The sequence below is a fragment of the Trachurus trachurus genome (assembly GCF_905171665.1).
Source record: "Trachurus trachurus genome assembly, chromosome: 3".
In the NCBI taxonomy this organism is placed as follows: domain Eukaryota; kingdom Metazoa; phylum Chordata; class Actinopteri; order Carangiformes; family Carangidae; genus Trachurus; species Trachurus trachurus.
In genome coordinates, this window is record NC_139893.1 from 32,610,905 (window position 1) to 32,682,993 (window position 72,089).

Genomic DNA, 72,089 nt, shown 5'->3' on the forward strand with positions numbered 1-72,089 from the left:
CCAACCCCAAGGTTGAAAAACACTGCCCTGGGGCGGTGCGTGGTGCAGTAGTTAAGGCGGCCGCCCCATGTAAAGGCTACAGTCCGCAACCCGGTTTGAATCCCGTGTCGGGCAGACCTTTCCTGCATGTCATTCCCCCTCTCTCTGCCTCCCCCTTTCCTGTCTATCTCACTATGTACTATCAAATAAAGGCAAAAACGCCAAAGATAAAAAGAAAAAGAAAAACACTGCCCTAAACCTTACACAGTCCTATATATGAGGCTATTTTTGGAAACGGACCTCAAAACGTATTGCAGCGACCCTGCAGTAATGTTGAGTCAAACGTACACGCAGTCGCGGACATAGACGTGTATCTAACAACTAGAGTTGAGCCGGATACTCGGCTGAAACGAGTATCCGGTACGGATAAAGCACTTTTGCCGAGTACGAGTATTAAACGAGTAATACGAGTCAATATCTGTGCTCGGAGAAAAAAAAAAGAAGATTGAATGAATATCCTCATTGGATAGCTGACTGTGTCAGCGTTCTGTGATAGGCTGCAGCCCCTCCCCTACACACATGCAGGTGTGTTGCTGTGTCCCTCTGATCACTCACACACAGAACAGCTGACAGCTGTCGCTCTCTCCCTCAATCACTCAGGTTCGCCGGTCTTTTCCCTTAACGTTCAGCTTCAGCTTTGTTATTAGGCCTACTTCAGTCACTTACTTATGAACCAGTAGAGTTCTGGTAAACGTGGGTTCGTTCAGACGTGGTGCCGACTCGCGTTGCGTCTCTGCCTGTCGGAGATTTTTTTTTTTTTTTTTTTCACACACGCTCTCCCTCCCTCCGCCGTTCGTCGGAGTTTTTTTTTTTTTTTAAACCGTCAGCTGGCGCTAACCAGTTCACGCACTGAGTGTCTGACACTTTCTTGCTGTATTTCTTTAAAAAAATAGTAGTGGTATAAATAATAGGCCTATTACAAATTAAGCTACACACACACTCTCTCTCTCTCTACCCCCTCCTCTCTCTCTCATGATCAGTGATACAGAATAATGAGTGATACACAAAGTAGCTGACATTCAGCTGTCTCTGTCTCTCTCTTACTCACACACTCACACACACACACACACTTGGTGTGGAAATAAAATAAAGTTAAAAATTAAAAATCACACTGATCATTAAAAAAAAATTAAAGTAAAAGAAAGTTATGTTGAGTATGAAAACTCTTGTTCATTACATTTTACTTCATAATTGCAACCACATGTGTTGTATTCATTGTTGCAAAACTTGTTGTGTAAATGAATAGTTTGTTTGCTATCGTGATCAAAACCATTGATCTGAAGCTCAATGCTGATGCTGTCCTGTAAACAGTTTTCTAATCAGCAATAAATATAACAATTTCTGATCAATCCATATCAATTGCATGCTTAAAATAACATACCAGTTAAAGCCTCGCCCATTTCAAGACAACCCGACCCACTTCTGGGTTAAACCCCGCCCACTTCCGGTTTAGGCCCCGCCCACTCCGAGTACAGATACAGATACAGATAATTCATATGGTTAACAGATACAGATACAGATACAGATAATGCTGTACTCGCTCATCCCTACTAACAACGCAGCTGCTATATAAACAAAAGGACATCGCTGCTCTCCAGCCGCTTCTCCTGCAGCTCCACAGAGGAGCTGTCAGAGGAGCTCTGCTGTTCCTCTCTCTTCAGCCTGCACTTTATAGAAAAACAGTTCAACACTAGAAGCTCTAGCTGCCAATGCTGCACGGCATCAGCACCGTGTGTGTGTGTGTTTATTTATAACGGAAATGAAAAAAAAAATGCAGCAATGGAGCAGCTGTTTCTTTGCTCTTTGTTGTTTCTTTGACTTTAATTTGTGCAAGCAAAACTTGAATATTGGGCTTCAGAGGGCTCTACATGTTATTTCATGTTACATGTTACTCTAATAAACATGACAAAAGTTACAAATACACTTCTCTAATTACATTTTAAAATGTATCGTTCCTGAATTGTATCGTACCCGACCTGGCTATTACGATGACTGGAAGTCTATTTTCGGAAAGGCGGGGTGTAACCGGTGTTGGGGCAGACAAGCACAGTTGTGCTCACCGGAGACTATTGCACTTGACTAAGTAATCGGTTAAACCCCGCCTTTCCGAAAATAGACTTCCATTCATCGTAATAGCGGGGTTTTCTATTTTTCTAAACACCCCGCTATTCCGAAAAGGCTATTGGGGAAACCCAATATTGGGAAAACTGTAATGTGATTATTATTTTCAGAAGAGTAATACTTTACCCTACTTGTTGCTGGAAAAAGTAGTCTGATTACGTTACTTTGTAACGCGTTACACCCAACACTGCTGACCACCGACGGTGCACGCAACATGATCGCAGCGTCCAAGGAACTCCTGTTTGAGCACATGCCCTGCACAGCACATCTCCTCCAACAGGAGCCCGTTTGATAACGCATTGGCAAAATGCAGAAAGGTAGTGGGCCATTTCAAACACAGTGCACCAAATTCAGCAGAGCTTGAGCAGCAGCAAGTTGCAAAGGGAAAAACTGAAGAGGCACTTGCACCAGACGTTCCAACTAGTGATGTGCAGATCGATACTGAAATATCGATACTTCCGATACCAGGTCTGTATGCTCTAGAATCGATACTCAAATGAAAATATCGATACTTTTGATACTTCAGTCATTTTGTGGTAATGCATATCATTAACAGGAACACAGTGGAAAGTAACTAAACTATTGAGATCTTGTCTAAATGACACGCGGTTGGTAGGAACTACTTTTTCTTCCGCCTGGGTAAGTGCGTAACATGTAAGCACAGCAGCATGCTGCTCACAAAGTCAGTCTGTGTAGAGTCAATGGCGGAGCGGAAAGGAGTCAGGTGTGGAGCTATTTCAGTGCCACAAACAGTGAAGATGAAGTCTGTAATATCTGTGGGAAGATTATGAATAATATTATAAATGCATGAATTTAAAAAAAAAAATACTGTATGTTTGTTTATCATTTTCTTATTTAATTCATGGTTTTATTCTTTTACTTATGTTCTTTTTTTAGTGTTTGAAACACTATTTTCGGCTATATTCTAAACGAGGCCACTACCTCAATATAGTTCAGAGTTTAAAATAAATACGTTACTCTGAAGTCTTGCATCCTTAGGAAGCTATGACTTGAAATACAGTACTTTTTTTATTTTAGGCTATTAGATTTACCAGGCACATTAGGTGCATTTGCACAAATGGTATCGGTATCGGATCGGTATCGCCGATACCAGCCTGCATTTTACTCAGTATCGGATCGGAAAGGAAATTTGTGGTATCGAACATCACTAGTTCCAACGAGATGGAACAGCACCTCGGAGATGATCAGGCGTAGTCTGAGAAATTATGAACCACTGAGAGATGCCCTGGCTCCAGCACTGTCCTAATGCCTCAAAAGGTACATGTTGGCTTCCAGACGGAATCCATAACGCTGGCATTGACTGGCACATAGCTGTCTATAAAAACATTACAACCTCACGTCAAAAGTACAGTTTAGTCTGGGAGATTAATTTACATATAGAAAATTATAACAAACTAAGTACACCACACGCTTCTTTTATGTTTTTATTCATAAAAGAAGCAAATATTCAGTCCACTCGTCGCCGTGAAGTTTTTTGGATTTATTGTTTACAGACACTGTAAGGGTCTAAACGATGAGTTGCCTCTTCAGGTGTGCCTATGATAGTTTGACATGTCCCTCTCAAAGCACCTTTTGCAAAATAATGTTTAATATTGTATTTTTGGATATGTATTTTTGATATGAATTTAAATGATTGGATTATACGTCTTATTATGTCCTTTTGTATTTTGTCAGAAATGTATTTAGAATGTTTTTCTATGTAGTCTACCTATGCCTACCTATTACCTTTTCCCCGAGTGCCCCTCAGGTTCTTCAAGCTTTTAATCATTCAGAATTTTGTTTTTAACTAAACGATTTACCTCTACCTCTAGTCTACTATTCAGTACAACACATCTTCGATCTCAATTAATGAAATATTGCAATTGAAAATCATTATTCAACATACAGTATAGTAGAGTGCGTTGAGAACAAAATAACATAAAAATGGTTAATGTAAATCAAAATTCTCATCCCATGGAGGTCTGGATTCAGAACCATACTCAAAATAAAAGTGGAAAATCACATTGCAGGCTGCTCCAACAATTCCTCCAGACAGGTCAAAATGAGGCTCAGTAGTGAGTGTGGCCTCCATGATGTATGTGTATGATGATGTATGACCTCCCTACAACGCCTGGACATGCTTCTGATGAGGTTGCGGATGTTCTCCTGAGGGGTCGCCTCCCAGACTTGGATTAAAGCATCAGTCAACTCCTGGACAGTCTGTGGTGCAACGTGGCGTTGGTGGATGGAACGAGACGTGATGTCCCAGATGTGCTCAATTGGATTCAGGTCTGGGGAACAGGCAGGCCAGTCCATAGCATCAATACCTTCATCATGGAGGAACTGGTGACACACTTCAGCCACATGAGGCCTGGCATTGTCATGCATTAGAAGGAACCCAGAGCCCACTGCACCAGCATATGGTCTCACAATGGGTCTGAGGATCTCATCCCGGTACCTAATGGCAGTCAGGGTACCTCTGGCTAGCACATGCAGGGCTGTGCGGCCATCCAAAGAAATGCCTCCCCACACCATTACTGACCCACCACCAAACCGGTCATGCTCGAGGATGTTGCAGGCAGCATAACGTTCTCCACGGCGTCTCCAGACTCTGTCACGTCTGTCTCATGTGCTCAGTGTGAACCAGCGCCGTCGTATAGGGGGGAAAGGTGATGACAATTATAAGGGCCCACAGCCCGCTGGAGCCCACACACAGCCCCCAATATCCTCTATGAGAAAATTATTATACACTGATACTGATACTGATAAACTAATATATATTCATACGAATGAATCCAAATTAAAACAAAGCCACAAGTCATACAATATTTTAAGTTTAATCATTTCAATAACCCCCCTGACCCCTTCTTAAAAAATGGTTTGGTCCACACAGCGGTTCGTTCTTCCTCCTCGGAAAAAAGTGAGCGCGAGCGAACTCCAGCAGGGTTAGGATGGCCCCCAAAAAGCGTAAGTCTGGACACCAGAAAAGAGTTGAGAAGGAGGCCAGGAGTAGGAGCAGCAGAGCAGGGGCCCAGGATATACCTACTTGTTCATTCAATGGCCGCGTTTCCCAGATTTGATCTTTCTTAAGGACTTAAGAAGGCTCTTAAGAAGGGTTCGGCTAAGAAGGAGCGCTAAGATAAGGGTGTTTTCCAGATGCGTTCTTAACTGCCTTCTTAGGAGAACCTTAAGATCAAGCCAAAGAAGCTTCTTAAGAAGCTCTTAGTGGGAGCTGTCCACCGCGGTGGTGCTAACACTGAATCAATAGATGCCAGGCAAATCGATCACCCACCTCTCTATCAGCGCATAAGTCACACACAGCGCCCTGTGATCCCCACACACAGGTGCAATTAGTTACGCATGCATCGTGTGTGTGTGTGTGTGTGTGTGTGTGTGTCAACAGGTGTATCCAAGTAGTAATCAAGCCCATTAGCGCATATATACCCCTGTGGATATAGGCACACACACATGTGAGAATGCCAGAAGCCAGCAAAAAAAACAAGCGGGCACCAGCGTTTACCGCGGAGGAGATGGGCGTCTTAGTGGACGAGGTGTGGCAGCACCGAGACGTTCTATTTGGGGGAACAAGGGGGGGAAAAAAACATAACTGTGAGGAACCGTGTGTGGCAGGCGATAGCCGAGAAAATGTCCCCCTCTGGCCCATGTGGCCTGCGTGACTGGGGTGCTGTGAGGAAGAAGTGGCAGGAGTTTCAGAGCCAGACAAAAAAAAAGAGTGCCAAGGTGAGGAGGGAATCGATGGGCACGGGTGGTGGAGCACCGGGTGGGACGACCCTCACTCCCGACGAGGAGAAAGTCCTCTCAATCATCGGGAAGACGGCCTCTGAAGGCATTACTGGGGGCGTTGATGTTGAGGGGGACGAGGGGCTGTCTGAAAGTGAGGAGGAAGAGGAGCCATCCGGGAGCGGAGCAGGTACATGCACGGCCACAGGAGAGGACGACCCCCCACAACCATGCCCTGTCCCCGCACAACCGAGCCCTGTCCCTGCACGCCAACCAGCAGGGCCCGGTGTCCGCATGCGGGGAGGCTTAACCGGGCGGCCTGCAATAACAACCTGCACCTGCAGCGAGACGCTGGTGCGCCTGGAGAGGGAGAAGCTGGTGGTGCTGCGGGGGATAGAGGGCCAACTCCAACAACAAACTGCCCTGCAGGAGGAGATGGTCAGGATAAAGCAGGATAGGTTGGAGCTGCACCGGAGGCAGCTGGCGCTTGCCGAGGCGCAGTTCAACCGTCCCTCTATCTCGGTTCCAATCATCCTACCCCAGGATTCAGGTACGTTGCATTTCTATTTTTATCTGCATTACGCGGGGTCCGCCCGCTATTCAGACATCCCGCTATTCTGATATGTCTCTATTTAGACATCCCGCTATTACGACATCCCTCTATCTAGACATGCCGCTATTCCGACACTTTTTGGTATCGCTAGTCCGACACGTCAACTTTTTTTTTTTTTTTTTTACAGCTGAGATACCCAGGCGCGTCTCTCTCTCTCTTTTCTTTTCAGCATGCCTATCACTGGTTTGATGAGGGAGTGATGTTCTTAATCTCAACAACTCAACTATCAAGTCGCAAACAAAACTGACACACATGATAAACAAACAGAACTATGCTGCAGTTTGTTTGTCAAGTTAACCTGTCACCTTCAGCACCACGGACAGCGCCACGGATGAGCCGCGGAGAAGCTTGCATCTGTGAGCGTCTGGGCTCTGGGCTTAGGGCCTGGGGCCTCATTTATCAAAACTAAGTAAGCAGTGTAAAACTGCTGCTACTAAATGTTTTGCTTAGGCCTACGGCAAAAAGACACCCATAATTCTGGTCGAGCCGACCAGCGTTTCCTTCGTGGCGAGTCATGAGAATAACGGCGCGGAATCGCCGTTTATGGTCGGAACTACAACGGTATGTGATCGTCTTCCAACCTCTGACTTTAATTATTGATGAATGAAAACATGAGTCTGTCTTGCGCCGGTCAAATAATTTTACGGTGCGCGCGGAGGCTCATAAATGTAGTGTGAAAACGCTTCGCTTTTCCAAAACTCCGACAATGAAAAAAAAAATTCCGGAATAGTGGGATGCTTGAAAAATAATGTTAATGCCGCTATCCCGACAATTAGAAGTCAATGTCGAAATAGCGGCATGTAACCGCATTACGCAATGTATCCCGTTCAATTTCACTAATAAATCTCCCTTCATTGCAGGTGATGCAGACGCCCATTAAAGAGAGTGCGGAGCCGCCATCCCCCTCCCCCTCCCTCTCCCCCAATATTTCAATTTCAATAAACTACTTTGGTTTCCTTTCCATGTATTGTGAGGATCATTTTTGCATTGAAATGAGGGTGTCAAACCTAGCAACAAAAAGTGCCAGGAAATTTGTAATTTTAAGTATTTAAGCCAAGCGTAGGTTCATGACGTGTGCGTAATGTGCGCCCTGACGCACACTTTCAGCCTTCAGGCCTGACAGTGATATGGTTGGTGTGGTGGTTGTGGGTTTATGGTTTAGTGATCAGTGCTTGGTGACTGGTGGTGAAGGGGTAGGGGCTGGGGCTGGGGCTGTTGGACCTCAGAAGAGGTTGATGAGTTCCTGCCTGGTCTGGGCACCGGCCTGATCGAGTACTGCTCGCACATCGCGGGGTTCGGGGCTTCGTCCTCTGAATGTTCCTCTTCGTCATCCACAGGAGGCTGCTCATCTGCGCCAACGCGCACTGCGATGTTGTGCAGCATGGCGGTGACAACAATCACGCGGCAGCACTTGCGTGGTGACAAGCGCAGCCCCCCAGATGAACGATGAATGCACCTGTAGCGGTACTTCCAGATGCCAAACACCCGTTCAACCTTCGTCCTGGTGCGTGTGTGGGCCTCATTAAACCCCTCCTCCTGTGGTGTTGCTGGGTTGGTTACCGGCGTCACGAATTAACTCCGGAGAGGGTAGCCACTGTCCCAGAGGAAGATGCTCCTACCAAACTCTCCTCTGCTAGCCTTCTGCCCCACAGCAGAGTTGGCCCACATGAAGCTGTCGTATGTGTCTCCTGGCCACCTGGCGACGATGTCTGTGATGAGGCCGTTGTGGTCCACCACCACCTGGGTGTTGATTACCATTAACATAAACCGTCTGGCTTCGCGCTCGGCGACTCTGTTGGTTTGCAGCAAGATAGTGCTGTATTGCAGCCATGGTTTCTCACACGCGCGGACTTTGGCAACGCCTTTATATAGAGTAGCAGGTGGAGCCTCTCCGGATGAGGTTCAGCTGAGTTCAATTACATCTGTTTCCTTGATATCTGTGAAATGCCACAGGGTTGTTGATGTTTTTTTTATGTGTAGTACTATAAACTAATATGCAGATGTGTGTGGAAAACTTAAACTTGTAATTCAATAAAAAAAATAAAAAATTTCCTTCTCTATTAGCCTGTGTTTTTTGCGCCAGTGGTCCGCAGCGGAGCGCATTTCCACATTGAGCATTGTTTTATTAAAATAAAAATTTCCCTGACGCGCTTGATCACTGAGCATTTGGTCACTAAGAAGGCTGTTAAGAGTGGGTCAGCTCGATCTTACATTTCCTTCTTAGTGAAAGATCTTCTTAAGCTAAGAGCGACTCTGGGAAACACATTCTTCTTTCACAGCGTTCTAAAGTGCGCTCCTAAGAAGATCTTAGCCTTGTCTCCCTTCCAGTTGCAGAACTATTTCTGTTGGCGGAGCCAAATAAATGATTAAATAAACAAACAAATCATAATCTCTTGTAGTTTATTACTGTTCTAAAAATGCGCTCGTAGCACTGTTGTATAAAAGCAATATCACACTCGAGGTCGTGCTGTTGTACTGTATATCAGCACGGTGTGATTATGTGCGGCACTCGGCCTGCGGCCTCGTGCCTACGACCGAATCACAGCCGTGCTGATATACAGTACAACAGCACTCCCTCTCGTGTGATATTGAAATCAATTAAACCATAACAACAACAATATATATAATGGAACAATAAACCTTTATGCTCTGCTGCTCCAGAATCAGCAGTGGCTGCTTCATCTGAGTCTGACCCCACAGCAGACCGGTTGGCTGTTTTGGTTTATTAGTGAATTGCTGTACCACTGGCAGTGACTAAGATATTAATAAACACTGTGGCTATTTCAAGTATATAATAGCAAAATATAGGCTACATTTTTTATAACTCAATTTATGTCACTGTTGCTGTTGACAGAGCCAGGCCCAAGTTCCCAAAGCAAGGCTACTTCAGATAGTGAAGGGAATTATGAAGCAGATCAAAGCTGTTGCAGTCATGAACCTGCTGAAGAGAGTCAGAGCACAGGAAGTACAGAAAGACAGGAAAGTGAGAACAAGGAGGAAGAATATTTAAAATGTGACCCAGGATTATGGCCAGAGAAGCTCACAGACAACGATCGTGAGATAATTGTCAAAAAGCTAGCCACAGCCACTCAGAGAGACCTGACCTTGATAATGCCAAATGATTCAGATGGAAGGACATTTCCAGAGTATTTAGAGTATACAAAGTCAACAAATGGATGGGAAAAACAGAAGAGAGACTGGTTAATGTACAGTGAAAGCGCAAGGACAATATACTGTGTGCCGTGCATGTTATTTTCCTGTGATAGCCTAAAAAAACCATCAGCCATAGCACTTAACACCAAAGAAGGGTACAAAATATCAGATCTCAAATGCTGGAGAATGTACAACAAATTCCCTGACCATGAAGTTTGCAAGGCGCACAAAACCTGCTACCTCAAGTGGAAAAATCTGAGATATTCTTTGATGGAAGCAAAGGGGATAGACAGCCATCTGCAACAAGAAATCCAACTTGAAGTTGACAGAAACAAAGCTATTCTTGAGAGAATATTAGATGTTACTCTTTTTCTGGCCTCAAGAAATTTGCCATTCGGAGGGAGCACAGACACACTTGGTGATGTACGGAATGGTAACTTCCTTGGCACTGTAGAGCTTGTAGCCAAGTATGATCCTCTGTTGAATGATCATCTGAGGAAAGTGAAGGAGAAAAAGCCAAACCCATTACCTTAGCCCAGAGTCTCAAAATGAGTTCATAGAACTCTGTGGAGACAGAGTTTTGAAAGAAATACTGAAGGAAAGGGAGTGTGCAATTTATTACTCATTAATATGTGATGCGACTCCTGATGTCTCCCACAAGGAACATAATGTAATTCTGTTGAGATATGTCGTTCAGAAGGAGAATGATCAGTGGGATGTAACTGAACGTTTCTTGCAGTTTGAAGAATTCAGTGGCAAGACTGGCCATGAAATATCAGAAATGATACTGAAGACATTAGAGGAGCACCACATTGACATTGCTGATTGCAGAGGCCAGGGCTTTGACAATGGCTCAAACATGTCAGGAAAAGTTAAAGGGGTCCAGGCTCAAATAAGGAAAATAAACCCACTTGCCACATATTCACCATGTGCCTCACATACTCTAAATCTTGTTGGAGTACATGCTGCAGAGTCATGTACTGTTTCAACATTTTTTGGGTGTTTGAATTGCTTGTACAATATCTTCAGTGCCAGCCCAGAGAGATGGGCCATTCTCAAAGAAAAGACTGGCTGCTCCCTTCACCGCATGTCTGATACCCGTTGGAGTGCCCGCATAGCGGCTGTTAAACCAGTTGCAAATCACTTACCATTACTCCTAGAGGCCCTGGATAGCATCCTTGCTACATGCAGCTTGACTAATGAAGTCAAATCAGAGGTCACTGGTCTCAGGAGTTATTTTACATCTTTTAAAGCCATTGTTCTCCTGACTGTCTGGAAAAAAATTCTGCAGTCCATTGAAGACAGAAACATAATTCTGCAGTCAGGAAAAATTACACTAGATGTAGAAGCAGCCAATATAGAGGCACTAAAGGAAGAAATGCAGGTCTTTCGAAACTCATGGGATGGCTTCCTTGCAGAGGCTTCCCTCATCGCAGAAGCAATGGATGTTCCTATTGGATTTCCAGGCAGCCACAAGCGAAAGAGAAAACGTTTTGCAGATGAGAGTCAGAGGTCAGAAGATGAAGGAAACCAACAGGGGACAGAATCAAATCTTTTTCGCAACAGTGTTTTTTATATGGCTTTAGATAACATAATCTGTGCCTTGGACACCCGCTTTCAATCCATTGCTAATATCTGTGAGGAATTTGCTGCAATACTGAAAATCAAAGATTTCAAAGATGATCAGGTTAAATCAGTTTGCCATTCATTAACAGGCAAATACCAACAGGATCTTAGTGCTAATTCTTAAAGTGAAGTGCAACATTTGAGGTCTGTTTATAGTGCCACATTTTCAGACTGCCACTCTCCCCTTGAGCTGCTGAACTCAATTTATAAACTTCAGCTTCAGAGCATTTTTGGTGAAGTATGTGTTGCCATCCGAATCTTCTGTACATTACCTGTGACTGTTGCAGGTGGAGAAAGGGCGTTTAGAAAACTGAAACTAGTGAAGAACTATCTCAGCTCTACAACAAGCCAAGAGAGGCTAAACAGCCTTGCAAGACTTTCTATTGAAAGCCAACTAAGCCGACAAAAAGGCCCGGCATTGGGCTTTCTGATGAGACTTACAGTGAACAAACAAGCCAATTTAAACTTTAATTGAGAATAGATAAGGCTTGTTGTTGTTTTTGATATTTGTTTTACAACAATGTATTCTATGTGCTCTTTGTTTTACTTGCACATTTGAGTTAAATGCTACATATTTACCTGTAGACTTCTTGAGCCAGGACACTTTGTTTTTTTTGCATATCAGTGCTTGATTGTTAAATACAATAAAATACCCACTACCTATTAATTAATTGAAAATGTATTTGCAATCAGAGGTGTAATAGAATAGACAACTTATAATACATAATTTACATAATACTCTGACTTGTTAAAGCAGAACTATGCAGGATGGCTCAGAGACACTGTGATGGTTGAGTGACCTATTATGAGGTCAATGGGGTCTAGGCCAATGCGCCCACCCCCCCCCACTGGCTGAAAACCGCACTTGCAAGATCAGTCCTCCGTCTCGGTGTCCCAAATCTCATCAATGGATAGAACTATCGCGAGAAACTGCCTTACGGCAGTACGAGATAAGAACGCGGATGACGTCATGCATGTCATGAATCGTGATTGGTTTGAGTTCGGAAAGTCGGAGGAAACCATGGAAACATGTTTGTACTGATGAAGTTCGGCTTGTGGCTACACGGAGCTAATGCTAACACAGACACACACACACACCATGGATCTTTTATAAGATAATGTAATACATCATGACACACACACACGCCTTCGCGTTTTGGAACCTTTATTCATGTGTGTGTATGTCTGTGTCTTTGTCTGTGTGTGGCCGTATTAGCGCTAGCTCCGTGTTAGCGTTAGCTCCGTGTTAGCATTAGCTCCGTGCTAGCAGGGCTTAGCAAACACCGCTCTCTACCTTCAGCAGTAAACACAAACACGTGTAGGGGGTGGAGGAGGTGGTGGCGGCGAGTTTTTTTTTTTTTTTTTTCGACAGTGACATGCCTCCCAGAACTGTGGGGGAGCCCCGGAGAGGGAAAAAAAGAGAAACCAACGAAGGAGCGAGCTATTTCCGGCCGACTTGCATAGTTCTGCTTTAAGTCGTTAATCGTAAAAAATTAAACAAATTGGGTGCATTACACCAGACACCATCAAGAACACTGAAAAACAATAAAGTCGAAGGTGGCAATGAATACAGTAGAGGGGCCCACACCGATATTCTTTCAGGGGGCCCAGAATTCCTAGCAACTGCCCTGGTGTGAACCTGCTCTCAAAGAGCACAGGGCACCATTGGCGAATCTGCCAATATTGGTGTTCTCTGGCAAATGCCAGTCGCCCTGCACGGTGTCGGGCTGTAAGAACAGGCCTCACTTCTGGACGTCGGGCCCTCCTACCACTCTCGTGGAGTCTGTTTCTGACAGTTTGAGCAGAAACATGCACATTAGTAGCCCGCTGGAGGCGATGTTCCCTCTAATTTTCAAAACTCCTGAGCAGAAATTCAACTCCCCTGATGACCTGCTTGAGCGACTGTGAGCGACAGCTTAAGCGTACACAGTACGTCCACATGCTGGTGCTATGGCCTCTCTCCAATTCCAAATATCAATACAATTGGCTATTACTATAATGATTAATAACAGATTATTTTGACAACATTACCTAGGCTACTCCATATCTAGGTCAGTTACAGTTAATGATAACAAAATACAATATTGTTTTGGCAAAATAGATTTTGCATTTATTGCCATATGAACAATTATGTCAAAAAGTAACTAACATCAAGTTTGTGTCATCAACTCTTGGCACTGACGCATTCTTGATATGAACAGTAATAATAATTCTCAAGCAAAAACTTAAATCGTAGTTGCACTACAGAGTGTGCAACTTTTTTTTCTTTTGAGCAAAGAGGTGGGGAACAGTGTGCAATTGCACAGTAAAACACTTTAGAGGGAACAGTGACTGGAGGTCATTTTGCAGGACTCTGGCAGTGCTCCTCCTGTTCCTTCTCCTGCTGCTGGCTTGTTGCCCTCCTAAAAAAAAAAAAGCCTGGACAGCATAAAAGAGTATCGAAAAAACAGGCTTCTGAAACCTTTCTGACAAAATGAGATATAGACTGAGGTAAACTGCTACATTTTAACATTTATCTGCACACAAATACTGTAGGAGCCCATCGTCAAATTTCTTCTTTGCCACATTCCTTTTTTTGCTGGTGACAACCTCGTCATCTTCTTCCTCCTGCTGGCTAGTGAAATTATATCCCTCACATTCCTGTAAATGAGCTAAAACATGCATACAATTCAACTGTAAAACATAATTTCAACCACATACCTCTGGTACAATTGTTAAGGAGACACAACTTATTAATAAAAATATACCTGAAGTGATTTTAATTTTGACTAGTGGGAATGACCACCAGTCTCTCTCTCTCGGGGTTCCTCTTCCTTTTAAAAGCGTAATTTTGTTTGTGACATGGCCATCGTTATGGTCTTATTCACAATCCTGTTCAATGGCACCGTGCCCTCCATTTCCTTGCCCTCCTCAACCCACAAGGCCCTGGCAAACGTCATCTGAAAAAGAGAACATATACATTTTATTTAAAAGTTAAACATTAATTTAAACAAAGCAACTTGAAACTTGTAAATTATTAGTAGTGGCAGCAAAGCTATATTTGTCCCTCCAGGAATTTGCGATGTCGTGATTGCCACAATTACCGCAAATTCAACCAATCCCCGTGAATTTTGTGCGATCTTGCAATTTTGTACAATCACCGCAACTTTTCCACAAATTGGAGCAATTGCCGGTGCTTTCCGCGAGTTACACAGTGGAGAGGGCGAGTCGGGGCGGCGCGGTGGTCCTAAAGAAAGTGAGTCCATGGAGGAACGCCGTGGCTGGGCTGACAGCAAGAAACTTGATACAACATGCACAAAGTGATAAGTAAAGGAATGTGAGCTGAGGCGAACGTGTTGAGTGCGTGAGCTGTCCTGGTTGAACGCCTGAGGCTGTATCCCCCCCCCAGCAGTAAGCCACCGCAGGGCCGGAGCGGAGCAGCCGGCGGCCAGGATCCCCTTCCCCCATCCTAACTGTGCATTCACACCAAAAGCTTCCAAAGCGTCAAAAACGCTCGAGAGTGGGCGTCAGACAAGACAGCTCCCTAAACGGCAAATATTTTCAGCCGCTTTGGCCGCTCGTCACGTGACTGACATCAAAGTTCGATCGCGCTGGTCATTGGGGAGCCGAAATACCAAAAAAAGAAGAAAAAAAAAGGCAGCCAACGGACATCTCTATTCTGACAGTTGACGCTTTGGACGCTCAGTGTCGCTGGGTTCTCATTGAAAATGAATTGACTTCCGGCGTTTTTGACGCTTTGGAAGCTTTTGGTGTGAACGCACAGTAAGGCCCTGGACTTAAGAAACCAGCCTCCCCTTTTTATTCAAAGACTGGACTGTTTTAATGACATTTTAAAACATTTTTGTGTCTTTCTTAACAAGTGGAAAATTGCTGATATAACGGGACATTTAAAAATTTCAATTTTTCTTAGATTTTTAATTATTCAGCTTACTTACGCAGGAGAATACTTCTGCCTCCCATTTTCTGGAAAGCTTTTTTTCCATTGACGCCCTTCCAGTTGATCTTTTTTGACACGTTGCAGGAGAAAAGTCTCCTGGAAAAGAGGGTAGGCAGGGGAATATAATCAATTAAAAATCATGCCATGCTAAGGCTCAGACAAAAAACTAAACTTTCACTTCTATCATCTGCAAGGACAGCTCTGCTTCGTTTGTTGTTGTTTTTTAAATTAAGGACACCGCTGTGCTCTGTAACTTGCCGTATATTTTCTCTGTCTTCTCTGAGTTGTCACGTGACATTATAAAACTTGGCTTTTCATGGCTGTGAATGCATATTGTGGAAAACTTTTACCCCAATTTTATAACAAAGGTCTTATTGTTTGCCTCTGTCTTTACAGTGAATTTCTTTGTTTTCATCGCATCATATTGTCTGATAACCACAGGGCCAATGGAGACAGGGCCTCGAGAATGTTCCTTTTGAAAATTTGGCATATTTACAGGCTCACCATCAAATGATGGTTCTTCAGATAATCTGCGAATCATCTGAGAAAGAGGATTTGAGGGTTTGCGAACAAACCTTTTGAGTTTACCTAAATCATTTTCAAATGGAAAGGATGAAATTGAGTCCAGGCAGCCAAATCTTTTAGCATCCTGTGCTAGTGTAGCCGATGTCATATCTGGCCCTCTGCGTTGTGTTTCTCACGGCCTGCCCTAGGTGGGGTTCGATCCCACGACCTCCCGCACCGGAGGCGACGATGCTAACCTCTTCGCTAAGAGGTTGACAACCGCTTGGCAAGTTGGTTAGCACGTCTTTTATGGGTGGAGTGAGTGCACATCCGTTACACTAGATGAGATAACATGCACATTATACAATGAGGTCTTTCCCATACAAATCACCACATTGACTGACAAACGCATGTAATAGGCTGTTTGCATAATGGCTGTGAGTTCCAACCAGTTTAGGGCTCAACAATATGGCAATGGCAGTGGAAAGCAGTAGGAAGTTGTGATAAGTCACCAAATCCAAAACACCACACAACACTACAGGTCCTGTATAAAGCAAAAATTGCCTTAATTCGGCTGCCTTCCACCTGTCAATCTCTTTATGTGACCGTGGTTTACGAGAAAACTCAACAGGAGTACTGTGCTCTCATGTTCATGAGATTATCTGAGATCTTGTTTACAAGTTGAGACGGTAAACGCTATTTAAGAGGTCCTTTGAGCCAGAAATTTATCAGACGTCTGACTACACCTAAACACACAAGGTGCATATATTCTGCGGGGAACTGGAATGGGAGTCCATTCCAATACTGACACCTGTAAAGGGATGGGGACCATTATGGTGATCTTTATCAGCTCTGCTTGAAAATGCATCATCTGTTCTACAACTACTGCCTAAAAGAGGATAATTCATTAGATTATTTATGAACACACCATTCTGAGTACATTTATCACACTCATGATATCCATTAAATGATTTAGTGTTCTTAACAGGTGACTGAATCAAGTCTCAAAGTGAATGTTTTGTCCTCAAAATTATTTCAGAAAACATTGGGCATTAATATTAGCTATTCCTTGATTTAACAATAGAATTGATACAGTTTAAATTAAGGCGAGACACGGCAGGCAAAAACATCGTTTTTTCATGCACTTATCAATTTTGAGATTTTGGGCTATTTTGCTTCCATAACATGTCTTCTTTCAGACTAATACAAAAAAATAGTCTAAAATACACATTATGGGTGTTTATTTTACTTCACTTTGACTGGTGTCGCCTGTAGATTTCTCCTAAATTCACCAGAACTGAGCGTTCTATCGCGGAGCGAGCCGCGTCTGTTCAGACTCCTGTCATATCAGGTATCGCTGTGAAGCTCTCTCTCTATCTCTCTCTATCTCTCCCTCTCTCTCTCCTGCACTAATGTGTCGGTTCCAAAAATGGTCATTTCCTTTGTACCAGCGACGAATCGTAAAAGTACGAGGGAGGGTCTCATTGGCTGGTGTCGTTTTCCGACAGCGTGATTCGTTTAGAAGCATCACGTGATGCGCTCTGAACAGCGGAGGGACTTTTAAAAACGGGGAAAGGAAATCGATTTAAATCCTCACATAAAACAGCAACAGCAACTCTCACTTGCTAGACAACAAAAGACACAGCACAGAAACTCACCGAGCCATAAGATCCCTTTACAAAGTGCGTCATCGCGGAAGCTGTCATCCGTAATAAAACGAGTGTTTGCCGTCGGAGACCAGCGCGATACACAGCGGTGGCTTTTTTTTTTTTTTTTTTTTACACATCAGACGTCTGAATGAACTGATCGGAGATTTAATATGTACCTGCGCTGGTACAGGGCTTAAAATGAACATCGATCCTCAGAATCACGTGTTGTGCAGTAGTTTACTTCTCAGTGACAGAGGTGAAACGGATGTGACACTGACATGGGCCAGAGATGATTTTTAGCCAGACAGAGAGAAACTGAAAACATTGGTTGTCATATTACAGATGAGCCCAACTAGGCTACACCTAAAGTGTTTCTTATTTTTTTTTTTTTTTTTATTTTTCTCTGACCTACTGGCCCACACACCTTAAAATTCACAGTGGCCAGACACTCTTGTTTCCAGTAACAATGGGCTCTATGCACAGCTCCACTGCTTTCTAAATTCAAGGCAGCTCTTTTATTTACTGACAAACTGATTAATCCAGGTGTGTCTGAGTAGTCAGACACACCTGGATTAATCAGTTTGTCCAATAATGTAAGACAGGAAATAAAGGAGCTGCCTTAAGTTCAGGAAGTAGAGCTGTGCATAGAGCCAATTTGTGGAATTTTTGCAATAGAATCTTTAAAGGCCGTTTTCTCAAAATGAGCTTTTTCTTATACTCTGGACCCGAAATCTCCAGTTCAGCAGCACTTACAGACACCAAACCTTCCAGTTGTATTCCTGCCTATATTCTGAAGGTTTTTACAGAGGGGATTGTTGATATATCATTCACAGCCTCATTTATACAACAATTTATACCTAAAAACAGGGCGAAATTTGATTTTTTAGGGCTGGTGACAGTATTTTCTCATTTACAAAGTGATAAAAAGAGATATCCAAAATCCCCTCTGTAAAAACCTTTGACTTTAATATGTCAACAAAATAAAACAAGAATTTTGAAAGTGGCTTTATCCAATCTTCAGATTTCGGGTCTGGAAATGTACACAAATTCACGCATATTTAATTATATAATGTCTAATTTCCATATGTAAGCATAATATTTAAGAAAACATGTAATACAAAAAATAATTGTCTCAATCTAAGTGATAAACATAGAAAGTTTCATGGCAATAGCTGTTAGTTAAATTTTTTACCCTATTCACCTGGGGTGTCTCGCCTTAAACAGAACAATAATACGTGCTTCTTGAACAGGTGTATGTGTGTATACATCTGTGGGAGAGTACACAGGGTACAGCTGACAACACTGTGAGGGAAATAAGCTTACGAACACCCCTCACAGTGTTGTCACCCCAGACTCCCTCACAACGTTTTGCCTCATATACTAGGCGGTGAATCTCAAATTCTAAGTCCTGTCTTGTGCTTAATGACAACGACTGAAAATCCACCAGCAAACTTCTAATAAAAAGACTGTCACTGTCCTCTGGAGGTGGGCTGGAGACAGCCTCTAAAGCGGTGAGCAGTCTTTCTTCAAATTCTCCTGTGTTTGGCCTCTTCCTCCTAGGCTGACCTCCCTGGCCTGCAGCTGATGAGGGGCTTGGGCTTGGGCTTGGGCTCCGGGCAGCCTGACTTTGCCTAGCCATGGCGCGACTTATAAACTACAATTAACTATACAGCGTTAAACCTATTTCACGCAACTCACACAGAGAAATGAAATAGACAATGCATCAACTCGTTTAAATTTAATGGTAAAATTATTCTGGATGGCTCGGAGCATTCTACTGTAGTTTAGCATATAATTTGTCCTTCACGTACTCACTCACAAACTCACCAGGAACACCAATGATGTCAGCTGTCACTTTGATCCATGCATCGTTTTTTTTAAGTGTATCCCTATATACAAACAAAGAACAATCATTAAGAACCAGGAAACCCGCGACAGTTGTAATAAGCTTGTCCTCCATGGCTGCTCGAAAGTTCAGAGTTGTTGTGTGGGGGACACCTACACTCTGATTGGTTGCCGCTTCTCCGCATCATAGCTCATTAGCATTAAGTTCAGGAGATTTCAACTTTCTCTAGACGCTCTCGCCACCAAAACGTGCCGCCGGCGCTTTTGACGCTCTTCGAAGCTTTTGGTGTGAACGCACAGTTACCGATTGCACTGCAGGTGCGTCCGTTACAGCCCCCTTTTTCAAACGCAGGGTTGAAGCCATCTTCACCTGGTATTGACCCAAATTTGCGAAACAGTCTGTAGTAAAATGTTTAATACAAACATGAAGAGCGGCAGGAACGTTGTTGTCGTAGATAAAATGAGTCCACTGGTCCCTGGTGGTTTGGTCCGCCGATGCAGGGACAATGAAAACACTATAGTGTGGAGAGGAGAGGAGAGGGCTCTGTGTGACCAGATGTGTCCCCAGCAGTCTAAGCCTATAGCAGTGTAGCTATAAAATGGTTCAGAGCTACCTGAACCAGTCCTAACTAAAAGCTCTGTCATAAAGGAAGGTCTTAAGTCGAGACTTAAATGTAGTTAGAGTGTCTGCCTCTTTGACCCATGGAGAGAGCTGGTTCCACAGTAAAGGAGCCCGGTAACTGAAGGCTCTACCTCCCAGTCTGTTTTTAGAGAAACTGGGAGTCACTAACAGACCTGCGTTCTGGGAGCAGAGTGCTCTGGTAGGACAGTAAGGAATGATTAGTTCTTTCAGATAGGATGGAGCTTTATCATTAAGAGCCTTATAAGTCAGCAGAAGGATTTTGAAGTCAGAAAACTGATGTTACTACTGAACAAATGACTTTTCCTGTGATGCATTATGTTGCTATTTTCTTGAAACATGACTATAGACATTTAGAATTTTTGTGAAAAGCTCACAAGTCTGTTGTGTTGTTGTAGCTTTTTTGTCGAACCCTTTTTTTCATCGTAACAGGTGCTTCACTGGACTGTGATTTTTGGCTCCGTATGGCCAGTAAGTACAAAGCTGGGGGGAAGTGGAACAAACTTGTGTGTTATTGGATGTAAATGTGAAACAAAATACATTTCTATGGAGGATTATTCTGTTTTAATGTGAAATACTTTATAGGAGCTGCATTGGGTCTCATATTCTTTCTTATGCATATACAGGTTAGAAAGACTGAGCTTCTAGAAATATAATTTTATCATTTGTACATTTTAAGAGTCACTTGTCCGTCATTTCATCGACTTGACAACTTGTACATTTAAAAAACCTCCTGTAACAACAAAATTATAGTTGAATCAAAGCTCTCAGTGACTTTATTAGTATGTGTGTAAATCTTTGCACTTGCTTTTATCTTATCTTATCCAACATTTGTGTCAAATTGGCCCAGACCAGAGATACAACCTCACTATTAAAATGGGAATAATTTCATCACTTTTATATCCATTTTTCCTCAGCTGAAGAGACCGAAGGCACCGCTCCCAAACAGCCTGTCAGAGACCCTCTGCTGCAGCTGGTTTCCCTCCAGATGGCGTCCGGCTGCTGGCTGCTGGGTCCAGGTCTGGCTGCTGCACTGGGAAAGACCAGTGAGGAGCTGGACAAGGCAAAACCTGCATCGGTGGGAAACATTTAATGACATTAGGCTACTTTTTCCCTACTTTACTACTTTACTTTATATACTTTGCTCTCTTTGATTTCCTGTCACCTTCTCTGTCCCATGTGATTTTATTTGATTGAACCAGGTGAACCAGGAAGTGTGGGCCACCACTCTGGCTCTGATCTGGCTTCATGCTTTCAAGTTGGATGCTAAGGAGGAGTGGGAGCTCCTGGCTATGAAGGCTGCATCATGGCTCCGTGCTCAGAACGGTAATAAACATGATAATGAGTAGTTATAACAGTGTGTGCTGGTTAAAGTCAGCTGTTTGACTTATTTTATTATTCAGTTGTCAATCTTTGTTTCAGCACCGTGTGTGGCAGAGTGTGTGGAAGCTGGAAATGCACTGTTGGGTTGCAAGGTGCAGAGAGACGTCCTGGGGCTCTGAGGTTTTCACTGAAACAACTCTCTATGAAGTGTCTCTTTTCAGTCAGTTGATATTGTCCTCTATATCAGTTCAACTACATATTAAACTTTTCAGAATAGCACTTCATACTTCCCTCACCAGTATCAACTTATGTTTTATATCAATTTTTGTCACAATAAACTGAAAATAAAGCTTTGAACAAAACAAATGTTAATGTTTGAATTAGAAGTGAACCAACTGCTCTGTGATCTGGTGTTCTAAGATCAGAAAATTTTACAAGCCTGTATGAAATGTTCGACATTATGCTACCATTAAAAAATGAGACCAGAAGGAGCATAGCAGTTTAGGTTCAGTACTATTTTCTCTCTGTAGGTTATTACTGCTTAACATGTGATTAAATTAAAAAAAAAAAAAATGTTACACACATACAGTACTGTCTCAGTGACTTGAGTTTGTGTTTTTGTGTATATCTGTCAACATGTGTTTTTGTCACTAACCTAGAGGTGTGATTAGTCAACTAAATTGTTTGAAAATGATGTTGCGGGGCGGTGCGTGGCGCAGTGGTTAAGGCGGCCGCCCCGTGTAGAGGCTACAGTCCTCAACACAGGCGTCCCCGGTTCGAATCCCGTGTCGGGCAGACCTTTCCTCCATGTCATTCCCCCTCTCTCTGCCTCCCCCTTTCCTGTCTATCTCACTATGTGCTGTCAAATAAAGGCAAAAACTGCCAAAAAATATACTTCAAACACTGCTGACTCACCTGTCTGGCACTTTTAAGCTCCACCCTTCCGGGGATTTTCTGCACTGAAATCGAATATACTGTACCCAGAAGGCGTGACTGACTGGCAGTTCTCTTTCAGTATCGGACAAATACTTTTCTCTGTTTTAAGTTGTCTCGGTACAACACAAAGCAAAAGGAGCTGCAGTCAAAGTGTCTCACACTGTAAACGCTGATCAACAGAGGTGAGCATGTCTTTTCCCCTTCTGTGCTTTTATTCTGGTGATCCGAGATGACATACAGTACTGTAGGCGACTCGTTGTCTGAACTGACAAGTTCACCACTGACAGGAGACGCACGAGAAACCTTATAATAACATGTTGATAGTTGATACTGTTACACTAGATTATGGGTCATTTAAATGTGTTTACACAAGAATTTATGTCCCCTGTTAGAATCAGACACTGATACAAAATGCAGTTTTTATTTCCCCATGTTGCCCTCGAACAAACAGCTGATTGGATAAATAAAAACAGAAGATCTACTCTGATTGCGCAGACGCGGACGTAGAGCAGTGGTGATCTACGAATTGTTCACATAAGAATATTCCTCATTTCTGTCCTCATATACGACTATGTTTATAAAATAGCCCATTTTCGTTGATATTCATCATAATAAATAGATTAATATTACGTTTATTTCTTACTGCTGAGCATGCACCTATAATTATAACTTCCCTAAACCATTCAACCTATAGAAAGCTCTTACACATGTCCTTGTTCCTTGTTGCATAGGTACAATGAGCTGCCGCTGTGGTTTACTAACTGCCCAGAAGGAACCAGGTACAGATCTCTTTTTTTTTAGATGGCTTTACAGTACATATCACACAACAGTTACCATTCTGTCTTTATGCTCATCATTGTTTTTCCGTCCATGTCTCTGTCAGTTCCTCTGAAGAGCATCGAGGTGGAGCTGGAGGTGAGGGACCATGTAGCTACAGTGGTCTCCACCCTGAACTACGAGAACAAGGAGGACAAACCAATAGAGGCTGTTTTTGTCTTCCCTCTGCCTGGAGATGCTGCTGTCTGTCATTTCAGTGCTAAGATTGGACAGACAGAGGTTGTAGCTGAGGTGAAGGAGAAGCAGCAGGTGAGCTGGACGCTGGAGGTTTATCTCACTGTTAAAGATCCTAAAGAGACAGTAAACACTGATGTGAGTGTTGTTGACGTGTGTCCTCTGTGCTCCAGGCTCGTGAGGAGTACGATGATGCTCTGAGCTCTGGTCAGCAGGCCTTCATGTTGGAGGAGAGTGAGCAGAGTCCAGATATATTCACTCTGAGTGTGGGCAGTCTGCCTCCAGGAGAGAGCGCCTCCATCAGGCTGGAGTACGTCACTGAGCTGGCTGTGCAGGCTGATGACGGGCTGAGGTTTTGTCTGCCTGCTGTGCTCAACCCTCGCTACCAACCTCAGGGTAGGAAATCCAGACAACACAGTGCACGTCAAGATGGTTTCGTGTTTTTGGTTGCTTCGCGTACAAAGTGCACCATCCACCCACTGCTCAAAGTTCTCACGCTCAAAGACCAGAGAGAAACACACCAGCAGAACACCTGCTAGTTGCTGTGCTGCGTTGTTATTTTAGTGAGTGTCAAGTATCAGCAGTATGAAGTAGGCTACCAAGTGGCCAGTCAATTCACTGGTTGAAGTGAAAAACTAGTGTGACCTGTCCGGTGTTTGAAGCTACGTATGTTGATATCAGAATAGGTTGGAGGATCTTCTTCAGATGGCTCAGTTACACTTTCACTCTTAACTACTTTTAGAAATACTCAAGAAAAAAAACAGATGCAGAGAGAGTTGAAGCAATTCTTAAGATTTTAGTGCAAAATGCCGGCAGATACAACAAAACATGAACACAGACACTCGGAGAATGGAGACACTACTGTACTGTATATTAACCTTGTACGTTTGTATGTGAAACCACATGAATTCTTATTAACTGGAAGTAAAACTGTGTCAAGAGTGGGAGTGCAGCTAGAGGTGAGGCTGTGGCCACAAGATTTCATGTATCAGTCACTGATAGAAGTCACAAGAACAACTTATCATAACCCACATGACCACAGCTTTCCATAGAGAGAGTTTTGCCGATGTACCTTGTGGCACTGGCCCTGCAAAAGTTGTTTTAAGGAAATTAAATGCACATGTGGGCAATGTCAACTTTTGAAAAAGGACAAACAACTGAACGTTTAATATTTTTGCCTTGCTACTTGCGTAGATGCTCTAGAAGTCCAGACAGAAGCATCTCGGTTATTTGGTGAATTTCTTCATAGGTGTGGTTTAGGTTAGATGCTTAATGTGGCTTTAATTGGAGTCATGGAAACATGGAGTTACAACCAACTTTGAGTCTTGCCATTCACCACTCAGAGTTGTACAGTCCTGCTTAGTCTTATTGAGGTTCATATAAAACTGAAAACTGAGCTGAGCTTTAAGGAAACATCACTGATTTATTTATGTTCAGTCACTTGTCAGGAGTTCAGAGAGATTCTCTGAGCAAGAGACTGAAATGAGTTTCTTCTGTGAGGTGGCTGTGTTCACCTGTAGTTTAGTGTACAGTCATCAGAGTGTAAACCCAGAACATGTTAGAAGGACTATACACCCACCAGGCCTGGGAAGCTGAGGAGCTGAGGAGAGCAGCCAGTCAGCAGGGTGTCTGTGATGTTTGTCTCAGCTGGAGCGTTTAGGTTGAAGGATCTTCTGTGGTCGGCCAGAACTTCTGCTGGATGAATAGCTCTTGGTCTCTAATGTCTCTTTAGTTATGTTATTCTTAACGTGTCTCCTACTCCCAGGTAGTGAAGGTGCCAGTGTCCAGGTGACTTCTGTTCCAGCCTCTCTGGTTCCCTACAGTCTGTCTTTTTCTGCCCGAGTGTCCTCTCCTCGTCCAGTCTCTAAAGTAGAGTCCAACTGTTCCCTGGACCCGGCCCAGTACCTCAACACAGAACAGACCCAGGCCACGGTAGGTAGACTGCTGATGTGTCTGCTGTGTGTGGCTGTTCCTCAACATTAGGAAGACATTTCATAACTTTAATGATGTTTATGAGTGTGTTTTTGTGAACTCCAGGTGAAGTTGGCTGCAGGACACAAGTTTGACAGAGATGTTGAACTTCTGATTTATTACAAAGACGCCCACCAGCCCTCTGCTGTGGTGGAGGCAGGACAGGCCTCTGCCCAGTCTGGTGAGAGAAAACTACTCAAGATGTTATCTTGTAGAAAAAAGGTCATCATTTTACAACTAAGTAACATTTTTGGAATAAACATTGTGTTTCAGGCACTCTGATGGGTGATCCAGTCGTGATGCTGAGTCTGTACCCTGAGTTCCCTCAGTCTGTGATGTCTTCACTGGCCCAATGTGGAGAGTTTGTGTTCTTGATGGATCGATCTGGGAGCATGTGCTCACCTCTGAACCACGACATGGGACATCAGACTCGTATTGCCAGTGCCAGGGTATTCAACAAGTGTTAAGCCAATCGTAAAATGGTTTATAGTTTCCCTCTTCAACAATAGCCTTCACTATCGACCCTGTCCTTCCTTCAGGATACTCTACTGCTGCTGTTGAAGAGCTTACCAATGGGCTGCTATTTCAATATCTACAGTTTTGGGTCGAGGTTCGAACACATCTTCCCGTAAGTCACTCTCTCATGTCACTTAGTGAAGTGTCCTCTTGTGATTAGTGCCTGTACATTTGTTACTGCTTTGTGCATGTGTTCATTCTTCCCGTGAGTCTCTCAATAATCAATTCTTGGACCAATTTTGTTTGTCATCTCCATGCTCCTCCCTGGGTAGGTCGTCCGCAGGTTTCCATTTTATTTTAATTTTTATTCAGACAATTCTCAATTGTATCTCCCCATAAAGCAGACTGAGTTGAGTTGAGTTTTCTACAAAACTGTTTTGATGACACCAAAACTGGATCTCAATCAACTTCCTACAACTGAACTCTCTCAAACCTGAAATCCTTATTATTGGACCCCAGCATGTTGAACAAGCTGAACAAACACTGCCACTTGCTGGTCACAATAGTTTAAACCTGTTGCAAGAAACCTTGGTTTTCTGTTTGCAGTAGGCTCATAGCTACTAAAAGTATCCCAATTTGATATTAGGGTGAAAACAGAAGAGGATGGTGCCTTGTTGTTGTATTTTTTCTTAATTGTAAAAAACTTTGTAACAGATTTTAGGAAAACATGTTTTAAAATAAGCATTAATACTATTAAATTCCTTTGTATGATGGCAGTAAGAGTGTGGAGTACAGCCAGAGCTCCATGGAAGAGGCTGTGAAGAAGGTTGAGACGATGGAGGCTAATCTGGGAGGAACAGAGATCCTGAAGCCGCTCCAACATATTTACAGCCAGCCCTGCATTCCCAGTCAACCCAGACAAGTAAAACACACACACGGTTAACATGTTCAACATTTTGTGTTTAATATGTGTGTGTGCCCTACTGTAACTGTCACTTGTCCTTAATAACACAATAACAGTTCAGTTTCAGTGCAGATCTTTCTATTTCTTTATTTGACAAGCACTTTACAAAAGTTTTCATTGTTCTTTTCACATCAAAACCAGTTGTGTTACTTGATACTGTAGGAGCAGCTCATGCTTAGTATTTCTTGTTTACTCAGAGTTGTACAAGAACAATCTTGAAGGAACCAGTTTGTTTGAAACTCATACTTACCCCATCTTTGTTGTCCCTGCAACAAAAATCCAACATGTCACTCAAGAAAAATATATGAATGGACCTTAACCCATGTGTAAACGCTTCTCTCCAGCTCTTTGTCTTCACTGACGGAGAAGTGGGCAACACCAAAGAAGTGATAGATCTGGTGAAGAAGAATTCAGGTTCCCACAGGTGAAACAAAAACACATACTCACAGTTTGACCCATGTTGTAGTGTTGTGTGTCTAAAAAACAAAACTCCTGTATTTCAGGTGTTTCTCTTTTGGGATCGGGGAAGGAACCAGCTCTGCTCTCATCAATGGGATTGCCAAGGAAGGAGGAGGTCACGCCCAGTTCATCACAGGAAAGGACAGGATGCAACCTAAAGTAAGGACATTTTTTAGTAATGCAAATGCAACATCACATTTACATTTACACAAATATTATGAGTTGAGTAAGTAAAAGCTCAGTAGAAACTGTTTTGTCCTCCAGGTGATGCAGTCGCTGCGGTTTGCCCTGCAGCCAGCTGTGCAGGACATCTCAGTCACATGGGATTTACCAAAAGGAGTGTCTGTCACTGTTCTCTCTCCACCAATCACAACACTTTTCCAGGGTCATAGGTCACTGGTTTATGCCCAGCTCACTGGACAGGTAGGAGCAGCACCAACTCACAGTAAAATACCTCTCTGCTCTGATTTTTATCAGCATTCAGCTTTATTACCGTAATGATTTGAAGCCTTGAAAAAGACCCAAACTCAATGAGACTGCCTGTTGAAATGAAGGATTTACTAATAATCATGTGATTTCCTTTAGACTGTCAATAGCTTAAAATAATTAATGACGATTAATCACCCGAGTGTCCATTCTTAGTTATGATTAATTGTAAATTAATCACATTTTTAATTTGTTCAAAATTCACCTTAAAGGGATATTTGGTACCATAAGTGCTCAATGATGGACAAATGTATAAAAGTAATTTTATTATACAAAAAATAAATTACAAATATTGTACAGAATCCCTCAAAACCCTCTGCATTTGGCATAAAAAATATTGTCAAGTAATAATGACAACCTTGTCCGGGTATGGTTTAGCTTAGCTAGCCTCCAATAATGGATTAATTTCATGTAGCGTCAGAGACCAATGCAACAAAACATGCGTTGATTGTGTGTCCAAAAAAATGAATCACTGCATTTTACACCCCCTGCAATTCAGCAATTAACCTGGTTTCTCACAGTGTAAAACTTTTCTCAGAGTCCAGAGGCTTCACAAGGTTCAGTGACGGTGAAGTACAGTCTGGCAGGTCATCGCTCTGAGAACCAGCTCAGCTTCAGTCTCAAACCTGAAGAGGACACGGGGTAAAATTCATTTAAAACCATCAGTTGCTGTTTTGTATTAGGTTGTGACCTTACAATATTGGATTTGAATTATTTAAATAAAATCAAATGCAGTATTTAACGAAATAATTTTGTGCTGAAAAATGAAGTCTGCTCAGTGACTGATACACACATATTGTACAATAAAATCTATTTTTCTATTGGTATTTTAAGCCTCATTGATTTTCACTGTCACCTCACAGTAAAAGATCAAAATACAGCACAAACGACATCTACATCTCTAATATCTGAATTGTTATCTAACGGTTAAGACAACATTTGACCTGTGTTGACTCCTCTGTCCTGTCTGCAGATTAACAGTCCACAGGTTGGGTGCTCGGACTCTGATTCGCTCCCTGGAGATGGAGGAGAGAGAGCACAGGGGAAGGCAAGATGGAGGAGTGAAGGAGAAGCTGGTGAAGCTCAGTGTCCAATCAGGAGTGAGCAGCTCCTACACTGCCTTCATTGCTGTGAACAAAGGCAGCGGCGAGCCACTTCAAGGACCTCTGGTGCGCAGAAATGTTCCAACACCAAGTAAGTGGCATTTTCAGTAGCAGATAAAAATTAATACTGTTCTCATCTAGTAATAATAATATAATATCTTGATACCAAACATTTGCTTTTTTTCCCCCTTTCTTTCTTGAAGTCATGTATGGTGCTAATTACCAACGCAAACCTATGGCATTCTGTGTAATGGGAGCAAACGCTAGTAAGTACAAAGCTGAATGGGGGTAGAACTCATCTCATCTGTGTATTTTTATAAATGACTCTGTGTCTGAATTGCTCTTTTTTTGTTATTTAATGTGAAATAGTGGATGTACAGTAGGAGATGTTTTAGCTCTGGTATTTATGTTAGTCACAGACAACATCTGGTTCTGCCCGGAGCAGCAAGTCAGGATGTGTCAGCTTTTTTTAATATTAATTAAGGTTCTGTACATTTCAGGACCTACATGCAACAACTTGCAAATCACTGTGATAAGTTCAGGAGCCAGTAATTTGGTTGATATAGTTTAATGTTTGTTTTTGTTTTTGTACTATAGCATTGCTCTTTTTGTCCAAGACAAGTTTCTCTTAGAAACTTAAATTTACTACTTACTACAATTATTTCACATAATGTCCTCAACTCTCTGTCTTATTCCATCTTAAAGATGACTCAGGTTTCCCTGCTCGTACCAAAATAAAGTTCAAATGTGAGAGTGAATTTCCATAAGTGTAGTAAACTAATATCATTTGGGACAAATTAATAAATACCATGTGGCAGGATGTGTCACTTCTTTGTAGCTTTAATGTGAAATACTCTACAGGAGCTGAGTTGGCTCTGATATGCTTTGTTATGCATATGTTATTGCAAATGTTATTTTACAACTTGTACATTTTAACTCATTGAGTGCCAACCACGTAATTTCTCGTTTTTCGTTCCCATGCGTTGAGTGCCGAAAACGTAATTTTACGTTTTTTGCTTTTTTTTTAAATTATGAAAATAGACACTTTAATACACATTATATGTAAATTTGGGGACTCTACGACGAGGAGAACTGAAATAGATGACGATCAAAGTCACATGACAGCTCATGATCTGGAAGTTTTTATCATAACTCGGCTTCTGCAAACGAGTTCTGCATGCAGATGCAGCGCAGCTGCTCCGCAGCTGCTCTGCTCTCACCCGCGCTGCTGCTCCAGCTGCTCGAGCTGCTCGGAGCAGAAACAGGAAGCTCTCAGCCGACAGTCCGCCCGGTCTTCAGCTGGAGCAACACCGTGTCCTCCCCAAAGTCCTCCCGCGGTAAAATCTGATGGTCTCTGGACCAAAGCAGACCGGCATCACCGACCCGTACCACAGAAGGACCGCGACCACCGGCGGGACCGGTCTTCCCGAGCCGCGGTGGCCGACTGACCCTCACGCTCCGCGGGGAGAAGCTGTGACACGGCACGGTGCGTCTGTGTTATTGTTGTTTAGTGGCGCCCCCCCCGCCCCCGATGGTGGTTTTGTGAATAGAACAACAACTGTTGTATATATTTATCTTATACGAGCCCTTTGATCCAGAAATGCGAGTGTGAGAAGAGCGACAGACACAAACAGCGCACCTTTCATAAAAGACGCTCTATCTCCTTTTCTAGAAAAAAAGGAGGGATTTTGGTGAAACCCAGCCATGTTTAGCTTGACTTTTCTCAGGAACGGAGGCACGTAGAAACAAACGGTTTGTGGCCACTTGAAGCATTAAGGTAAACCTTTCAATTGAGCCACAGTATGTGTTGGTGGCAATAATATAGAATACACTGTGGCTCTACATAAAAAGTCAAAAATGGTCTAAATTGCCGGTACACTTGACTAAAACTTTGGAAAGGAGCGCGGCACTCAATGAGTTAAGAACAAGTTGGCAGTCATTTGTAATAAACTCAGTAAACTCATTGTTTTTTTTTCTTCTTGACCAAAATACTTTGTTTTTCAATCTCTAGGAGGAGCAGGGATTTTGTCAAAGGCCTGTAAGAAAGCCAGTAAAGCTGAACTGGTTATATAGTATATACTGTAGTATATTGAATTAGACAAAACAGCACATCTCTGTTGGTGTTGATTGATTTTTAGAAATATTGTTTTACAACTTGTACATTTTAAGAACGACTTGTCAGTCATTTGCTCTCAATTTGTGTTTGAATCTTAAAGGGCCCATGGGAATGATGCGTGTTCGGCTTGACTTGGCCTTCAAGCTATCTCCTATTAATGTGGCGAAGGTTGAAAAAATTATCTCAACCCTGGCAAATAGTAAAGCCAAAGATATACATGGTCTTGATACAGTATTTTTTAAAACAACATAAGGCATCCATTATGCCACCTTTAGTTATGATTATAAATAAATCTATCGATGAGAGCATTTTTCCTAGTGTGCTTAAACCTGCCATAGTTACCCCTGTGCACAAATCTGGTGATGCACAGGTGGTCAGTAATTACCGACCTATCAGCATACTCTCAGCCATCTCAAAGGTCATTGAAAAGGTCGTAGCAGAGCAACTAGCTGCACATTTGGATTCTAAGTCCCTTTTACATCCAATGCAGTTTGGTTTCAGAAAGAAACATTCTACTGAAACTGCTTGCTGCTACTTCCTTGAGGAAATTAAAACCAGCCTAGATCAGGGAGGAGTGGTGGGAGCAGTCTTCCTTGATCTACGCAAGGCCTTTGATACAGTAAATCACGAGGTGCTGTTACATAAATTAAAAAATTATGAACTCTCTATCAATGTACATAACTGGGTGAAATCTTACCTAAGTGGTCGACACCAGTGTGTACGAGTGAACGGTACACTATCTCCATTTCTAGCATCCACACTGGGAGTCCCACAAGGGTCAATTTTAGGGCCGCTGCTGTTTTGTTTATACATTAATGACCTGCCTTCTGTCTGTCAGGATGTTAACACTATAATGCAGGGCTATTCAATTACAAATTCAGTGGGGCCAGATTTTAAAACTGAGACCTTAACTGGGCCGGACATTTTTCAGCGGTCAATAAGAAGGTTATGACAAATGAGGGGCATTTTTAAAACCCAGCATTAGCTATTAAAAACAAATCTACACAGCCAGAAAAAAGAGAATAAGCCAATAAAAGTAGTACCTAGTGATAGTAGTAGTAGTAAAGGTTTAGCTGTTAATGCTTTGAATTGGAGGTTTTTTTTTAGGAACTAAAAGTTTCCTCAGGCCTACTGTCTGAGTTTCTACTGAGGTTTACAGCAGGGGGTTATGTAAATCACTAAATAGCCTAGTCTTAAAATTAGGCCTAGAGATGAACAAAGATATTTTGATTGGTGAAAAACAAGGAGCAAAAAGCCATTTTAGGCAAATTACTCTGGGAAAGTATTTGATTACGGATTATTCCTTTGAAAGGTAATCAAGTTACTGTTCTGATTCCATTGCAAGTATTTAGTTGCGTTAAAATTAAAATATTGGTTACTTCATTCCCTCAAAAAGAAAAAAAAAAAGGACAGCGGAGCGTGGCGTGCTGTCACTGCATGGACAGTGCTCAGGTGTGACTGAAAGCAGTGGAGAGACCGGTGGAGTATTAACCAGCCGCCACGGTTTATTGTTGGCTGATGGGAGGGCTGAGGATCGGTCAGCTGCTCACCAGAAACACCGTGTCGTGCCAATGCGGCCCGGTGGGGAGTGTGAGGTCCGTCGGTCCTGGACGGACGGGGAGACTTTCTCTCGCTGACCTGTAGCACCACAGGACCACGGAGGACAGCCTCGGCCTCAGCCTCTGCGTCCGCCGCGGCGAAGCCTCCCGCTCCGTGACGAGCGGCTGTGGCCCGACACGACGTTTCTGGAGAGCAGCTGACCGACCGAGCCTCGGTTCTACCGGTAACTTTCAAAACAACGCACTGACTGGGTGGGTGGGTGGTGTGTTGCTAGGCTGCGTTGAGTGGTGCATTCACTGTCTGACCTACAGTAGGGATCTTGAGTTCTCGCAAAACGTGTTTCCCTCAGTGTCTTTTTTTTGGGGGGGGGGGGGGGGTCAGGACGAGCCGGGCCACTCGGACATTGGTTCGGGGCCGGATGTGGCCCGCGGGCCGCCAATTGAATAGCCCTGCTATAATGTATGCCGATGACACTGTATTGTATACTCATGGGAAAAATGTAACAGAGGTGGCTGTGAAATTAACAAAGGCAATGAACAAGGTTAGTGATTGGTTATACAATTCATGCCTCACGTTAAATGTGGAAAAAACTGTGACCATGTTCTTTACAAAGAGGTGTAAACTTAAAAGTTACCCTGATATTGTAGTAAATGGGCAAAAAATAAAACACATAGAACAATTTAAATACCTGGGGGTAACGTTAGATCCAACACTTAGTTTTAAAGGGCATGTCAAAAAGCTGAGTAACACGTTGAAATATAATTTAGCTAATTTCAGATACATAAGAAATTCTCTCACCCTTGAGGCATCAAGTACATATTTAAATGCAATGATTAAGCCCCATTTTTTGTACTGTGTTACATCCTGGTCTCAGGCATGTAAAACAGTTACAAAACCACTAGAGTTATTGTACAAAAGTAGTCTTAAGATCCATGCCAAAAAACCACGTTTGGCAGCTCTTCTTTTTCATGTGTGGCCATGAGTCAGTGGAATGTCCTTCCCACAGAACTTATTCTATGTACAAATCCTCACACATTCTCATGCTTGTCAAAGCGCTGGTTACTAAGTAAGCAAATTTGCACACATTGTTGAGTATTATGTGAGTGTGTGTATGTGTCTGGCTATGAGTGTGGTTATTAGAGGAGGATGATTGTAATCTGTGTATTGTATGTTTATGTGTTTGAATGTGTGATGAGAGTGAGAGAGAGTGTATGTGCTGTTAGTCCCTATTGTGCACTTTATGATTTGGCACTCCTGTTTCCCTGCTTTTATTAGTGCATTCTGTCAACTTTTTTTTTATTTTTTTTTATATTATGGTTATTATGTCCTATTTCAATTAATCTTAATATTGTATCTGTTCCCACTTTACCTGCCCAGGGACTACAGGCGGAAATTAGCAATTGTTGCTATAACCTGGCTCAAAGCATCTCTTCTTGTTTTACAAGATTAATGTTTTTTGTGCATTGTCCCTGTTTTAAATAAATAAATTCATTCATTCATTCATTCAAGTCTGTAACGCTCTACCCAGTAAGTAAAGCTGAATAGATGTGGGACAGTATATTTCTGTGGCTGATTTCCTCTTAAAGATCCTTTCAGCTAATTGAAATGATTTTTCACTCATTGAACTAAAATTGTTTTCTGTCAATCACTAGCCTATATGATGAAGAAGCGCAGTAAGCCTCGGGCCCGTGAGTATGAAGCTGAACGTGAGTGAAACACACATCTTTGTATTAATGTAAATTCAGTGAACACTGAGTAAAAGAAACAAATCACATCTCTTTTGTTGGTTTCTGCAGCTTTCATGTGAATACTAGAAGTAATTTTAGCTCTTGTATACTTTATTGACACTGGCAACATGTGTAGCTGCTCACTGCAATAAGTGAGGAAGGTTGAGTTATTATTATTTAGTTAATGTTTTTTATATTACTTACAGCACAGAAAACTGATGTTACTACTGAACAAATGACTTTTCCTGTGATACGATGTCACTTTTTTCTTGAAACATGACTGTAGAAATTGTGAGTTTTTGTAAAAAGCTCACAAGTCTGTTGTGTTGTTGTAGCTTTTTTGTTGAACCCTTTTTTTTTCATCGTAACAGGTGCTTCACTGGACTGTGATCCTGGACCCCGTATGGCCAGTAAGTACAAAGCTGGGAAGAAGTGGAACAAACTTGTGTATTATTGGATGTAAATGTGAAACAAAATACATTTCTATGGAGGATTATTCTCTTTTTGTAGCTTTAATGTGAAATACTTTATAGGAGCTGCATTGGCTCTCTCTTATGCATATACAGGTTAGAAAGACTGAGCTTCTGGAAATATAATTTTATCATTTGTGCATTTTAAGAGTCACTTGTCCGTCATTTGATCGACTTAACAACTTGTACATTTAAAAAACCTGAATCAAAGCTCTCAGTGACTTTATTAGTATGTGTGTAAATCTTTACACTTGCTTTTATCTTATCTTATCCAATATTTGTGTCAAATATGGCCCAGACCAGAGATACAACCTCACTATTAAAATGGGAATAATTTCATCACTTTTATATCCATTTTTCCTCAGCTGAAGAGACCGAAGGCACCGCTCCCAAACAGCCTGTCAGAGACCCTGTGCTGCAGCTGGTTTCCCTCCAGATGGCGTCCGGCTGCTGGCTGCTGGGTCCAGGTCTGGCTGCTGCACTGGGAAAGACCAGTGAGGAGCTGGACAAGGCAAAACCTGCATCGGTGGGTAACATTTAATGACATTAGGCTACTTTTTCCCCTGAGATACTACTACTACTACTACTACTACTACTACTACTTTATATACTTTGCTCTCTTTGATTTCCTGTCACCTTCTCTGTCCCATGTGATTTTATTTGATTGAACCAGGTGAACCAGGAAGTGTGGGCCACCACTCTGGCTCTGATCTGGCTTCATGCTTTCAAGTTGGATGCTAAGGAGGAGTGGGAGCTCCTGGCTATGAAGGCTGCATCATGGCTCCGTGCTCAGAACGGTAATAAACATGATAATGAGTAGTTATAACAGTGTGTGCTGGTTAAAGTCAGCTGTTTGACTTATTGTATTATTAATTTGTAAATCTTTGTTTCAGCACCGTGTGTGGCAGAGTGTGTGGAAGCTGGAAATGCACTGTTGGGTTGCAAGGTGCAGAGAGACGTCCTGGGGCTCTGAGGTTTTCATTGAAACAACTCAGTCAATAAAGTTTTCATTTAGTGTTTTTCTTTTTTAACCTTGCTTGGATATTGACCTCTACTCTATATCAGTTCAATAATGAATTCAACTTTTTAAAATAGCACTTAATACTTCCCTGAATCAAATTATGTTTTCTGTCAATTTTTGTCAAAGAAAAGTGAAAATAAAACTTTGAACAAAACAAATGTTAATGTTTGTATATTACTGTAGAAGTGAACCACCTGCTCTGTTAATTCTGCTGTTAGTAAATAATTAGATCCACTGTGATCGGGTCTCCAAAGATCAGAAAGTCTCACTAGCTTGTATGCAATTTTCAAAATATAATATTACAGGCTAAAGATCTGTCTTTGACACAGTAGATATTTATATATTTATATAGCCTACCCTTTAAAAAATGAGACCAGAAGGAGCATAACAGTTTAAAGTGGGTTCAGTACTATTTCTTGTGTCTAGGTTATTACTGCTTTGATAAAAAAAAAAAGTTAGACACATGACTTGAGTTTGTTTTTTCTGTATATCTCTGACATGACGTGTTAATGTCAAAAATCTAGAGATGCGATTAGTCTTAGTCAATTAAATTATTCAAAATTGAAAATAATGTTGCATAGTAGCTATTAGACATTTTGTCTAAAAACAAATTTCACTGTGTATTTTTTTATGTTACAAAATGACACACAGTACAAGTACATCAGAAATAGGGTAAACGGAGCAAGTAACCTTTCTGGCATTTCGTGCCACTTTAAGCTCCACCCTTCCGTGGGTCTTGTGCACGGAAATTGAACATAGCCAGGAGGAGTGACTGGCAGTTGTCTTTCAGTTTTAATCAAACAAGTTTGGTATCAAGTCGTGTCGATACAACGGCAACAGGAGCTGCAGTCAAAGTCTCTCACTGTAAACGAGGTGAGCCTGTTTCTTCTGTGCTTTTATTGTGGTGATCCGAGATGACGCACTCGGTGTCAGAGGAGAAACTTTGGTAGTAACATGATGATATTGTTATACTGGATTATGGAAGAATATTAGGGCCATGAATGAAAAATAAAATGAGAGATGGGAGATTTTTTTTTGTCGTTATGTACCTCGAGAATTAAATCAAAAGACAATGTCGAAAGTTTAGAAAATATTAAGTTAAATAACGGGGTTCTCAAGTTATGCATGCATGCTGCTACTTAATTTATATCATATCACATGGTTTTCAAATGTACAAATGAATAAATACCATGTGGCAGGATGTGTCACTTCTTTGTAGCTTTAATGTGAAATACTCTACAGGAGCTGAGTTGGCTCTGATATACTTTCTTATGCCCGCCATTGACGCACAGGCAAATCTGTTTTTTCTATATTGAATTTGACAAAACAGCACATCTCTGTTGGTGTTGATTTGCTCGAATAAGTTCTTTTAGCCAAAAGTCTTTGAGATTTTTAGAAATATTATTTTACAACTTGTACATTTTAAGAACGACTTGTCAGTCATTTGCTCAATTTATTTTTGAATCTTAAAGGGCCCATGGGAGTGATGTCTATGCAGTACGGCTGCGCTCTACTCAGTAAGTAAAGCTGAATAGAAGTAGGACATTAAAACAGTATATTTCTGTAGCTGATTTCCTCTTAAAGGTCCTTTAAGCTAATTGGAATGATTTTTCACTCATTGAACTAAAATTGTTTTCTATCAATCACTAGCCTTACTAATGGGGAGCTATGAAGCTGAACGTGAGTGAAACACACATCTTTGTATTCATGTTAATTCAGTGAACACTGAGTAAAAGAAAAAATCTCTGTGGAAGATCACATCTCTTTTGTTGGTTTCTGCAGCTTTCATGTGAAATACTGTATAGAAGTAATTTTAGCTCTTGGATACTTTATTGACACTGGCAACATGTGTAGCTGCTCACTGCAATGAGTGAGGAAGGTTGAGCTATTACATTATTATTGTTTTTAATACTACTTACAGCCCAGGCAAGGCAAGGCAATTTTATTTGTATAGCCCGTTTTTACAAATAGTTTGTCTCAAAGGGCTTCACATAGCATCATAACAACATCCTCTGTCCTTAGACCCTCACATCCACTGAGGAAAAACTCCATGGAAAACCCTTTTAACAGGGAAAAATCGGAGAAACCTCAGGGTGAGCAACAGAGGAGGGATCCCTCACCCAGGATGGACAGACGTGCAATAGATGTTGTCACAGACAAGAAAACAGTTTATAGTATATGTCACAGAATGTGGGAAACATGGAAATGTTAACAAGAGTTGATGAAGGCAGCCTCTGGTAGGGGGGGTTGGCCAGCTTAATGGGAGGACTGGGTGGCAGACTGGTCCATAGGAAGAGAGGGCAGGCCGGTCTAACAGCAGGGAAAGGAAACACAGAGAGAGTGCAAGACACCAAGGCCAAACTACAAAGTACAACAGAAAATGACAGTTGAAAATTTACTGAGAAGAGGAGAGGAGAAGAGGGGGAGAGGAGTGGAGAGGACAATTTAATTTAATTTAATTTAATTTAATTCCTTTATTTGTTTAAGAGGGACAGTGTACATCAATGAACATTTTAAAAGGATAAAATGTAAATGCACCCAATTATAGCCAGAAGGCTAATTTCCGTTGGCAGTCCCCCGGCCTGATGGAGCATGGCAATAAAACATAAAACAAAGGTATATAAAAAGTTACATTAAGATACATTAAGACAGATAACATAGATCGCTACACAACAATACACCTTAACCCCCCCCCTCCCACCCACATGCACGTACACACCTATAACACATTACAGTTTCAAATATACATTGACAGGTAACAGTACCACAGTGTCAGTACTTGTTAGTACAAGGAGAAGGAGGGTGGAGGGGAGGAGAGGAGAGGAGAAGAGAAGGAGGGTGGAGGGGAGGAGAGGAGAGGAGAGGAGAAGAGAAGAGAAGGAGGGTGGAGGAGAGGAGAGGAGAGGAGAGGTGGAGAGGAGAGGACAAGGAGGGTGGAGGGGAGGAGAGGAGAGGGGGGAGAGGAGAGAAGAGGAGAGGGCTCTGTGTGACCAGATGTGTCCCCAGCAGTCTAAGCCTATAGCAGCGTAGCTATAAAATGGTTCAGAGCTACCTGAACCAGTCCTGACTAAAAGCCCTGTCATAAAGGAAGGTCTTAAGTCTAGACTTAAATGTAGCTAGAGTGTCTGCCTCTTTGACCCATGGAGAGAGCTGGTTCCACAGTAAAGGAGCCCGGTAACTGAAGGCTCTACCTCCCAGTCTGTTTTTAGAGATACTGGGAGTCACTAACAGACCTGCGTTCTGGGAGCGGAGTGCTCTGGTAGGACAGTAAGGAATGATTAGTTCTTTCAGATAGGTTGGAGCTTTATCATTAAGAGCCTTATAAGTCAGCAGAAGGATTGAAGTCTATTCTAAATCCTACAGGAAGCCAGTGGAGAGAAGCTAAGGTGGGAGAGATGTGCTCTCTCTTCTTAACTCCTGCCGCATTAAGCATTGTAATTTGAGCCAAGGCGAGCGAGTGAGCAAGCAACAAACGAAGCAAGATACTTTTACCGTTACAGCGTGACCTGTCCATGAGCCCGTGTTTGTGTTCTCAGCGTGCACAAGAGAGATGGGCCGCCACAGACTCGTTAATGTGAAACGCTGCTGGTTGATAGGTTTTGTTTTTACTGCGCACCACTGGCATGCATGCGCGCTTGTCTCTCTGTGTGTGTGTGTGTGTGTGTGTGTGTGTGTGTGTGTGTGTGTGTGTGTGTGTGTGTGAACACAGCGAAAGAGCCCTATACGGAAATGAATAAACAAAACAATCTTGCGTTGATAGAAAAAAAGCAGAATCAATTTGTGGCTTGGTCTTGATTCTGTGGCGCTGCGCCACATATTGCTCTACATTATGGGAAACAATAGGTGTGTGTTTAAGTAAAATCAATGTTTTTGTTTCATTCTATAAACTACTAATAACAATTTCTCCCCAAAAAATACAACAAACAAAAATAACAAAAAAGATAAAGTGTTTTCAGACCTAAAATAATGCAAATAAAACAAGTTAATATTCATTTTTAAACAGACCACAAATGTTTTAATTTAGGAAGAGTTCAGGTTAATATCTATGGAAATCTAAATTTTAATCTTACAGCAGCAGTGTTACTGATGCATATGTTATAGTTCTAAGATTTTCTATTAAAATAAAGTCAATAATGACATTTTTTGTGGAAAAGCATCGAAAAACATGTTAGCACCGATTCCGGTAACAAAATGTTGGTATCGTGACAACACTAGTCCAGCCTAGAAGCGATAAATGCATGCACCAGTTTCTCAGCATCACTCTGGTAAAGGATATTCCTAATCTTAGCAATACTGCGCAGGTAGAAGAAGGCAGTCCTAGTCACATGTTTTATGTGGGAGTTATTAGCATATGGCATAGCCCCACTGGATGAGCCTGGGGTGGAAACCATGGTTGATGCTGCTGCTAAGGTGGGAGCCCGGTATTTTGAGGAGGGCATGTTAGCTGTGTCTGGCTGGTGGGGTTAGATGGTTGTGGGCCAGGATTAAGCTCCACGTCACCAGCCAGGAGTGCTATGATAGCCTTTGAGTTATATTCACTAGCAAGGACAACACCACAACAGTGTGAGTTCAATCATTTAATGGATGGATTGTTGATGGGAGTGGACGGCTGTGGCGTGGAGGGGTGAGGGTGAAGGAGGTCGAAGTCGGCTCTGCTGGTCTGGAGGATGGAGTGATGGCTGGCGAGTGAGACTCAGGATGGGGGTTCTGTCTCAAAAGGGATTCCGTTTGAGCTGGATGCGGAGGATCCGGAGGGAGTGATGAGGTCTAGGTTGCCTGGATAAAAAGGGGAGAGAGGGGTGGGTGGGTCGAAACGTCTAAGGCAAACAGAGGAAGAGGGGGTGACCAGGTATATGAAGGCTTGACTTAGTGATTAGAGGTGAGGTGTGAGGCGTGGTCTTGCTCCTGAACCTAAGTTAAAGCAGAAGTAAGCGATCCGGTCGTTTTGGCTAATGCTGCGTTCCAGGCAGGCTTTTGAAACCGTAAATTACAGCTTCAAGTCACAACTTACGACTTTGTAGCGTTTCAGGCAACCCACTCGTGTTTTTCCGACCCGTGAACTCGTACCAGATCGAACTGGTACAACTTCACAGGTCGGAAAAACACGAGTTACGAGTTGCCTTGAACGCACCATAACAGTCCTCGTCCCTACGTCACCACATTCACGGCGTCCCTTGGCTGCACACACAGCCCTGCATGCCGTTCTCTCTCCTCATTGGATAAAAACTGTAGGATACGATAAATGTTTTCTCCTCGGCTCAGAGAGCAGAGCAGAGTGACTGACAGACCCGTGTTTCGGTCCAAACACTCTATGTAAGTGATTGCTGTCGGAAGATATAACTATTTAAGACTTATATTAACACAAATATATCACTTACTTCTGCTTTAACTAATTAACTTCATTTTAATGGGTTTGTTTGCTCACGTATGGGCACCCTGGCTCGTCCATGGTTTAGGAGTGAGGAGTACAGGACGTTCTGGCTCCCCGTTGTCGGACAGCTGGTTTCGATGGTTAACAGTTGTATTGTGGATAAAGAAAGCAGGCAGATCGTAAAAACCAGGTTAGAAATAAACTGTAAGATAGAGTGAGTGTTCGTTTGATTTGTTTGAATTTGGTACGTGGGAATCACACACAGCATCCTCCACACTGCACGAGCATACGGCAGCCATTTTGCGCCTGCGCCAAAATAATGTAAAAATACTCCAGGCATAAGTGCGACTCAAACCATTTTATGGCAGATCCTTTAATCCCAATTTCATGGTCTAGTCTCTGTAGTAGGATGCTGTGTCAAATCTGTATTGCCCTTTACAATAGCCAGACAGTACCCAAAGTGCTTTACAACGAAGCAATTAAATAATACATTAAAACACAATAAAGTGCTACAGTGCTGCAGGGTGTTAAAGGCCCCCTAAAGTGCATACAATAAAAACAGGCAAAATAAATACACCTAAGAGCAGGACTTCCCTAGTCAGAGTTGAGTGCCAATCTAAAAAAGTGTGTCTTCAGCTTGGATTTAAAAGGGTTAGGGTCAGTAGTGGTGTGAATGTCAGGGGCAAGTCTGTTCCACAGCCTCGACACTGTGACAGCAAAAGAACAATCACCCCACTGTATGTGGTGAATCTTGACCTTGGGACCTGTAACAGGAGCTGGCCCGAAGAACGCGGGGCCCTGCCATGATTGCGGACAGTTAAAATCCCTGACATGTAGGAGGGAGCCAGGCCATTAATGGCGTTAAAAACAAACGATAAAAGTTTAAAATCAATTCTAAAACCAACTGGAAGCCAGTGGAGTGACGACAGCACAGGGGTTATGTGTTCACGCCTGGACATGCCTGTTAAAAATTGGGCAGCAGCGTTCTGAACAAGTTGGAGACGCAAGATTAAATGCAGCACTGAGGTCCAAAAGTACAAGTACAGAGACGATACCTCTGTCTGAAGTTAGAAGAAGATCGTTAGAGACTTTGACCGGTGTAGGAGTTCCCATCAGACTGACATTTTTTATCATTATTTATTTATTTGCTACTCATGTCTCCTCTGCACTGACAGCATTTAAGCCTTATTCACTGCTTTTCAAGAAAGACAGACAGACACTCTCACTGAGTATTCCTCCCCGGATGACTTTGAGAACGCCCGTCAGACCATCACCTACAAGCTGCCCCACCAGGTGGATGGGACTGGATTTGTGGTCTACAACGGGGGCCGTGTTGTTCAAAAGGGAGCGTATGCGCAACATTGCGAAGTTTGACCTTCAGACTTGAATCAAAAGCGACAAGGCCATTAATAAACAACGCCAACTATCACGACACGTCGCTCTACAAGTGGGGTGGTAAAACAGACATTACAAACAATGGCATGATGGTCATCAGTCAGTTGACCCCCTACACGCTACGTTTAGAGGCTACCTTGGACAAAGCCTATTATAAGTGCTCAGCCTAAAGTCAGCAAGAGCCAAATCGATTACATTCACAAAACCAAACAGAACTGTGGTGAATACGTCGATATCCACTTCCCCAACTAGTACCAGTACATTGCAGCTGTGGATTACAATCCACAAGATAACCAACTCTATGTGTGGAATAATTTTTTCATCCTAGAGTACAATTTGGAGTTCGGCCCACTTGATCCAGGCACATGCTCTACCACTGTCAGAAGTCACCACGTCCCCTCAGTCAATGGAATCAAGAGCTTCCTTTACGCTATCCAGAGCCGAGCCCTGAGATGCTATCTTGGAGTTCACAAATTCACTGCTAAATGTGCAGTAGATGGGGACACTGGTTGGGTACAGTGTATTGTAATGCAAAGATGTGAAATAGTCCGGCTCTGGAATAGACTTGTTCAGATGTCAGAAGAAAGGCTGACCAAAAAAATAAAATGGGACAGAGCCAACAATTTTCCCCGGTCCAGTATTCTCTCTCTCTGACTTTGGCTCCGTTACACTCACCCCCCCTAAACTCACTCCACCCAGGGCATCCGGGTCATGCTGGCACCAATGTCACCGCCAGGGTTTAAAATTAGCACCCGCCACTCGCCAAATGCGGGTAAAAATATGATTTGGCGAGTAAAATTATTAGGCCACTCGCCATTGGCCGGCAGCTGGAATATGCCAACTTCACTATATAATTGTCATCATAAATGCTGAACAGTGAAACGAACACAGTTTACAGCTACAGGAGATCTACTGACTGTGTTTAGAATGTCGGAGTTGTCCCTCGTTATCCTCCGTGATTCAACATTTAAGAAAATGTATCAAGTTTTCTCCTGCTGTAACGTTCGCGTTCAGTCGGTCATTCAGAGGAGGCGGTCAGAAGCGAGTTTGTGGTAACGTGTTTATGTAGCGACACATCACGAACGATGGTGAGAGGTAGGGTTACCAGGGTTACCACATGTCCCCGACAATATGGAATCATCCCGTATTTGCAGATTAAATAACTCCGTCCTGTTTTGCATCAATACGGGACCGGGTTTATCTCGTATTTCCGAGTTCACTTGAATGCAGCATCACCCCGCTCGCAATCCTGTGAAGAGGTGCCGACTCTGCCCGTGATCAGGTGAAACTCTGAATTTCTTCCACTCTCGTCTGTGATCAAAACACAAACACTGGGCTCGACAGTGTCAGTGACACTCTGGGCCATAATGTATAGGCTACCCCCGCTGCCAGCCTGCCACCGCCCGTAAAGCCTTTCCACCATCAAAGGTCTTTTCTTTTCTTTTCTTTTTTTTACCGCAACATATGATTCACGTCATGATAACTTCTGTATTTAGGCTATTCAAACTTCCACAGTCCATAGTTCTCTTTGTTGATATTTCAAAAGAAAGTTGCATCCTTCTATAGGCTACTGTAGGATGAACAGTAGGCAATCTACATTAAAAAAAAAAAAAAAAAACCTGTGTTCACACCACTTATTCAGTCTGAATTAAATGTAGCAGGGTATATACACAAATCTTTGAGTCAATTTACTACCATTTAATACCTTTTTTCACTACCTTCAGATTTTTTTTAATACCACCACGACATCGAGTTGCACCAAGTATCAATCAGAAAGATTTTATGACATGTACATAGATTTTATCATCCAACACTTACTTACATCATTACCATTACCCAGGAGACTCGGTTGCACAACAGGGCATCATCCATAAGTCATCAGGAACATTTGATCAAAAATAAAATATCTTATCATGCCTTTCTCAATCACCAGCCTCTCTCCCCTGATCCCACCCTCACCTGCCCCCCCCCTCACTCACTCACCTCACTCCCTCCCTCCCTCACCCAGTTTGCCTCGCTCCGTCTTCCTTCCCCACCTCCCTCCCTCACCCAACTCACCTCACTAACTCTTTAAATAAATACCTGGTTCTGCCTCTACCGTCACAGAACACAGTGGTAGGCCATATATAGGCTATGTTTTTTTTTACATCAGTGTGAAAAGTTTCAACAATGTCCGCACATCTGCACCGTCGGTCTGTGTCTCACGTGCGTTCCATCTGACCTCAGCTCTCAGTAGAAGCTGCAGCTGCTGCAGGTGTCTGTATCTGTAGCGCTTCGGGGCTTCCTGCCCTTTCAAACGGAGCAGACCCGGACCCGGTCCGACTAAACACCGGGCTGGCGGTAGAAGGTTCAGTTCAGTTCAGTTCAGTTCAGTAAACTTTATTGTCAATCACACAATGTAACTGACAGTTACACAGGGGATCGAAATTGCGTTTCCCCAAACTCCAAATGTGCAATTTAAAAACATTAAGACATTTAAAAATTTCAACATCATCATACCACACATACATGACATAGAAAACACAAATATACTGACAGATAAGAGGCCTATGATATTGTGGGGAGGTAATAAAGTGCAATATGAAAAGTGCAAAGTGCATAGCAGCAGAAACAAGTCCATATGTTATGTATGTGTATGTTCATATGTGTATGTGTATGTTCATGTGTGTATGTGTATGTCCTTGAGTGAATTGAGTAGTCTGATGGCCTGTGTTCATGGAGCTGTGAGCCGCGAATGCATGAAAAAAGAGCACATCGGATGTGCGGCGCGTGACGTGCATCTACATTGACACACACATAGGCTACATCAAGGCGCCTGTCATCTCAATTTAAGTCTTCTGCAAACTTGCATTTTCCCATATTCGAAACGTTTTGCCACACGCTAAAATCCGAAGAGATTCACTAGCACTTCTATCCGCCTGACAACTATGCGCGTGAAGACGATTTTAGATTTCTAGCGGCCAATGAATACAATGAATTGATATGACGTCAATATCATTCCTTTTTTTTTGAAGTAGCGGCGCAAGCAAGTAATGCTTTATTTATTTTATTACGCCTATTTCATCAAAATAAAACCAGTCATTGTCCAAAAGAAAAAAAATAATACCTATTCTTTAAAATTAATACCTTTGGACCAAATTTATCACTTTTTAAGGCCATTAAATTTTGCTTTTTTGATTTATCACTTTTTAATACTTTTTAAAACCCCGCGGACACCCTGTGTAGCCTAAGTTTCAAAACTCACATCACTATATCTTCCTCTGAAAGCCTATTTATGTAATGTCTGTTGTCATTCCATCAGCTAATCTAAACCTATTTTTTTATATACTGTACATATTTATTGCAACAATTTAGTTTAGGAGGCAGGTGTGTGTTAAGGCAGCTGCCTAACTATAATGCAATGGGGAAAACACTGCTGATTTTAATGACTTTGTATTGTGAGCAGTTCAGTGGCCGGTGAAAACATATTTTGGCCGGTAAAATTTTTGAGCTACCTGCCATTGGCAGGTAGGTCAAAAAGTTAATTTTATACCCTGGTCACCGCTGTTGTCTGGCCTGCCCTGAGTGAGTTTCGAACCCGGGCAAACCGTTTTGCGAAGAGGTCAATGACCAAACGCCTATGTGGAATTACTGCCATCATGGCAGAAGCAGCAAGAAATCCAAATAAATTAAAACGAAAGAGGGAGAATAACGGGCAAATTCCACTGGATGCGGAACGGCTGTGGCTCTGGCACGGCGGAAGTGCCAGCCAATACTGTCATGCCCATAAGTTTGCCGCCACACACTTTGTCTTCCTGTGTGCTCCTTGCCCTTGGTTACCTAATGTGTCTCACCTGTGTTAATTGCACCACCTGTGTCTCGTTCCCTCATGTATTTATGTTTTGTGTGAAACCTGGCAAATAAAGCCTTTTTGTCTTGCAAGTCTGCATTTGGGTCCTGCTTCCCTGAAAACTTGACAAATACGTTTCTATTCTAGCCAATGTGTGTGCTTCCACCAGCTGCCCCCCCCCCCCCCACTCCGAAACACAGCTGATTTCATTGATTTTAAAATGATATGTAAATAAAATAAAAACGTTATCATATGAACCAGGTGCTATATGCCATATAGTTGGCATATGGCAGCCTTTCTATCTTGATTTCTATACATTCACAGTTCTGACCTACAGATTGCATTGCATTTACGTCAAATTTACGGTCTGCAGGTAATCCTCACACTCTGTTGTTGTTGTGAATTTGTTGTTTTGCTTGCATGACGGAAATCATTCATTTATCACAAAAGTAATTTTTATTCAGTCCTCAACTGTTTCCCTAAAAAAACTATCTTTACTATCTTTTAAAGCCCCAGTATGCAGTATTGGGGCTAAAACGCAGCGCTCACTCGCTCACTCCTCGGCGAAGTGACGGTGGCCGCCGAGGACAAGCACGTTTGCAAACGAACCACTAACTGATATCTCTGACCAATTACTTTTGGTTTTTAATCTTTTTTTTAACACACATACAGACTTCCACTCGTGCCTTCAGTCCAGGTGGCAACCCTCCGTGACGTCACCCATTGGTTTGTGAAGGGCCGTTTGTGAAGCCCGGAGATTGGCTTTCAGGGCGCCGCCATATTTGATTTTTGGAGCCAGAAGAAACCATATTTGGACGAGGGGGCGGGGCTAAGGAGGTCGAGGGGCGGGTCGGACCTGTGTCTGCGAGGCTGCTAATTTACCCAGCAACACCGGCTAACTGCCGAGCGGCTACGCTGCTAACACCGTTAGCATCTACAACTCGAGGTAAACTTCATATTTAACGGTGAAAGTAATCTCAGAAGCTTATTAAATATACATGTCCATGTTTGAACTAGCCTACATAGATCCCATGAGGAGTAATGTGTCACGTTATTGTAGCCGATGTTAGCATTAATAAGCTAATGTAAAGCTGTGAAACGTATTTTGATATTGTTTTAAATTGTTTCACAGAACCCGGAGACTAGTTTCTGTCTCAAACTGTGAAGCTGCAACATAAACTGTCATGGACTGAGACTGGTGGGTGACGGCTCCTGGACTTCATGTACCTCACCTGCATCACCGATGATCGGCTGCTGGACCTCCGACCTGTCGACCACCTTACAGCATTCACCCAGCTATTAGCTATTATTTTACATTCCTATTATATATATATGCACATATTTCTTGCAGGTTACCAACATGATGATGTACTGGAAATTCAGCTAATATAATACAAGCTTGTCTTTTGACAGTATGGCTCACCTTTACATCATCCACAGCTTATAAAACGTTTTCAATGCTGTGAAATGCTAAGATTAGTGCAGTTTAAACCTGAAATTAATTTATTTACTAAGATTTGCTTTACTGATTTTTAATGGGCCAGATCTTTACAGTAACATTAACACCACGACACACTGCTGTAATTAATAAGAAATTCAGGAAAATCTTCCAGGACTATTTCTATGAATGCTTTCATTACACACAAGAAAAATACAAATGTTTAATGTTACACTCCTTGAAATGATAATAAAGCATCCAGAGATGAATATCAGAGTTTGTGCTTTCCTGATGTTTCTTGTCAACTAATCTATGATACTGAAAACAATAGTAATTCACCAAAGTGTCACATTACATTGGCTATGAGGTTATGGTTATTATGTAAAAGAAATACTACAGTTTAATCACAGTAACTTTCTTTATTATTACATTTTCAATGATAACAATCATCGACTGAATAAAACATTTGTATTAACTGGGCTATGAAAATAGCTGCCTCAAATTCTTCACTGTCAATTTTAAGTTCACCCTAAAAAGTGTGAGGTCAAATGTGGACATAGAATAATAAACAAACAGTTGGTCTGTTCTCTCATCAGAGGTATTCTGGTTTCATCATCATCACAGCTCCATAACTTCACATTATGTCCTCCTTCTGTTGGCACCAGTCACTCAGCTCTCACAGTGGCTCCTTTACAATCACAGTAAAACACAAGAACTTAAATTAAAACATTGTTGAGAGTTGCAGGACTGTCTGCTTCAGTTTTTTGTGTGTGATTTTACAGCAGTAGCTAAATGACAAATCCCCACCTGTGTTGATCAGTACAGTATTAACGTTACGAGCAAGATAGCAAGTTGATGAATAAACCTGGGGGCTTTGCAGCTTGTAGACCGATCCTACCGATCACTGTTCTGCCAACATGACGCCGTGGTCGTTAAATATTAAACCGGATTTATCCCGGTCCGGTAAAAGTCGGGAGACGAGCTACGGTTAGCATGGCTAACACGGGAGCTAACACGGAGCTAACGGCCAGCTAACGTTAGCCGTGTAGCAAAGTTACTCGATTATTCACATTAACTCTAAATTAACTTGTCTTGGGCGGTGACAGTCTCATGTTCTCCGGTCAAAACACAAAGGAAAACACACAGGGAAGTAATCAGTGGTCTTCTGGAATATACAACAAAATAAATATAATTTTTACACATTTAAAAAAAGAAAAAAATACTCACAGAACCGTGATATCAGCTCCCTCCAGGTCTGTTAGCACCGTCAGACGAGTCATAAACGCGGCGAAATTAAAACTGGCTGAAATTAATTAACTGCCAACACTGTATCTGTGCTATCTATCATCCACACATATCGACAAAATATCAGAAATTAAATAAAACTGACTGAACACAATACGCAAACGACGGGAGGTCCCCTCGGTGTTAATCCTCGGTGTCTGATCCACTGTGTCTGTCTGACCTGTGACGTCTCAGTCATCAGGCTGTCAATCATATTCCGTGCTGGAAGGTGATTGGTCCGTTATACCAACCTTTAAGGACTAATATCTAAATAATTATAGATTTTTTTTCAGATGGACCACCAGGTCATATTTAAGGATGAGGAACTTTAGCTGTTTAGACCGTTATCAGTTGTGAAAAAAAATTATTGATCGAGTATTTCATGATTGAAAATGAATGGGAGTGGATTGGAACCAGGGCTTCTTGGAAACACCCCTAGCGGATCTCGGGGGGATTACAAGTAAAGTTACTTCCGCATTGGCTTCACTTTTCAGACCGGAAGTCTACGTCCATTTTTTTTTACAGTCTATGCTTCAGTCATATTTTACAGCACAAAGTTACACAGGGGGACGTAGAGGATGTGCCAGTTACGCAGTGCGGTCCCATGAAGGAAGATCAGAGGACAAACATACTCAGACATAGATACGGTATGATCAGCTGTAACAACGGCTCTGCAGCCGGTTCAGCTGCAGCTCCACAGCTGTCAGAGGAGCCTCTGCTGTCCCTCTCTCTTCAGCCTGGTGTTTGGCTGCACTTTGTATAGAGGGATTATCTGTTTACCAACAAATCAGGATGCGTGCGCAACCTGACTGCAGAAAGAACCGGTTGTCATGGTTACCTCTATGGATCTAGTGTAGTCAAAGCGGTGTTAGCTAGCAATGTTGTCAGCCTACTACAACAGTTTATCACCTACTGATGTAGTGTGTGTTTTATACATAGACGGTTTTATAGTTTTTATAACGGCAGGAAAAAAAAAAACCGTCAGGACGGAGGATCGAGTTTGTACCACGGCAACGGCAACTCAGCCACGGGACAAGCCACGGACACTCACAGCACGGCGTCGGTCGGTCAGCGGTAAAAACAACACTGTCACTGTGCATCCCTAACGTTACCTACAGCTATTTAACAGACAATCATGTTCAGGAAAATACTCACGATTACAAAACTCAGTGTCTGTGAGGACTGAGCTGCTGCCTGGTCAGAGAGGGAAGAGGACGGACATGTCTAAAGTCTGGAACAACTGCATAACGTAACTATAACGTTACGTGCATGGCTGAGTATGTACTGGTAATGTAAAACAATGTAGCTTAACGTTAATTAATCTCAGCTTGCTTTCCATTAGTATGTGACCTCGTCTTCAGTCACTGTCGTAGTAAACATTTCACAACTCATTGGCTGCAGTTCTCCAGCTGTTCCTGTGAGCATTTAGCTTTATCACCATTCAAACCAACGTATCTAACACGTTATATTGCTCGAAATGAATCGCCAATGTACTATTTTCTCTCTCGTTTGCCTTGAAATGGGTGCGAGTTGACGCTATTCTGTAAATTTTGTGCGTTTTGTTATTTTTATCAAAACAATTAGTGCAACTAACAGCACAAAAAGACATGATCGCGGCTCTTGCTGCTCTCTTTCTGCAGGCGACATGCGCAGTAGAACGTCAGTGACGTAGGCTGATAATCCCTCTATAGGAACAGTTCAACATTGTAAGATGTAGCTGCTAATGCTAACAAGCACCTTGAGTGTTTTGTAACGGCAGATAAAAACAAAAACAACTACGTCGATCGTCCTCAGGGCACACGCCTAGTCACAGACACTCAATAGTGCGGTTTAGTAGCCAGGTTTGTCCGCGTACCGTATTCAAAGATGGCGATGCAACATGACAGCCTGCATATGAATATTTTTCATTACTTCCCAATTTCTCAGTTTAACCGAATTAGACAGATTTGTAGTGAGGATGTGGATTTCCAGGAACAATCTGCCATCTTAAGCCGGGCTTACACTGCACGACTATTCGTCTGTTCACATCTCAAACTGCACGAGCGTCCCTCTTCAGTCCTACGTCTCAGATCAGTCTCAGACCCCCACTAATTGCACGTCGTTCTACGATTGCTCCCCACCACGATTACCCTGCGATGCCGCTGAGATTTGTGCTGCTCTATAATTGCTCGATTGTAAACATCAAATTGACATTGGTTCCTGATGTTGGTTCCTATATAGCAGAGTCCATGCTGGAAGATCAGACCGACAAACACACAGACAGACAGCGCGCATCACCTCCAAGGCCGCTGCTGCAGAGAGAGAGAGAGAGAGAGAGAGAGAGAGAGAGAGAGAGAGAGGGAGAGGGGGAGAGAGAGAGAGAGAGAGAGAGGGAGAGAGAGAGAGAGAGAGAGAGAGAGAGCGGCGCTGCGCTCTCCAGCCAGCTGACGTGTAGTTCACCTGCGGCTCACCTGCAGCTGTCAGAGGAGCCTCGCTAGTTCTCTCTCTGGCCTAAAAGTTCAGCTGATCAGGTCAGCTGAGCTGAGCCAGAGCACAGTGGACGTGGCTGGTGTAGTCTCGCTATTTTATACTGTAACGGCAAGAAAAAAAAAATCCTCCTCAATCGCTGATTGTCTGATAGTAGGCTACGTGTGTGTGTATTTGTCGGGCTGATCTTCCATCACGGACTGCGCTGCATTACTGATCATCACCCGGTCACCCTGTCTGTCACAGCTGTGGTCTAACTTCAGCTTCTCACTCCCCTGTCCCCCCTCTCTGTCTGCCCATTTTAACTCCATCTGACGAAGTTCAGCATCACATTCAGGTTCATAAAGGCTCTGTGCTCTGTGCTAAAACAATCTGTCATAGTAAAATCTTGTCGTATGTGCAGAATCGTGACGTAGGACCCCATACATTGTCCGTCACGACGAGAAATTTTCTGGCATGTCAGAAATTAATCGGGAGGTCGGCGACTCGTCTTTAGGACGTCGGGACGTGACGCAGAGCCTCACTAACCATACGTCCCGATTATGCTCACGACCCCGCGATCCCTCTAAGATTATGCAAATTAGGCTGCGACTCGTCTGGGACGACAAAATCGTGGCAAAATCGTGCAGTGTAAGCCCGCCTTTACAGGATCGTTTCAGACAGAGGGGTTACAAGGAGGAATGGATCTCCAGAGCGGAAACCAGATTTCGCACGACCTCTCAAAATGAACGCCTCAACAAAATAAAAAACAAGAAATCTGAAACTAAGATATCATGTTGCATTCAATACTCACCTGTGGGAAGGGAAATTGAGAAAATCATCAAACAACACTGGTACATGATTAAATGTAAAAAATAAATAAATAAATAAATAAAATAAAAAGTTAAATCTAAAATTTAAAGATAGCCATCCAAAATACTAAGAGGCGCCTAGATTTTTATGACGGCCAGTAGGCCTGATTTGTCTTGATTTAGTTTAAATTATGGAGTTCTTTGTATTTTGACATTATTGTATATATTGTATTTAAAATCTTTAACATGTTTTTGCTGTATATAAATTACAGTAACTTACTGTTTTTATTTTATTTTTTAGAAAACAGCAATTCAGTGTACCGTATTTTCCGGACTATAAGTCGCGGTTTTTTTCTAGTTTGGCTGGCCATGCGACCTATATTCAGAAGCGACTTATATAAAAAAAAATTAAAAAAAACCTACGTTATGACCACAAGAGGGAAGCAAGGCTTTTATTTCTAAATCCCTCCTCATTCAGTAGCTCATCTCCATCTTCCTCACGTGCTGTTCTCCTCGCTGCGCTGTCTGACCTGTCTCCGTTGCGCCGTAGCACTTCACTACCAGTCCATTCAGAGTATTTTCACAGCGTGTTCTGCGGCCCGTCTTCGGTCTCTGCTCCGGTCCCGACTGGGCTCCAGACACGGAGCAGAGAGCCAGGTCCGACAGTGCAAGCCTGTCCCTCTCTGAAGCAGAGGAGAGGTCGGCTTCACTCCCGTCCGTCTTCACAGACAGTCCACAAAGGGTTTCTGATCACAGGGTTTCCCGCAGCGCTTTCCTGTTAAGGCGGCCGCCTTAACAACAAAGAGCTGCCGCCTAAACTAACGTGTTAAAAAAAAAAAAAAGTAGCGATATTCGCCGCCGATATTCGTTTTTTTCCTCTTCATGACGTATTTTTAGGCAGATGGGACTAATACTCCAGTGCGACATATAGTCCGGAAAATACGGTAATCTAGTTTACAACTTTTTCTTGTATTCTAATAAATTACAGTAATTACCTGGCAACTAAAGTTGCAAGTAAATACCTTTCAATAAATATTTTAAATATGTTGTTGTAAAATGTTTTGACAGTTAATATTGGTTTTTACATTAGCTGCTTTGCAAATTATGCAGATTGTGAATGAAACAAATACTAACAGTGTCAGAGTTGCTACAAAAATACTTTTATTAAAACTTACAGCACTATTTAACAGATGTGCAAAAGATGTATAAGTAACATGAAGAACAATGAAAGGGATAGTTCAACATTTTGTCAAATTGGCCCAGTCTCACACATGTTCTCCCATGATCCACTGTAGCACAGAAAAAAATATATACAGTATTTGTTTGTTTACATTTTATATACTTTCTTTGCAGTTATATGCTTTTCTTCTTTTTCATTTTGTTTTTTCACTGTAGATCATGCATCCACTGTAATCCTCTTGTAATTATGGGGATATGTTTGGTTCCTGTGTTATGAGGTGATCAATTTAGATGAGGGTTCAGATAAGCAATAAATGGGGAATATGTCTTAATTAGAACCGGTTAGGTTTAGAATAATAGACATGTCCAGGCTTCCTGATTTAATGTTAGGCGGTTAGGTTCAGGCAAGAATAACACTGAGCAATAAACCATAAATAGCCATACAGTAGGATGGTTAAGTTTAGATAAGAAGCCAAATTCAATAAGGGATTCAAATTAGCAATGAATGATAATTTTGCAATAAACCCTCCTTGGTTGTGTTTAGGTAAAGAGCCAAATTAAATAAGGGGTCTGAATTGGCAATAAATAATGAATTTGTAGTAAATAGAGGAGGTTGAGTTCAGGTCAGTAATGGAGAACAGTGAAAAACAATGATCCATGCAGGAATATACAATGTATACATGAATGTCACACAGTATATCACACAAAGAAATGACCTTTTTGGTCTAAAATACATTCTTTCTTTAAACCCAGTGGGGGAGTGGTGCCAAGGAGTGAAATCCAATTTCTCTCGGCACGTCTTCTCTGTTCTCTAGACCAATGTGGGTTTGACTCCAGGACTGATGCTTGGACGGCTTGCCATCCATGTTGAGTGAAATGTTTTACTACATGTCTATCAGTGTGACTATGTCTAAGTATGTTGGATTTATGTGCTGTAAAACGTACATGAATAGTATTTTGTGTTTTCCCCCACATACATGAGAAAACATATTTTACATATGATTAAGTACACACAATTCTTGGTCTGTGCAGAGGCTATTACTGCAGTCCTTATAGACTCTGTCTTTGTGTGTGTTTTCTACCCACTTAATTTGTTTGAAGTAGTCATAAGTGTTCCTCTGCCTCCCTCTAGTGGCCAAAGAAGCGTCAGCCTTGAGTTTCGCTTTGACCAAATGATCCTGTAGATTGAGGTTTTTCCTAAATGCAGCAATGATCCTAATGTCTAGTTCAGGCCTATGTGTTTTAAAGGTGTTTTCCAAATTATTTTTCACCTGTCTGACTAGATGGAGTGTGGCTGGGGAATAAGTAGTCACTAGTGGTATTGCAGTAGAAACTAGAATGGGATTTTTTTTATAGCTATTTCTCAGAAAGGACCTGGTGTAGCCTCTGCGTCGAAGTGCAGCAAACAGCGTCTTAGTGGCATGAGTAAAGTCCTCTTTCTGAGTGCATATTCAATGGAATCTGAGTAGTTGAGATTTAACCAGTCCAGCAAATGTGTGCTGTGGGTGAAAGCTGGTTCTGTGCAAAAGAGCATGTGTGTCTGTGTCTTTGAAGAATGCTTTAATGTCCAAATTATTATTTATGTGGAAGTTTTTACGCTTGAATGTTGTTGTATCCAAAAAGTCAACTGTAGTGTGATTTGTTGTGGCTTTGAGTTTGATGTGTGGATTATGATTGTTCAATGTCTGAAGAAATGTATCAAACTCAGCTGGTGTGTGCTGCCAGATTCCCCAGATATCATTGAGGTATCTGTAGTAGTAAAGAGGCTGTTTGTTTTTGTTGCAAGCTTTGAGCGCAGATGTCTCTCACGATGCCATGAATATATCCGCATATGCTGGGGCAAATTTCTTGCCCATGGCTGTTCCCTTAACTTGCAGGTAAAAATGGCCATCAAATTCAAAATCATTTTTTGTTAGGTTCAATTCTAAAAGTTGGAGTAACTCCTTATCAGGTCTCTTTTTGTCAGAGTGTCGCTGTAGGACCTTCTTCACTGCTTGCGTGCCTTGTACAGTGTCAATACAAGCTGTCTACGTCGACCGTGGATAGAATAGAGTTTGAGGGGACATGTACATTTTTAACTTTGTCAATAAAATCATAAGTGTCCTTAATATAGCTGCTATGTAGCTTAGCTAGGGGATTCAAATAAAAAGTCAATGTATTCAGCTGCACGGTAGGTCTCACTATTGCAGTCTGAGACTATTGGTCGACCAGGTGGGATTTTGTGAGGAACACTCCACTTCTCTTGATCCTTGTTTGTAAATAGAATCTTCTGGCTCTAGGTTCAGAATCGCCAATTAAGTAGTTTTTTTTGTTTGGTATTGATCAATTTTTTCCTCATATATTTTTTGGAATATGGCCAAAACGGTTTTAAATGTGTCCAAATATATGGGTTGGTTGAGTTTGGAGTAGTAGTGTGGGTCATTCAGCTGTCTATTTGCTTCCCAGACATACTGTTTTCTATCCATGATCACAACCATGCTTCCCTTGTCTGCTGGTTTGATGACTATATCCTGATTCTTTTTGAGTTCAGCTAGAGCTTTATTTTCTTCGGGGGAGAGATTAGATTTAATTGGCTTCACCCTGAAGTTGTTGCAGAAGAAATCTACATCAGTCTTGATCAAGTCCCTGATATATGTTGGTAGACTGAGATCAGGCAACGTGCAATGTGCTGTGAACTTCTCTCACTACTGTAGTTTTAATGTTGGTTTTTCGGCAGTTAATACCAAAAGACAAAACCACAAACTCTGGCTGTGTTGAGGTGATAACTTTCCTAAGGATAGCCTAGAAAGTGGCCCCCGGATAACTATCTATCTGCATCTCCTGGCTCTGAAATGAGGGTATCCTGGATAGATTTGAGTCTCCCATGATGACAGTGTCTGCGTGTAGGTGTGAGTGCAAGTGCAGGAGAAATGCTCACCCCAAAGTCATTATCAGAGTCTGAGTCTAATTCTGAGCCAGGAAGGTGGCCCAAGAGCTGGTTGCCTTCCTCCTGGCAGTCTCCTGAGACAGGTATCGGGCCCCGGGGAGGAGAGATGGAATGTGGAGAAGAGTCCACATTGGCGGAGTCTGGAACAGACTGGTAAGAACAGTAACCCCTTGGACGCACTGCACGCGGAAACTGGGCGCGCGCACTGCGCGCGGCTTCTCGGGCGCTTGGGTGGTCGCACTAGGAGCGTACTTCTCCTCCTCTCTCCGCGCCGGTCAGACATCGACTGCAGTCGTTCATACTCGTATTCACTCGGTTTTACACACACACGTCATTTTAAACATGTGTCAACGGTCAAATATGTATAGATGGACAAGCAACAACTTAATTAATCATCATTTAATTATTTTATTTTGAAAATTGACCGGATTCTCTCGCCTTTTCTGTGCCCGACTTCCTGTCTGGTACGACCACGTCTGTCCAGCTTGACAGACGGCGCTCTCGGCGCGCGCGGCTCGCGTGAAAAATAGAAATGAACCGAACTGAAGCGCTCCAGGCGCGCGCACTGCGCTCCACGGCGCGAGATGTGCGGCCAGGCAGACCTGTTAACATGTGCGCCGAACTGAAACTCCCTCCGCTCCAGGGCGCTGCGCTTCGGTTCCGCGTCTAGTGCGTCCAAGCTGTAAGGAGGGAGGAGATGAGGGAGAGAGGGAGGAGAGGGATGAGAGGGATGAGAGGGACAGTTGGAGAGCAAGAGAGGAAGGTTTCTTTCTGCCCATTTGGAAGCAATGTCGAATGGAGCCCTCCAGTCAATCGGGACCAGTTCTGAGAGGTAGTGTACATTAACGACCATGCTCTCTTCATAGTGTTCTCTTAAGGTGCGTTCACACCGGACATTTTATTTTTTAGAACGAGCGACGAGTTTACATGTTAAGTCAATGCAAACGGGCGATTGAGCGTTTAATCGCCCAGGCGAAAAAACGCTGGGGCTCGGAGTGACAGCGACGGAGCGTTTTTTCGCTGGAGTCGCTCCTGTCGCTCGAGATGAGAAATCCCAACTCTCCGGCCGTCAGTCGCTCGTCACTCAGCGTTGATTGGCTGCCGTAATCCCGGTGGTGCCGGTGTAAACAGAGACACATGGCAGTGGGTATGACGTCATCAAAGCGTGGCCAAATTAGCCGCTGCTTTGTGAATGATGGGGGGAGCTTTATCAGCCGACACATTATACAGGTGGTGTTGGGCTTTAATGATCTTATAAATAGTTTTGACCTTGGTGGCAAAGTTGGGGTAATTGGACTCGACATACCCGCTGCGCGTCCCTGAAGTCGCAGCCAATTCTGTGTCTCTTTTTCTTTTTTGTGGAAGATTCCCACGGTAATTATACTGCTTTGACCTATAATTTACCTCTTTCGTAGCTGTGGGAGGATGCGTAATCGTCCTGGCGACGGGATCCATGGTCCTGGCCGTGCGCCCTGGATCCGCATGGAGGACGGGGAAGACGGGGCGGAGGAGGGGAGGCGGAGAACGGAGGCCGCGTGCGGTGTTAAGGGTGTCTGCGTGTTCCTGTCTCCGTGTTCTACTTACAGCCTCTGCGTAAGAGCGCGTCCAAGATGGCGACGCGTCGCAGCACGTCCTGTGCGCTCGCGGCCTGCTGTAGCTCTTGACGAGTGGTAGTGTGTGTATGTGTGTGTAGAGTAAAGTCTTGTGGAAAAAATGGCGTAACAAAAGCGAAAAAAAAACTCACTTGGCAAGTGGTATTCCTTTAACCAGCGGTCCGCTCTTTTATTCCACAGTTTTATAAACAAGCTGAAGTGGCAACGTTTCGATATTTACAATATCTTCATCAGGCCAGCTTAATAGTTGTTTTTTGCAAAGGTCGAGGGAAAGTCTTAGTAAGAGCTCTTCGCAGTCAAGATGGCTGAAGAAAAGGGGGGGTGTCAGATGTAAGCCACTTAAATAGCCCCTCGCCAGACTGGAAGGGACGTACTAAGATGACCCTTTGACCTACTTAGGCCGATATCTACACTTTTTTTCTCTACACACATATATATTGACATTTTTTTGCAAAATATAGAGCAAAGAACATTATATTGCAAAAAATGATAATCACCTTGACATAAGAACAACATCATAGAATAAATTACTATTTTTTGTTCATTTTTTGTAAGTAATATAACAGAAAAAAATCTGAAATTAAAGTAATATGCTAATTGCATATGGGTACTTGACAAATCAAGGTGAAACAGTATTTTTTTCACAAAGTGCCCATTTTTTAAATAATATTTTATGAAATTCAAACGTTCAAAGTCTGAATTTTCTTTAACTGCTGGTGTTCATTTTTTTCTTTCTTTTTTTACCCTTTTTCATAAGCTTTTTTCACAGGCCCGGACATAAAGTGTGACGTCATAATACACTAAAATTTAAAGGTACTTTATTTGTCACATATACAGCTAGTACAGTGAAATTCTTTCTCTGCATTTAACCCATCCCTGAGGAGCAGTGGGCAGCCACGGTGCAGCGCCCGGGGACCAACTCCAGATTATGAGCCAGTGCCTTTGGTCAGGGGCACTGACTGGAGGATCAGGCTAGCTGGCATGTTTTTAGTGGTGGGGGAAACCGGAGCACCCGGAGGAAACCCACGCAGACACGGGGAGAACATGCAAACTCCACACAGAAAGGACCTGGGCGGCCGGGGATTCGAACCCAGGACCTTCTTGCTGTGAGGCAATAGTGCTAACCACTGTGCCACCGTGCCGCACTTTAAAAGAATAATAATAATATTTTTAAAATACAGATTACTTGAATTTAAAGTTTAAGGATCCCTTTCTGCAAATTATCATTAATAATCTGCACATGTAATTAATTCATAACTGTTTTTCAATTTGATTCTTTAATTGTAGCCTCTTTTATTGCTCACACTAATGGAACTTTCTTATAAAATGATATTATTGTGATGAAAATGCCCTATTTTTTTTTCTTATGCTTAAATTATACATTGTTTTAAAAATACACCGAACATTTACTCAACCTTCATAAAAACCTTTTAATTGTATTTGAATTGATGTCACACCACATGACAAGATGAGACGCTGTACAATTCGTAGGAATTTATTAAGGTACAACTAAACAATCAGAAATTCCTTAATGTAAATCATGTGACAACATATAAAATGTAGTTAAAATCTTCTGAATAATTAATTAATTATTGTATTTTAACACAACTATCACATCAAATTCACAACTAAAGACACTTAATTCATGAAATGTTTAACTCAATGTTTTTTACCTCAGTCAGAAATTCATTAATGTAAATCATGTGACAACATACAAAAATGTAGTTAAAATCTTGGAGACACTTAATTCATGAAATGTTTTAACTCAATGTTTTTACCTGAATTCATGTAAATCATGTGACAACATACGAACATGTAGGCAAATATTGTCTCTATCAATTAATTATTGTATTTTAACACATCAGATTTATAACCAACACTGTAATTCATGAATTTTTTTTGACTCAACGTTTTACCTCAGAAAATCCAGGAATATCAACACATCAACATTTTAAGACCATTTTAAGAATTATTTGAACAGCTTGGACAAATGTTTGTTTTGATTTGTAGCCATCGTTTTGCAGCTAGAAGTTGAACATGAGCCAGTCGAGGTTTGTTAACTTAGCTGCTCTGCCACAGGGCTCGGGCTCAGAAGTTGCCCCGATGATGTCACCTCGAGTGTAGTAGATGGAGTCTTCCTTTTCAGGCCACTGTCGGAATAGCAGCATGTAACCGGGCACATGGGTTACATGCTGCTATTCCGACATGCCGCTATTTCGACATTGACTTCTAATTGTCGGAATAGCGGCATTAACATTATTTTTCAAGCGTCCCACTATTCTGACTCATTGTCGGAGTAGCGGCACTTTACTATTTTTCAAACATTCCGCTTTTCTGACATTGATTGATTACGTTATAGTCAGACGTGTCCTTCTGATTTTTTTTTTTTTTTTTCCATCTGAGACACTGTTTCTCATACACAAATACATAGGCCTATTAGAGAAGAAAAAACATACCCTCCAAGTTTAAAAACACACTGGCAGCAATGCACACTGATCTGCAGCTACTGAGACTGTTATTATTCTGTCACCTGAGTTAACGAGGTGCACGTGTGTTTGGAGCTGACGAGAGAATAAAGAGTGAGACAACGCGGCCCTGAGGAGGAAAATGACCTAAACCGAGTCCAGTAGAGCTGTAACTGTGTAGTTGAAAGGCGTTCAAAGTAATGGTCACTATCCTGGAAATCCTGCTTTACATTGTTTTAACATAGGTAAAAAATAAAAATAAAAGATTTTCTGGGATAAAGGGGCAGATTACATAAGATTATTCTTCTTTCTGCTCCCTTTTGTTGAGATTTGGGAGGTTTTTGTTTTTATTGTAGCTTATTAAAATGCAAGATCATTTTTCTGACTGATTTATTGCCAGATGCCATGTATCTCGCTTTCGCCGCCCCCCTCCGCCCGTTGTCTTCGTTGTTGCTGCTCCACAGAGCGCACATGGCTAATTAATATGCACGTGCTGACCATATATGGTTGTGTCTAGGTGTTCAGGGGGCGGAATATGGTGCGCACCATTCTTGGATCCAGTTTGATTTATCAAAGATAAATTGCGGAGAGTTGTGCACGCACAGTTTGATAGATCTGAAAAAGGTGTAAATATTTTGGGTGTCTTTTCGCCGTAGGCCTAAGGAAAAAATTTAGTAGCAGCAGTTTTACACTGCTTACTTACAGTTTTGATAAATGAGGCCCCAGGCCCAGAGCCCAGACGCTACAGCTGCAGATTCTCCGCGGCTCATCCGCGGCACTGTCCGTGGTGCTGAAGTTTGACAGGTTAACTTGACAAACAAACTGCAGCATAGTTCTGTTTGTTTATCATGTGTGTCAGTTTTGTTTGTGACTTGATAGTTGAGTTGTTGAGATTAAGAACATCACTCCCTCATCAAACCGGTGATAGGCATGTGTGACCGGGTGAGTCATCTCCCTCCTGGTCACTGCATGGCGCTGTGTCAGCCTGGCGCAGGGTAATGGGGGGACGGCACTGTTAGGTGATTAAAACAGCTGTGTTGGTCGACATTTTCCCTCTCTGCTTCTGCTGTGCGGTGCGTCCGGTGAGCTGGCCGGCGTGCTTGTTTGTGTCCTCCCGTCGTATCATTAAGGTAGGAATTCTGCATATTTGCTGGTTTGTGTTTGCTGTTATTGGGCCTGAGGCCTCATCCTTTCGCTCCGTTGCAGTGTTGGAGCAACGGCGAGCTGGTGGAGCGACGCTGTGTGTGTGATTGGGACAGGTGTGTTTGGTCGCTGTTCTCCCTCTCTGCCTCTGCTGTGCGGCGCGCTCGGTGAGCGGGCTGGCGTGCATGCCCGAGTCTCCCCGTCATATCACTAAGGTAAGCATGCCGTGTAGTTATTGTTTGGTGTTTTACTTTTATTGGCCCTGGGGCTTCATCCTCCCGCTCCGTTGCAGTGCTCGGAGCGGCGGTGAGCCGGAGGGAGCGAGCGGTTCTGGTGGGCGCGTGTTGGGTGCAGTAGAGCTCAGAGGTAGGCTGCTCTAATTGTCTGCTGTTGCAGTTTTACATCATTGCGCTAGTTGTGACACTGTCTCTCTCTTGCTTTACAGCGGGGCGCTGTAACCAGCGGCCCCCACTCTCCTAGTTCTGCACACTATCCTGCGTCCTGGTGTGTTCCGGTCATCGGCCACCATGATGTTTGCTGCTGTTTTGTTTGGCTCGATTACATGGTTTTGATTAAATGATTGTTGTTGCCGACGATAGTGACCTCGGAGACATTTAACAATTTAGTTATTTTCTTTCCTGGTTTCCTTTTTCTTTTGTGGGGGGGTGGGTTTGATAATTGTTTGTTTTCCTCTAATTTGCATTTGAATATTTTAAGAAGATATTATGTTTAATGTGGTTTTGTATTATAAATAGTATTTAATTGTTTGTGGTGTGTGTGCGAGGTCAGCTAGACTGCGGCCATCTTAATTTTTCCCTCTCTCCCTGTGGACAGGTGCGGTAGTCCAGCGCGGCGGCCCAATCCCTGGTGGTGGCTTCTTCACTCCTCCATTGCGTGTGTGTGCAGTGTCACGGGTGATATTATTTTCTTGGTTTGTTTCTCCTTCCCCTTGGTTTGATTTAGGGTCGCCGTGGCTGGCCCAGCCCTGTCCATTCCCCTTTCTTTGGCCCAGTCTGTTGTGAATGTGAAATATTTTGGCAACTATTGAAGTTTTATAAAAACAATATTGTGACAATAAATTATTATCCTTTTGATACATGAACTCTCCCCTGTGGTGATTCGAGCCTGCGTGACCTTTTTCATTTTTATAAAAAAAACAGTAACTATTTCCTGGGGCGAAACTCCCCAGGTGGCGTTGTTGGCAACCACTCACCACTACTCACCACTCCACCTCGCCACACATGCTGAAAAGAAAAGAGAGAGAGAGACGCGCCTGGGTATTGCAGCTGTAAAAAAAAAAAAAAAGAAAAAAAGAAAAAAAAAGATGACGTGTCGGAATAGCGATACCAAAAAGTGTCGGACTACCGGCATGTCTAGATAGAGGGATGTCGTAATAGCGGGATGTCTAAATAGAGACATGTCGGAATAGCGGGCGGACCCCGGGCACATGAACAGGTCGCGGGACTGAGAGACATCACCTCTGTCTTCACCCTGTCTTTGATCCTTCTGGTCAGTGTGGCCAGAGTGTCCCACCTGAGCTCTCTATTAATCCATCGGATCAAATATGTGGCCATCCAGCTCTCTGTCCACACTCTCCATGGCGTAAACGATTTCCACGCACAAAACCCTCATTTAAATACTGCGGTTTGCATGTGCTGTCATTTTACTCTTAACTCACTGAGTGTTTTAGTCAAGTGTAGTGGCAATTTAGACCATTTTTGTAGAGCCACAGTGTATTCTATATTATTGCCACCAACACATACTGTGTTTGAAATGTGAAACTTTATGCTTCAAATGGCCAAAAACCGTTTGTTTCTACGAGCCTCTGTTCCTGAGAAAACTCAAGCTAAACATGGCTGGGTTTCATCAAAATCCCTGCTTTTTTTCTAGAAAAGGAGATACACGAATACATTAGGCAGAAATTAAGAGAGCTGGGAAGGCAGGAAAACCACTCCATTGAAAACTACTTACAGTAAGACCACATCAAACCTGCAAATTACATGCATCTTGTGCAAGCGGTGAAACATGTAGCTGGGTCATGACAGTCAAACCAATACATATAAATGCCCAAGTTTGGCTCTCAAAATTGGACAGAGCTTAAAGTAACATTGCGGAGTTTTTCGGCCTTAAAGCAGAAGTGAGTGATATATTTGTGTTAATATAAGTCTTAAAGCAGAAGTGAGTGATCCGGTCGTTTTCGCTAATGCTGCGTTCCAGGCAGGCTTTTGAAATCATAAATTACAGCTTCAAGTCACAACTTACAACTTTGTAGCGTTCCAGGCAACCCACTCGTGTTTTTACGACCTGTTTTACCGGTGAAAGTCACTATAACGGCCACTCGTAACTTCCGACCCGTGAAATCGTACCAGTACGTCTTTTTGTACAGTCTATGTACCAGATCGAACTGGTACGACTTCACAGGTCGGAAAAAAACGAGTTTCCTTGAACGCACCATAACAGTCCTCGTCCCTACGTCGCCACATTCACGACGTCCCTTGGCTGCACACACAGCCCTGCATGCCGTTCTCTCTCCTCATTGGATAAAAACTGTAGGATACGATAAATGTTTTCTCCTCGGCTCAGAGCAGAGCAGAGTGACTGACAGACCCGTGATTCAGACCAAACACTCTATATAAGTGATTGCTGTCGGAAGATATAACTATTTAAGACTTATATTAACACAAATATATCACTCACTTCTGCTTTAAATAGTTATATCTTACGACAGCAATCACTTACATAGAGTGTTTGGTCTGAAACACGGGTCTGTCAGTCACTCTGCTCTGCTCTGAGCCGAAGAGAAAACATTTCTCGTATCCTACAGTTTTTATCCAATGAGGAGAGAGAACGGCATGCAGGGCTGTGTGTGCAGCCAAGGGACGCCGTGAATGTGGTGACGTAGCGACGAGGACTATTATGGTGCGTTCAAGGAAACTCGTATTTTTCCGACCGTGAAGTCGTACCAGTTCGATCTGGTACGAGTTCACCGGTCGGAAGTTACGAGTGGCCGTTATAGTGACTTTCACTGGTAAAACAGGTCGGAAAAACACGAGTGGGTTGCCTGGAACGCTACAAAGTCGTAAGTTGTGACTTGAAGCTGTAATTTACGATTTCAAAAGCCTGCCTGGAACGCAGCATTAGCGAAAACGACCGGATCACTCACTTCTGCTTTAAAATAATGTTTCCAGACTCATTGCAATGGTAGAAAAATGGTTAATAGGATGAATGTCCTTTTAGTAGCAGCAGACGCATTGTAATTTGAGCCGTTACAGCGCGTGAGTGTGACCTGTCCATGTGCCTGTGTTTGTGTCTGTGCACCAGCGCGCTAGAGAGAGACGTCCGCCACAGACTCGTTAATTAATGCAAACACTGCTGGTTGATACGTTTGGTTTTTACCACCACTAGCATGCATGTGCGCCTCTCTCTCTCTCTCTCTCTCTCTCTCTGTGAGTGAGTGAACAGAGAAAGAGCACTATGCGGAGATGAATTAACGGAACGATATTGCGTTGATGGAAAAAAAAAATCTTGATTCTGTGGCGCTGCACCACATTGGTCTACGTATGGGAAACAATAGGTGTGTGTTTGAGTAAAATGAACGTTTGTGTTTCATTCTATAAACTACTGATAACCGTTTCTCCCAAAAATTACAACTGGTCAAAATAACAAAAAAAGATGCAGTTTCAGACCTCAAATAATGCAAAGATATTCATTATTATTAGATATTAATTATAATTATTATTATTATAATTATATTATTTTTAAACAGAGCACTAATGTTTTAACTCATTGAGTGCCAACCACGTAATTTCTCGTTTTTCGTTCCCATGCGTTGAGTGCCAAAAACGAAATTTAGATCGACCTAACACTGCAGGTATGAAAGCACCCGAAGTCAGCAGAAGGATTTTGAAGTCTATTCTAAATCCTACAGGAAGCTAAAGCAGCATAACAAAAAGAGACTCTAGAAAAACCTCTCCAAACCCAGGTATTTACAGCGGTTCAGAGTTCCTGAAACTGCTTACTTAATTATTACTTCAACACACACCTACCTCATGATATGGCACTTACACATCCTCTGAAGCAAGTATCCAACATTTTGAACATACGTTTATCCGAAAAGCTGGAAAAGCATAATAGGTCCAAACCCTCTGCTACTTCCTGCTAACAACAGTATTAAAGGGGAATGGCCATTTTTTACAATCTGGACCTAATTTCTAGCATAAAATACGATCATTTACTCACCCAGATAACTTTGGCGTCATTACAAGTCGTTCTGATTAAATTAGATCCAGCCGAGAGCCGCGTATATCCGTATAATGCGAATCTACAGGGCAGCGGAACGCAGCCTCTAAATAACACATTATCTGCCACAAAACTCGTTCATTTCACCTGGAAAACTTTCTCCCGGAGCCGACAGCTCAGGTGAGTTTCTGTGGTTACCTACAGTCACGCTGCCACTCAACGTAAAAAAAATGGCGATGCAACATGGCAGCCAAGGTTCAGTGCGCCCCCCCCCTTGTATATTTGTAACGACTTGTAACAACTCATTCTAAGGTTAGAGAAAGCTTTCATTTGTATGCGGGTGTGATTCGACTATAGTGAAATACGAATTTATAAAAGCAATATTTGATTTTTGCTAATAAAAAGTCAAATAAGTTACACACTGGGGCTTTAAGTGTGTTAGTTATAATTTATTGTTTACTTATTTTCTTACGATGGTACTGAGACCTGAGCACTACATCTCTCTATCCATCCATCCATCCATCTATGGCCATTCTAAGCATATACATAATATGATGTCCAGGCTTTATGAATATGAATATATGACAACACAGACAAAATTGAAACAATTAAAATTGAGTGTCAGAGTGTATAATTGTAATTCTCTTTAATTCCAAACATAGTGATTCATGGCCCTGTAGATGGCCCCTCTCCAGGGTCATCAGGGTCGAGAGTGGCGGGGGCCTCAAAATTGAGCCGCCTCCGGCCCATCCCCATTCTGAGGCGTTCTCCTCCTCTCCGGGGGGGCCGAGGGGTCTGGATCGGCTGGGGCCCCACCGCCGTCAACGCTCTCGGGGCCCAGTCCATGAAATGATTGCCTCCGGGAGGAGGGTTGGGCACGGCTGCCGCCCCGAGGAAGATCTGCCCTGGGTCCTGCGGGTTAGGGAGAAACGGTGGAGGGTCCTCCTCCTCCACCAACATCTCTAGCAGAGCAGCTGAGGGCAAAGGCTGTTGTTATGATTCCATGTAAAGCCCATTTAGACAAGATGTTAGTAAAAAAAAAAAAGGGTATACAAATATAACTTCTCTACCTTCGAGGGCTTCATCGTCTTACTCTCCGTGCTGCTGCTGCTGCTGATCCATGGCAGCTAAGGGCAGAGGATGTTGTTATGATTCCATGTAAAGCCGATTTAGACAAGATGTTAGTAAAAAAAAAAAAAAGGGTATACAAATACAACTTCCCTACCTTCGAGGACTTCATAATCTTCCTCCTCTTCCTCTCCGTGCTGCTGCTGCTGCTACAGCTCGTACTCCACTGCAGCTAAGGGAGAATGAGAGAGTGTTGTTGAGAATGTTGTTATGATGCCATCCCTTTAAGAAGAATTGTTTGTAAAAACGGGCTATACAAATAAAAAAGCCTTCGCTCCGCCTCCATTTTTTTTATCTAAGAAAAAATATGCAAACAGAATAGTTAATTAACAGAATGCCACAAACATCAATTTAAAAAAAAAGAGTCGACAGCACACAGAATAATGCTAACCACACTTAAAAATGGTTAACATTTCTATAAATATATGAATTTGTCTTAGGCGTTATTAAAATATTATAAATTATCATTATTATTATTATTGCTATAATTATTTATCATTGAGTTGTCATTATTTTACTTACCAATGTCCTGCAACCTTCCCCCTTGAGATCCAGCAGTGAAATCAGCTCTGAAAACCCTGGTATTCATTAAATAACCTCTGTTTTCCGTATTAGCGTACAGCCTCTTTGTACTTAGGGTTAGTTGCCAATGAATGACTGACTGATAGAATGATTGTAAATCAATACAGAGTTATTGGGGATGGTATTTGTTCTTCTTTTATTTATTTAATTTCATGTCCAGCACAAATTTCCTGTGGGAACAATTGACCCTTCGCGTAAGCCCCGCCCCCTTGGTTACTGTTGCTACGGCGGGCGAGCTTTCACTCCCAGCCATGCTCCTGGCGGTATTTGGTATCGATTTCAAAGGAAATATCAGCAAATTTCTGGATAAACTGTTCTGAGATAATAGAGAAGAAGTCACAAAGATCATTCATAGTTTTCAGTGACGTCACTCACGCAGGAGGATAAAACATCTGTTCAGCGACACGACTGGACAATGTACAGAGCAGCAGTAAGGACCGGTAATTTTACCGTCTATCAACCCACGAAGACTTACGTCATCTCACTGGTCATGAAACGTTGTCAAACTGCAAGTTTTTGGGCGATTGTGAACCACATACAGCTTTCGCTGCTGTTTTGTTTTCTCCCACCGCTGTATCAGTCAGTGAAAGCAGTCCCTGCCTGGAGGATCCCTCGCCTAAAAGCTCAGGTAAAAGCCCTAAAAGTACAGCTGTCATTTCGGATGTGAACATATGGTTATCCCCATATTTACACTTGCTCAAGTCGAAAAAAAAGTCTGCTCGTATCTGAACATCTCTATATTGCTGCTGCCGCCGCCGCCACTACCGTAGTAGCAGCAGCAACAACAACATCCTTCTCTACAAACAAATGTTTTTAGTCTCAAAATGTGTCCACAAAAGCAAACCTAATGACTCACTGCGGAAAGCTTGCCAGGCCTATAGTTACGGTTGCTAACGTAGGATTGGACAATTGCCGTTTGTGGGAGGAGTTGGCGAAGGGTCAATTAAATTAAATTTACTTAACTATTACTTAAAGCAGAAGTAAGCATAAGACATAAGTCTTAAATAGTTATATCTTCCGACGGCAATCACTTATATAGAGTGTTTGGTCTGAAACACGGGTCTGTCAGTCACTCTGCTCTGCTGTAAGCCAAGGAGAAAACTTTCCTTGTATCCTACAACCTTTATCCAATGAGGAGAGAGAACGGCATAAAGGGGCGGTCCTCTCTGTGTGTGCAGCCAAGGGATGCGCGTGAATGTGGTGACGTAGGGACGAGGGCGGGGACTGCTAACTCCATCGGCTGACAAGAAGTTAGCCAAAACCACCGGATCGCTTACTTCTGCTTTAACTATTCTGATATCTGATATTCTGATACCTATTTAAATATCATTTCAACAACAGAAACATGCATAAACAAAAAAAATAAAGCCAAATGTCTAAATATATAGTATGGATCAATAGAGATCATAGAGAAGAAAACTTTAACCAACAAGTGAAGTCACACATCTTTAGTTAAACTTGTCAGGTGGAAAATCAAACCATAGATTGATCAGCTAATTAAAATCTGAACTATAGATAAATCGATGGCGTCCAAACTAATCGGTCTCACAGGTGTCTTCATCCTCACAGTAACCTCTGTCCTCCTCCTCCTCTCTGTGGAACACCTCCCCGTCCGGCTGCCTCTTCCACCAGAGCTTCATGTCCCTCGTCATCCCCTGGTCCTCCAGCTTCTGCTGCAGCTGAAACACAGAGGGACATCAGCTCATTACCAATCACTGTGATTGATTATTGACAGCAGATGATTAAAGGGGACCTATTATGCTCTAAAGCAAGTATCCAACGTTGGACACACACACACACACACACACCCTCTTCTGACCTGCTGCAGGATGGACTGCTGCAGCTCCGGGTCGTTCAGGTCTGCAGATCCTCCTTCCACCCGAATCTTCACTGACCTCAGCACAGACTGTCGCACATCTGCAGAGGACAAAGACCCTGATGAACACAGGTGAGACAGGTGAGTCTGCAGGCCAGAGCATCGACAGAGGACTCACCTCTATGGCAGACGAAGTATCGATTCTCTGTGCACGGGAAACTGCCCCACCGATACGGAGACGAATACGACTCAATTGACCCACAGAGGTCTGTCCCAACCTGCCTCCCCTCCTTAAAGTGCCAGAAGTAGCTGTTGCTGCCGTCCGACCACGTCCAGGCGTATCTCTGCAGACCTATCCAGGCCACGCTGGTGGTGGGGTCGCTCTGCAGCAGATCAGAGATCTCATCCGTGTCCTTCTGACTCTTAATGGTGCTCAGGTCTGAGTATATGTGGCGGCAGTAACTCCGAGCATCATAAAAGTTCATAGGCTGAAGATGCAGGATGTGACGGTTCACTGCAGCTGAGAGGGACAAGGACACATCACTGTCAGTCTTCAAACTAACAAAACCAGAGGCTCCTCCACCAATCAGACTACTTCCTGTCACTTCCGGTTCATCCACAGTTAGAACCCCCTACCACCCCCACCCCCCCCAAAAAAACAAAAAAAAAACAGCTGATGGCCTATAGAGTCTATACGGCACCAACATGAAAAGAAGCCGGCGATGCTTGACGATATAATTGCGAGGTGTTTCATTTTTTTCATTTATCCTTTATTTTGACAGGGAGGTCCATTGAGAGTGGGCTCTCTTTTTCAAGGACGCCCTGTTGTCAAAACACAGAGCAATACATAAAACGATTACAGAAATATAGAGAACAAGGTAATAGTAAAGTAAAGTTTTAAAAGCCTCGTTTAAAACGAGTGTAGAGAGTCCCAGCGGTATGGGGGTATAAGGGATGTGAAGTCTGATGTGGGACTGAAAGCGTGTATGAAGACCTAGGGGGAAGCTTTCCAGGTAATGTTTTATAGATTAAAGCTATGGTCTACCACAGGGGTATTCAATTAAAATTCATTGAGGTCCAGTTACTAAACTTTCATCCAAGTGAAAGGTCCGAACCTTATAAAGTCCAAATGGTGTCTTATATATAAGCTATAGCCGACCCATGTCAAATAAATAAAATCAACGAAGTGCATTTTCATATCTATTGTCAATTTTCAACACAGGAAACATTTAACATAGTGCACTTGTATAGTAAACTAGCTTTACATTTATTTATTTTTACCATGAATAAAAGTAGCCCCCAGGCAAATTAATTTAAGGCCTGTTATTTCAATTAAAGAGGTAATCAGCAAACTTGGCGTGCTCAACTCAACGTATGAACAGGTGAATCGGGTGCCAGTCCAAAAAAATTCAAAGTCAAAAAAAGGGTTGTGACAGCACTCACTTTAAGTTAAAGCAGAAGGAAGTGATATATTTGTGTTAATATAAGTCTTAAATAGTTATATCTTCCGACAGCAATCACTTACATAGAGTGTTTGGTCTGAATGGCCGTTATAGTGACTTTCACCGGTAAAACAGGTCGGAAAAACACGAGTGGGTTGCCTGGAACGCTACAAAGTCGTAAGTTGTGACTTGAAGCAGTAATTTATGATTTCAAAAGCCTGCCTGGAACGCAGCATTAGCGAAAACGACCGGATCACTCACTTCTGCTTTAAACACTTTTTAATTCATAAAAACTGCTCGGCAGCGAGAAACGGACGCGTTTCGGCAATCAGCCGTCCTCAGCGTTGAGGGCGGCTGATTGCCGAAACGCATCCGTTTCTCGCTGCCGAGCAGTTTTTATGAATTTCAATTAAAGAGAACAAGACAGAATAAATAAGGGGGTTTCCCTGTTTGTTTTTTTTGTTCGTTTGGTGCTTTTTTCTTTCTTTCTTTTTTTGAGGCCAAGGTGTCAAAAGCATCTTGATAGCTGCACTGTCATTGCATTGTCCCCCTCCATTAAATATGGAGGGAGGCTGAAAATCACAGGATGTGTCTGTTCTGTCAGTAGTCCTGAAATAGGTGTTTCTCTTCTATAACACACATTCTACATGTCTGAAGCGACGTCTTCCCGCATACGGGCCTCCTGCTCCTTTCAAACGGGGCAGAGCTCCGCGTGAAAAAGTTTACAGACCGAGGGAGAACCAGGGTCTGACACAACACCGGCGGAGAAGCAGGAAACAAGCACGTCACACCGAATACGCACCGCTACGGCGTCGCTCTCGGTTGTGAGCGCACATGAAAGTAATGGGTTTGTGCGCGCAACAAGAGACCCATCTGAACGGCCCCCACGCACGCACGCACGCACACACACACACACATGCTTAACCAAGGCGGCGGCGGCCACAAACGCCTGGCGGCTCGCCTTTGACTTCAGCATCAACTTTTTTTTATTTTGGAGCAAGACATGCTGTCATCACTCCGTCTCCTTTCTCTTTCCCTCTCGGACGCACTGGCCGCGCAGGGTAAACAAACGATCTGATTGGCTCAATTGAGTGAAGCTGCCGTATTGACCTATAGCTGAGCCCGCTGTCCCGTCGGAAAAAAATGCTCCAGGAAAATGTTAAAGCAGTATTAAAGAACTTTCAGTTTTGGTTGAGTTTGGCGGCGCCTGTGGACCAAAGCGGTAGTGTTTTGCCTGAAGGAAGACTCCATTTCCCATGAACACTAGCGTGAAGCCCTGTAAATATCCTGCATTAAAATTAACAGAAGACATCAAAACTAAGTTTCTGTTTCCAGTGGATCATTTCAAAGTGAAAACACAAACACAATCCATTGCTAAAGTGCCGTTTTGCCTGTTCCCTCCTTGTTGTGACTCGCAAAAGTGAAAGTGAAACTTAAAGGGATAGTTCACCCTAGAATGATATTTCGCTCATTATCTACTCACCCTCATGTTGACTAAGGGCTGGAAGAAT

At 42.7% G+C, this 72,089-nt stretch overlaps 2 protein-coding genes across 2 annotated transcripts; both read left to right on the top strand.

Moving 5' to 3' along the window:
* Window positions 1-20,800: 20,800 nt before the first annotated feature.
* Window positions 20,801-21,508, top strand: LOC311002346 (von Willebrand factor A domain-containing protein 5A-like). Its single transcript, XM_083993695.1, has 3 exons — window positions 20,801-20,946; window positions 21,071-21,194; window positions 21,291-21,508. The coding sequence occupies exons 1-3, from the start codon at window positions 20,857-20,859 to the stop codon at window positions 21,368-21,370; spliced, it is 294 nt and encodes a 97-aa protein (XP_083849821.1). The 5' UTR covers window positions 20,801-20,856; the 3' UTR covers window positions 21,371-21,508.
* Window positions 21,509-22,209: 701 nt separating this feature from the next.
* On the top strand, window positions 22,210-28,120 carry LOC311003061 (von Willebrand factor A domain-containing protein 5A-like; the record flags this gene model as incomplete). Its single annotated transcript, XM_083994741.1, has 13 exons — window positions 22,210-22,309; window positions 22,859-22,906; window positions 23,011-23,213; window positions 23,312-23,534; window positions 24,904-25,070; window positions 25,176-25,290; window positions 25,383-25,558; window positions 25,649-25,737; window positions 26,343-26,487; window positions 26,874-26,953; window positions 27,033-27,147; window positions 27,253-27,411; window positions 28,013-28,120. Exons 2-13 carry the CDS (start codon window positions 22,864-22,866, stop codon window positions 28,118-28,120), a joined length of 1,623 nt encoding a protein of 540 aa, XP_083850867.1. The 5' UTR covers window positions 22,210-22,309; window positions 22,859-22,863.
* Between the last annotated feature and the right edge of the window lie 43,969 nt (window positions 28,121-72,089).

Bases quoted from the DNA above. Each gene is read 5' to 3' on its own strand.
- LOC311002346 (XM_083993695.1), top strand. From the start codon at position 20,857: ATGGCGTCCGGCTGCTGGCTGCTGGGTCCAGGTCTGGCTGCTGCACTG. The intron at 20,947-21,070 runs GTGGGAAACATT...TGATTGAACCAG, and splicing joins ACAAGGCAAAACCTGCATCG to GTGAACCAGGAAGTGTGGGC. The intron at 21,195-21,290 runs GTAATAAACATG...TCTTTGTTTCAG, and splicing joins ATGGCTCCGTGCTCAGAACG to CACCGTGTGTGGCAGAGTGT.